General features: G+C 37.8%; 1 protein-coding gene across 1 annotated transcript; it reads right to left on the minus strand.

Moving 5' to 3' along the window:
• Positions 1–30,630: 30,630 nt before the first annotated feature.
• On the minus strand, positions 30,631–40,956 carry LOC142179426 (uncharacterized). The gene is made up of 2 exons (XM_075249408.1): positions 40,370–40,956; positions 30,631–37,742 (listed from the first exon to the last, which is right to left on the minus strand). Exon 2 carries the CDS (start codon positions 37,733–37,735, stop codon positions 36,317–36,319), a length of 1,419 nt encoding a protein of 472 aa, XP_075105509.1. The 5' UTR covers positions 37,736–37,742; positions 40,370–40,956; the 3' UTR covers positions 30,631–36,316.
• Positions 40,957–72,089: the final 31,133 nt, after the last annotated feature.

Here is a 72,089-nt window from a genome sequence, read left to right on the forward strand (position 1 = left end):
TATCTAAACAATATGCACACCTTTGAGAAAAATCAAACTTCTTTGGAAGAGGGTTTGGCATTTTTATCTGGATCGGCTTTAACATGTCCAATTTCCTTAGCCTCTGGAGCAGACTGGCATATGACTCTCCCAATGGAGTGAAGGTTTTCTTCTTCCGCAAACCCTCGTTCTTAAATGCTTGATTGGGCCGGAAACCTGATCTAGGGGGGTTTCGGTAGGCTCGTGGGGGTAGATAGGCATTTTGTGGAGCTGGGTACTGGGAGAGTGATGTACGACTTTGGGAGTTCTGTGGAGAGAAGTGGCATTGGGGAGGATCATCTGGTGCATAAGGATATCCACGGGGACGATGTCGAGGCTGGAAGTGTTGATTGGGAAAGCCCATTGGATCATTTTTTCTGTTTCTCTTTCTTCCACCCAAGCTTATTGGGATGTTCTGAATGTTTTTCAAACAACTCATGATTTTACCTGACTTGATTCCCTCTTCTACTAGCTCCCCCGTTTTTAACATATCATTGAAAGGCTTCCCCAGGGCCTGGATCAAATGACTAAAGTAGGTGGGCCCCTGGGCTTGTAGGAAAAACTCAACCATTTCTTCTTTACCAATCGGGGTATTGACTCGAGCAGCCTGCTCCCTCCATCTGAGCCCAAACTCTCTAAAGCTTTCCTCAGGCTTCTTTCCTATTCTAGATATGGAGGAGCGGTCTGGGGTAACGCCTGATTTGTATTGAAAGTATTGAACAAAATCTTGAGCCATGTCACCCAATGTAGGCCACTTACCAACATCTTGACGAGCATGCCAGTCCAAAGCTGCCCCAGTCAGTCTTTCACTGAAATACGCCATCATCAAGTCATCTTTCTCTCCAACACCTCTCATTTTACTGCAATAAACCTTCAGGTGGGCTACCGGATCCCCAAACCCATCATACAAGTTAAATTTTGGCACTTTAAACCCCGCAGGCAGGCGAACGTCAAGGGACACAAACAGTTCTTTGTACGCCACGCTTCCCTGGTCTCCCATTCCTTGCTTGTTCTTTAAGGACTGTTCTATGTCTTTTAGCCTCCTAGGTGCCCCATCTTTCCCTTTTCTTCCTATGAACCTTTCATTTTCAACATGAGGCTCGTCCCTTGGACCCTGTTTGTATGAGTAGGGAACCTTGTGGGCAACCTCTGAGGGGTAATATTGGGCATCATGAGCTTGGAGATAAGTGGGTGGATCTAGAGAGTATAGAGGATCATCTGGCATTGTGTCCGGAGTTTGGGTAAGGGCAACATCTAGGAAGCTAGGTGGTGGCGGAAGTGGTGCCTTCCCATTCATCCACGCCTGATACATGTCAGCCATGTGTTGTTTTAACATCTTTACCTCTTCAACCAACCCATTGTCCCGTTCAACCAACTGCTTTCGAGCGCCGGTATCAACCAACTCAGTTCTGTTGTTGTCTGCATTGCCTTTTGACTTTATGTTGCAGAGAAGAGTTACCACTTTAAAACCACAAACCAACCACCCTTTTGCTATGAATATAACAAAATGAAGCCATCACGTTAACGTTAGGGCATTTAACATAAGATAATCTCACTTTATGTGCAATGCACCTAGCCACATTTAACGGTTCTAAAATGACTTCGAGGGTACAAAGGTCAGTTGACATTATCCCGATTTGTTCATTTCAACCTCTCTCTCTCTTTTTTTTTTTGCTTTTCTAGCACTTGCTGGCTTGCCCATTTTCCTTCATTTCTCTTTTTTTAATCATCAGTCTTTCTTTCTTTCATATCTCACATCCCACAATTTCACCTCTTTTTTTTCTTTTCTTTTTTATTTTCTTTTTCTTTTTTCTTTAAAATAAAAAAATGATTCGATCGAACCCTATGTAGGTTGCCTACGTATCATGACGCCGCATGAATCAGACCTTTGCGTAGTTCTGGAATATCAGGAATAAAGGAAACAAACGAACATTCTTTTTCCTTTTACCTTAATGACTACTCTGACGAGAAAAGAGAGATAAAAAAAACAAATCTATTTTTTTTTGAATTTTCTAGACTTAATGTTCTATAACCTATTCTAAATTCAAGCTTAACGTTCATATATATTTTTTTGAAATGAGCAATGAAAAAGATAAAACAAAATGCTTTTGGATTTCAATTTTGATTACCTAAAAAAGAAATTCTAATGACAAACAAAAGATAAAATATTTTTTTCTATGTACAATATCCTAAAGTTCTAATGAAAATAAAAGAATTTTTTTTCATTTTCACTAATTTCCCAAAGAAACACCTCAGAAGAAAATCTTTTTGGATTTAGGAATTAACACCTTAAAGAAAGCTTTTAAAGAAGTACTAAAAGAAAATTCTCTTTTTTTGAATTTGGTCCTAATATACTAAAGGAAACATAAAAACAATTCATTTTAAGTCCTAGATATTAATTGCCTAAAGGAAAAACAACGTCAAAATTTTTTCATTTCTAGAATTAATATTTCAAAGAAAATTTATAACGAAATATAAAATGCAACATCTCTTTTTTTTTGGATTTTTGAGTTACAACATATTTTTCAAATATAAAGCAGAAAATACAATAACAAAAGGATTGACATTACTGTACAAAACTAGAAAGTAAAAGACGACACAAAATGAAGAACAGACTCAAAACTTAAAAATAAAACAAATCTCCTCAAACAACTCCTAACTGAGCGATCCTGATCGGGGTGTCTGTCATGCTCAAACTTCGGTAAATAAATCCACACCTGTATGAGAAAACTTTAAATCAACACTATGTGAGACAATAACACTCCCTACTGGACACATGGAAGACATGGTTGAGGCTATTTTTGCAAACTGGCTTATTTGGCCAAAAGGTGGCTAGAAGTGCAAAATTTGGCTATGACCCCGCAAAGCCAAGAACCTAAGATTTACTAGGAAGACCGGACCCTATGTGGGTTGCCTACGTATCACGCCCCGAAAGACGAGAATCAGGTATGCGTAGTTCGGGCAGATTGGATACAGGCGAGAATAATAAAAAAAACAACTAACATATAGGAAACACATTTTTTTCTCTTTTTTTTTTCGAAAAATGATGAAATATATAAAATCTTTTTGGATTTTATTTTCTTTTTTTTTTTGACTTTTGATTGTTGAAAAATGATAAAAAGTGCAAAATCTTTTTGAAGTTTCCATGCTCTTTTTCTTAATAAACTGTAACAAGAAATATAATTGGGCCCTACTCGCTTAATCCTCACACTTTAGCCTCTCTTTTTTTCTCTCTTTTTTTTCTTTTTTTTTTCATTCACCCTCAATTATCATTAGTCCGCCAAATGACCCCTTTTACCCTTGAAGGAATGCAACATGTAGCACATAGGATGCATCAAGATGGTCTGTTATTTCGGGTACACCTGTCCTAGACGGACCCAACCCCTGTGTTGAGTCCCCTAAGTCAAATGCACATGATGCAAACAAGCGTTCCTACTAGGGATCCGTCATGAAACTGTGTTTTTCTAGGTTTAAATCCTGGGGTTTATTGTTCTAGACCTGGCTTACCCGAGCGGACAGCTCGAGCTGAGGGGGGCAGCGTACCGGGAATACAGAAGCTTCACCGGCTTTGTAACTTGTCCGAACCTTGTTCTAAATTTGGAATATGACTCTAACAGAAAAGAAGTCACACGAAGTGCACACTTCTTCATGATTTAGAAGACTCAGAGAGAAGAGGAATTTCGCAACAGTTTATATACAGTTCACGGAATATCAAAGCAGTAAAAGCAATCAATTAGCACATTAGGCCCAAATCATGTAACAAAATCAGATAATGGATAAAGCCAACTATAACAATTATTCTAAGCTCAAATTCTTGAACCCTGAACCAGAGATTCTGGATTCGATCCCTAGCGGAGTCGCCAGAGCTGTCACACCTCCTTTTTTACCACACCCGCAAGAAGGGTGTAGATGGGAGTTTTTCCAATTAAAGGACAATCGAAACAGGATTATTTTATTTAAAGATTCAGAGTCGCCACTTGGGAGATTCGTGGTGTCCCAAGTCACCGGTTCAAATCCCGAATCGAGGAAAGATTGACTCTGTATTACAGTCCGCGAACACATAAATTCGGGTAAGGAATTTTGTTAACCTGGGAGAAGGTGTTAGGCATTCCTGAGTTGCGTGGTTCTAGCACGGTCGCTCAACTGTTACAATTGGCCTATTATTTGATTTTAAAATACTTTTGAACCTATGTGCATTTTAACTTTAAACCGCTTTTAATTACTTTAAGGAAGATTTCAACGCCATCTAAAACACGCCTTGAACCATGCCACATGAAATGCACCCGCGGTCCACGACATATTTTATTTAGCGTTGTTGAGATTTGGATTTGGGTCACATGAAATGCATACCCGAATTTTGGAAATTAGGCATCATAACTATGTCACGGGAACCATACCCATAGTCACGATGATTTATTAATCGCGCCTAAAGCAAGCTACGATGTTCATACCTTGGAAACCAAACTTCCTTTTTTATTTTTCACAACGTCCCTGAGATAATTCGATTAACACATGAAGACAAACTCTTTAATAATCCTCTAAATGTGTGAATATATATTCGGACAACAGTGAGAAGAATTAACCTCACTCTGCCCAAAAAAATTCAAACTAGAGGAAGACTAAATGCATGTTTAACAAAATTTAAGAGCAGTACAACAATCCGAGATACAAAAAGAGCTACTACTATAAAATAAATGGATTAACATGTTCAATAAATATTAGAGATATGATCAACAGTGAAATATGAAAAAGTTGTATCATGCACAATAGCAAACTTCATCCCATGCCTCCCCACCTCATAAATTGCACTGCTTATAAATAAGACAAAAAAAGAAGTTATATCTGAAGCAACAAGCTGAAAAAGATAAAGATGAACCAAGTAAACAACAAAACCTACTAATAGGAATAACCATAGCTTGAGAAATACTTTACTGTTCCATTACACGAAATTCGGTACTCAGTCAAAACCAAAAAGAAGTGACTTTATTTAATGGTGATGAAGTAATTACAATGAGTGACCTTTGCAGGCTTGCGTAATTTGACTGTGGACATTATTATTAATACGCAAAAAGAGTAGAAGGAAAACAGATAAAATCATGGGATCTGCATTTTATTTGGAAGTCGACGTGTATGTAACTGGTGATAAAATTTTAATCTTCAACAATCAACCATAGATTTCTTATATTTTTTTCTTTTGAACAAGTTTTTATTCGTTTTTCAGCTACAACCAACAACATTTGCCAGAAAAGTGAAAAAAATCCATAAAGCAACGCAGAGAAAAACATCAAGGATTTGAATTTGTCAAAAAAAAAATTCTATTAAGATATTTAAACATAAGAACCTGCATGGTCTTCATTTTTAGCTAACATGAAAGAAGCAGCAGCCGAAAATCAACAGCAATCAACAATGAATAATAATCCAGTTTTTCTGAAATTTTTCTTTTGAATTTTTGAAGATAAGACCTCGGATAGAACCTCTCGACGGCAGTCAGATCTGGAGGAACCAAACGGCGTTCATGAAGGTTACCGGAATTCTTAGGGGGCTTTTTTTTATTTGGTCAGAGGGAGGGAGTAGCGCTGATCTCTTCGTTGCTCCTGATGAGATTTTTTTATCTTCTTTTTTATAGAAGAGGCAACGTCTTTTTTGAAGAGATGGTCTCCTTCTCTGTTGAAAATGAGAGATGGTGAGCAAGAGAGTAGTCTCCTTTCTTAGGAGGTAACGATGGATAGGTGTATTTTAGCTGGGATCTTTTTTAGGTCTCCAAAATCTGATCTCTTTTGTGCCTTAGCTCTCCTTTTATGTGAGAGATTAGGGTATAAAAAATGAAAAAGGGGTAATGGGTCAAATGGGTATTGGTACTAGAATTGGGTTGGGGTTTAGAATTGATTTGAGCCTTTAGGAATTGGCCCAATTTTAGAAGAAAGAAGACCAAAAATACATTCTTCCTAATTTTCTTTTCTCCTTTTTCTTTTCTTTAATTAATTAATTAGAAATCCTAGGTTATCTAAAAATGTGAAATTAAACTAATTAACTAATTATAAAAATTATAAAAGCATGCTTAATCCTAAATTAAAAGAGAAAAAAGCAATAAAAGGAAAAAGTGTAAAAATGAAGTATTTTTGTGATTTTTAATTTTTATAAAATAAGTAACTACCGATTAATCCTAAAAATATAAAAATAAAGCCTAAATTCCATGCGTGATATTTTTGGTATTTTTCATAATTTAAATAAGACTTAAACATGAAAGAAAATGCAAACAATTAATAAAGATTCTATGAAAAATCTACGAACATTGCAAATAGTGGGAAAACACTATTTTCTTGAATTTATGGGAGTAAACTCACATAGGGCAAAAATCACGTGCTCACAGGTACCAATGTCAAGATCTGTATGAGAAGTGCCAAAGTATAGTATGAGTACAATCGACCTCATATACTCAGTAAGTATCTTGACAAACACTGGTGAAGTAGTGATGATGGTTTGCCTCCAAAGATACTCACTAATAAAACATGTTCAGTTAAGTAGGAAATAGAAACAATACTAGAAATAACAAGTAATTAGGAGAACAAATATGAGAAGTAGTATATGATTAACTAATTCGAATCACAATTAGTTTCCTCAATATCACAACCAATCCTTTTATAATAGATCAAGTCATGTGGTTAAAGCGATAACCACCAAAACAACATAGTAAACCCACGAATACTCGTAAGATGAGGAATGTTTTCAAAATATCAAATCAAATGGCATGGCAACACCCTTCATGCATTTACCTCATTCTCACCAAACGTGTGCATATATGTCAAATTAAATGGAACAACAATACTCTTTGTGCATTTTTCTCATACTCACCAAGTATATGTATAACAATACAAACCAGGTAGGACGAATACAAATAACAGTAACAATGAAGTAGAAGGTACACATATAATAGTAACAAATAAGGTAGAAGCCTATGGATTACGGTAACAAACAAGGTAGGAGGCACAAGAGTAACTCATAAGATGGGGAATGTTTTTAAAATATCAAATAAAATGGCACGGCAACACCCTTTATGCATTTACCTCATCCTCACCAAACGTGTGCATATATGTAAAATCAAATGGCACGACAATACTCTTCGTGCATTTTCTCATCCTCGCCAAGTATATATATAACAGTACAAACCAGGTAGGAGGAATACAAATTATAGTAACAATAAAGTAGAAGGTACACAGATAATAGTAACAAATAAGGTAGAAGCCTATGGATGACGGTAACAGACAAGGTATGAGGCACATGAGTAACAATGGCGACTAAGGTAGGAGAGCATAGACTTAATTAACAAACAAAGTAGATGATTTAGATAAATAACAACAAATGAGAGAAGACATAGATGTGGATATAACAAACAAGAAGGAAATCATGACTTTGACAAGATAAACAAATACAAAGTATGGTTAGAACAATAACAAATAAGGTAAAAGGTAAAGACTTGGCAACAACAAGTAACATAGAAGGCATAGATGCAGCAATGACCACTCAAGATAAAGGCATAAATGTATACGCAAGGGAAAAATAACACAATATAATGCACGTCTCTCGTCCTCGCCTGCAGAAAATACCCTTCCTGTCATGAGCTCCCATCCTCACATTATAATATAAAAACAATTGCACGACATCACCCTTCGTACTTTTACTTTTTTCCTCACATGATAATTTAAAACAATGGCACGACATTATCTTTCATGCATAATAATGTATATGAAATGGCACGGCATTACCCTTCGTGCTTTACAATCTTCCTCACATGATAATGTATATTCAATGGCACAACATCATTCTTTGTGCTTTACACTCTTCCTCACCAAGCATATGTATATCAACAACAAGCAAGGTAGGAAGCATGGATAACATCAAGATGAGTGATTAAGCAAATACACTATGTGAATATCAATCACAACTCTTGTACTAATAAACAATTCATTAAACTTCAAGAACACTATTGTTCAAGTATTTTGACAAAGCTCAAACATGCTCTTCAACATAAATATGGAACCCAAATACCTCAAAGCAATGGTCATAGACATGTATTTGTGATTAGGTATAGCGATGACCGAATTTAGCACATCAATAGTTTCACAAAGAGTACATCATATTTAATCAAGTTGTAATAGGGTGAATCATGATTTTTAGCATTGAATAACCCTGGCACATGTATATACACTCATCACCTCACATATACATCACCCTCGAATGTAGCAAAAAGTATCCTTTTATTAGGAAAAGTTCCCTCAACAAAGCTAGGCAAAATACTTACCTCTTTTCGTAACACAATCAACAATCAACCATGACTTTTCCTTTAGAACAAGCCTCTGAACCAATCGAATCTATTCAAATATCATTCAAACAAGTCAAAACAAGCTTTAGAAACTACCCACGGATAAAAAAGATTCAATTTTTAGCTAAATAGAAAAAATCAACAAAAAGTTAACCTGGGCCCATGTGGTCGAAATTCAAGATTAAAACCAAATTCTAATTACCCATTCACCCCCGAGCCCAGATATTTGATTTGTTTCAAAATCCGACGTCAAATTGAGATCTAAATATCAATTTACATATTCCCTAAATTCTACCAAGACCCTTAATTTTTATCTTGGAAATTTATAGATTTGATGTTAGAAATTCGTGTAAAGTAGTTGAAATTGATTGAAAAGTAGTTAAAGATGATTACCAATGAATTTGAGGAGAAAATATTCTTCAAAAATCGCCTCTAGGAATCTTAGGGTTGAAAAATGGTATAAAATGAGCTATGTCCCGATTTTTTAAATTTTTACCCAGCTGCCGATTTCGCAATTGCAAAATAGTAATCGCAAAAGCGACTAGTGCAACAGACCTACAGATGTCGCAAATGCGATTGTCCTCTCGCAATTGCGAAGAGTCCCTTTATTGCATATGGAGGCTAAGCTTCTATTCGCAAAGCTGCCAGTCCCTAGCTCCAAGTCGCAAAAGCGACTCCAAGGTGGCGAATGGGACCACCCGACTGTATGCAAATGTGATAATTTCTTTGCATTTGCGAAGTCTTCTGTCCCAGTCCCAAATTTGCATCTGCAAGCCTGACATCACAAATGCAAGGCTCCCACTTGCGATCAGTTTTTCGCAAATGCTAGACCTGCAACCTGAACACACCAGTTGTTGTGCATCAACAATTCCAAATCAGTTTGCAATGCATCTGAAACTCACCCAAGCCCCTCGTGATTCAAAATGAACATGCATACAAGTATAATATCATCATACGGACTTGCTCACTACCTCAAATCATCAAATTAACATCCAAAATCATAAATCGAACATCAAAGCTTAAGATTTTCAAGTTTAAAATTAAAGTTCCAATTTTTCACATAATGTGCTAAAATGTGCTTGGGTCACCGGGACCCCAGTTAAACATACGTAGAGGTATAAAAATATCATTCGAACCTATCGAAATTATCGAAATATCGATTCAAGGTTGTTTACCAAAAATATTGACAATGGTCAGCTCAATATCATTTTAAAGTTAAAAATTATATTTTTTCAATATTTCAGGTATAAGCTTTCCAAAAGTCGACACGGACCACGCACGCAAGTCATGACTCATCAAATGAAGCTATGAGGGGTATCGAAACAAAAAAAGGAAGCTATTACTCAAAACGACCTGTCGGATCATTACATTCTCCCCCAGTTAAACACGTGTTCGTCCTCGAACGTCCCAAAGTTATTCCAAAGTCGTCATATAGCTGAATAAACTCATCATACTTGTACCCATGAGTGATCCTGTTCCATCACGGTCCATACAAGTTTATGAACACGATCACAATTGAAGATTATTCCTTTGACCTTAGCCCACAGGGCGTGGAACAAACTTCCAACATCCGGAATTCCCTATAAGATCTGATCCTTGCATATATACACTGCATCGACCCCAGCAAGATGCATCAAGCAGTCAATACACTTATATGATCAATCCTTACAATGTACATCATAGCTCACTTAAACCCCGATTAACCTCCAACCCTAATAGCTGCTCTTTACCAAAGCCAGTACCGGTAATATACCACATAATAAATTAAACCTTGCTCCAAACCTTCACAATACTTCTAATGATAAAAACATGTGGAAACTCATAACCACTCATCATATCAACAAATCGTGGAGTTCTCTTGTCCGAAAAGGACCATTGCCATATTTCGAGCTGAATATTAGTATTATTCTTCACAACACACCTCATCCCAATCTGATAGTGCAATTTCCAAACCAAAAAACTTCATCTCACTTAGCACAAGCTGTTCAATTGACAAATCACACTATGTACCACTCGGAACCTCACGCAACACGTCCGTACACAATAAGAAATAAGCCAGATATGACAAAAAATGGTAGGAGGGTCAAATAAGAAAGCTACCAAATAAGTTTAACAGGTAGGGTAATATTGAACATCTCCCTATGAACTATTTTCACAAAGTAGAAGCAAAACACACGAAATAAGTATAAGGAATCACATCTCATCATAGTATTGTTGCGGCATGCAACCTAATCTCACACATTATTGTGGCAACGTGCAACCCGATCCAATCATATCAACCACCTGGGATTTCCCATCGAGCCAAAATTCTCATGCTTGCTAGATACATGTGTATCAACATCATGCACGATAAAGTGAATAACTACAACTGTAGGAAAATGAATAAGCGCAATAAACTATGGAAAAATGTAAGCTTAGCTAAGGTGCAATAGGCAAATCGACATCACAAGGGCCATCTCTCTCATATATCGCCACAAGGTCTAAATAGGATTACAACATGCGTGCAAATCATCAAGTAGCCGCACTACCCATCATAGCACAAGAGAGAAGCACATAGCATAGACCAGGACATGAATAACATCCATTTCACTTGATGATATACCTACTGTAATAGCTGCTTAAGAGTAAGCAAACCCGATCCGATATAGAATACACCTTTTCATTAGGCCTACAAATAGCCCCAAACCAAACTCCGATCATCCCCAAAGAGGTAAATAACCTTTTCGAAGATCCCATGGTACCCTATCCATAATACATACTATTAGTTTTCCAGTTCTTAAGATATCTTCACAGTCCGCAACTAAGGAATAGTCTACCTACGAGAACATCTGGCCTCTAATCCTCATGAATACCGAAATCTCAATATCTGATCCCAACTCCACCACTTAAATGACTAATGCGTCTCTCAAGCACAATCATCTTATGGAAAATACTCGCATAGATATTTTGTGCCATGTAGAAAAACCCGAACCTCAGCAGCCTAGAACTCGTCGATTGCAATAATACCAGTAGCGTATCCGCATTCAATACACAAGTTGCCTTACAAAGCACCCACCTTTCTCAGGCAATATGCAATAGTGATTGCATCCTCTTAAATATCTAAAATTTCACATGCTATCTAAAACTCATGATCTTCTCATGTTACTGAACCTCGGCCTCGTCCATGAAAATCTTAATCACACACGGCGCACCGCAACTAACAATGCTAACTTGTGATAGTACGATAATCTTATAATCAACTCTGAATCACAAATAGGATAAGCACCCAATCGACAAGAACCCTTGGAGGACATCATCAAACGCAACACATCTTCTACATACGTAGAAGATATCTACCACAAATAATGGTCATAACCATAGTGAATTCTTTGAGACCCATCAACACATAGCCAACTATCTTAACTGAATCCCTCTGAATCAACCAAGCCAAGTAAATTGCTAAATCCATAAGGAACTCAAACCGAATTGCTCGCTCCGGAGAGATATCGAAAGGAATTTGAAGTTGTTTATTCTTTCTCCCAAATTCTACTACATAGAATCAATGATGATATAATAATACTGCAAGTCTCGACTCCATCTGACACAAATCTCAAGTCCTAGCGTGGCACATACGAATCTTGAGCCGATTAGAACCTTCTTGAAAGTCATTCACCTTGACCAATCCTCAAATCACGGTCAGTATACATTAATCAAATCGTGCTCCATCAGCATAGGAGTATCTAAAAGAAGCAACCAAGCGGTTCCTCCTCCTTGCACGCTATGTCCACAACGAACATCAAACCTGAGTCATTCCACAACCTTCATATATCAATAAAGTATATTATGTCAATACGTTATACGATCCGAGATAAATAAATAGTAAAATATGAAAATAACAGTAATTAAAGCAAAACTAATGATAGGTTTGCTTAAGATAATCAAAGTAGTCTGAATAATAAAGTATAGAAGAAAAATTTAGAACTCTAAGTGAACATCTCAATCAACAACTGAAATACTATCTGATCGCCTCCCAAGAACTACAAATTAGAAACCCAAGATATAAAGAAAGTAGAAGAATATTACGCTCAAGAACCAAAGTCTTGAAAATAGGTAATCCAAAGTCGAACTCGAACCAAGAGGTTCCAAATATTTCTCAAGAGTTTTGTTATGTCAAAGTATGCTAAGTAGCTAATGAAATAACCCTAGGCTATTATAAATACCCAATGGGTAAAATAGGAAAACTTTCAAAGTTAATTTTTCAAAAAAAAAAAAAACTCGTCGGGCCAAACCTTAACCTCAACTGTAACATAAAGCTGAATCGTGTTGAATTCTAGAAGCTTATTTCCTTCAGCTCCTCAGGCCCCTCTTGAACTATGGCCAACGGTGAAACCCTCTCGCACGGTTTTTTTGGGTCTTGATTATTCAATTTTAAGACTCCAAATATGATATTCTTTGCATGAATCCTCAAAGTGATTTTGCGTGCATCCCTTGGACGTTCGTGGACTTGGATCGGGTCAATGATCCACTAGATAATTTGGGGTCATTCTCAATATTCTCTATTTTTTTCGGACTATCATGGATCATATCATTCTTCCCTTCTTAAAAGAAAGATTTTTCCTCGAATCTTGGCCTACAATACAGAAGAACCACAATAAGATGTAGAACTTACATGATAAACAACACCTATTTGGTAAAGCAATATAAGATAGTGTACATGCATTCACTTAACCCAATTACACCTACAAAGTATAAATATTCCCCTAGAAACCATATGGACATCATCATCCCCATAAAATATATGTCAACCCAGATACATAGGATTAAAATCTCTCTTAGATGCATTATACATATGTTGTATAGTATATGAGGCTAATGTATTAAAGAGATAATTAATTACATAAATCCCTCTTTCTAGTGATAGAATCTCTACGTCTTAAATAAATATCACGCCAATCCTCTAAAGGATCCAACTCTAGTTTCAACATAGATCTCTTGGCGTAAACTAAAGAGAATGTCTCATCAAAATTAGAAACTAAAAAGGTTAAGATATAAACACTAGAAGTAATGTCAAATGGTTTACTTCCCTTTTCATCTTTGTAGTCTTCAGTCTTAACATTGTCCTCTAAACTTGAGCCACTATATTCTTCTTCCAATTCAATCTTTGTGGTATCTAAGTAACCAGAATCTCCATGGGCCTCATTTTCCTTATTGGTAACCTTTTGCTTTATTTCCTCATCACATAAGGGCTTAGAATAATTAACTTGACCACCCGCATTCTCATCATTGTCATTTTCCTCATTATCTTTTTTAATTCCTGTATAACGGAAGAAATAATACTAAAACAAGAAATAGTTAATGGATTAATACATTAACAAGATTCATGCTCCCTTGAGCTCTCTTTGTGTTTCTCATTCATTTTTTCTTGTGTCATGCTCTCATCACATTACATCATATTATTCTTATGAGAAGAAAAATTAACTAGTTTAAACTGACTCATTAAGGAAGTTTGTTCAACAACACAATCGTTACTATGAAGTTGAGACAAATAATCAACAAAGTAATGGCCATTAGTACTTTGAGTTATGTCTCCACTTAAAGCATTAATCCCCTCAGAATAAGATGCACGTTCAATTTACCCTCCTCTTTCAAATAGATTATTCACAAGGTCACCCCACATAAGACTATCGAGTTTAGACTCATAGGAATGATTGTTATCCCGACTATTGAGCTCAACTAGTGAATCATCACAACAAACTTCCAGATTTGCGATAAAAAGAAAATATTCACTAGGCTAACAAGAATCGCAGCTAACATAAGCACTAATACGAGAATCAAATTCTATCAAAGAAAAAGAGTTACGATTAGTCATTATACCTCGAGTTATTCCCACAAGTTCTTCTTTACCCTTATTTCTTGCGCTTAAGAATAGATCATTATGTTTTAATGTTATATCATATGGCTTTCCCTAACCACTTGAAACAATGGTATCCTGCATAGTTTCCTCTAATTTGCCATAGGTATCCTTTGAGGCCTGCATATTAGATAAATACACATTTGACAATGAAGGTGTTAACAAGTCAAAATGAAGACAAAAAGTATTTTCACTCAAACGTTTTTTTTTTTTGCAACACTCTCTTCTCCACTTTCACTCGATTTTTTCTGAGTTGACCTCTATCTCACATTAATCCTCTCAACCTCTCCTTTTGCCTCTATTAAATTGTGAAACCCCTCTCTTTCTTTTGTCTTGCTTGCTCACTTTTGTTTGTTACAGATGGAGTTAAACATGAGGAAGAATCTTCCGCTAGAATCTCTCCTTTGGGAAGGTTTCCATGATTTGATGTTCTTGGGTAATCAAAAGAAATAGATTTTCCCTTCTTGAAAGTCCCATTCTTCTTATGCCCCATATCCTTTAAACTCAAAGGTGCAAACTTGCTTCTCAATTGAAACTTCATTGTATCCCAAGGCTCAATGGATGGACAAGAAGTGCCTTAAAAGGAAGTTTCACGGTTGTACCACCATAAAGAAGCATTCTCATGAACTGCCAGCTCCAATCTTTTACTTTCCAAACATGGATAATATGCAAAGACAACATCCACCTTGCTCTCCCAATTAAGTTAGGCATACGGACCATGATTCCTTCAAACAATGGTATTGATATCCTATAGTTTCCAAGGATCAAGCTTACCTCACTACCCTTATAAATTATTTTTTCATGTTTTTCTTTTATGTTCCTTGATTCAACTTCATATCTTCCATGACTAGCAGGATGGTTATTATACTTGTTAGTAAAATTATCATACAAATCATAACCATATAAATCATGATAAGGAACATATCATATTTCGTCATCACTTGACTCTTACCTGAATCATGACCAGGAATACACTCATCGTACTCCCCAAAGAATTACATGTATTGCTTCCTCCATCATCTTCATCATAGGAATCCCAACATTCGTCATCACTATATTCAACCATTCGTTCACTCCAATCGCTTGAATCTGCATAAGACATGCTTATAAGAAAAATAATTGATTAGTAATAAGAGGATCCCATAATAGAACACCTCTTGTAGTTTGATTCAAACAAGCCCACTCAACCTCTTGTGTTTTATCTCACATATATGATATTTACTTTTTCCTCGTGTATAATCTTGGTCTCACTTCTTGGAAATCCTCAAAGTTCGATCTCAACTCACAAATCACCTATCCAAGAATGAGTTTTCTTCAAAGTAATTTAAGAGTGGAGTTTATATAATCAAGAATGGGCTTTTAAAACTAAGGACAGGAGCCAAGAAATTTCTATGAAAATAACGAGAAAAGTATGAATGAATTGGCACGAAAGAAATAGTTAATTTCAAATATTAAGAATGATTTAATACGAACTAGCACTAGTTCGTCCATAACAAGAATCCCCAATGAATCTTTCTTACCCAAAAATAATCTCCCCTAAACAATCAATAAAAACACTTCAATTATTTCTTTTCTGATTTTTTTTGAAACTCAAGAACAATTTTTGTTTTTTATTTTTATTGTACGCAACACGACCCGGGTTTAGTCAAAAACAAGAACTATATTTTTTTTGCCTTTTTCTAATTAACTATAATCTTGATTTCAAGACTGGGGAACATGGGATTGTTGGAATAATACCCGAGCATTCGCTTTGATACCAACTGATACGATCTGAGATAAACAAACATCGGAATATGAAAATAATAGTAATTAAAGAAAAACTAATGATAGGTTTGATTAAGATAATCAAAGTAGTCCCAATAATAAAGTATAGAATAAAAATCTACAACTCTAAGTGAACGTCCCAAGCATAATCAAAATACCATCTGATCGCCTCCAAGAATGACAAATTAAAAACCCTAGATATAGAGAAAGGAGAAGAAGATTACGCTCAAGAGCGCAAGTCTTGTAAACAGGTAATCCAAAGTCGAACTCGAACCAAGAGGTTCCAAATCTCTGTCAAGAGTTATCTTATATCAAATTATGCTAAGTGGCTAATAAAATAACCCTAGGCTATTATAAATATCCAATGGGTAAAATAGGAAAACTTTCAAAGTTAATTTTCCTCAAAGAACTTGCCAGGCCAAATCGTACCTCAACCGCAACATACAGTTGAACCGTGTCGAATTCCAGAAGCTTATTTTCTTCATCCTCACTTGAACTATTACCAACGGATGGTGAAATCGTGTCACACGATTTATCTTGGGGTCTTGATTCTTCAATTCTCAAGACTCCAAAAATGGTATTCTTTGCATGAATGCATAAATTGATTCTCCAAACATCATCTAGTCACTTGTGGAAGATCGTACAGCTCCTTAGCATGCATCCCTTGGACGTTCTTGGACTTGGAGGGGGTCAACCGTCCACTAGATATTTTATGGTCATTCTTAATATTCTCCATTTTGTTTGGACTATCCAGGATCATATCAATACGTCCAGTGAGTTCCTTGCACAAATCATTCTCGACAACCCCTTCTCAATCCAAGTCAAATCCACAATGCATCCAGGTCTAGGAACCACAGTCACACCTGCCCAAATGACCCGATCGTTGATGGTAGACTCCCCCATATGGCTTGGAGCCACAAACACCTCATCTCGTAATCCCACAATACCCCTTCCTTCTAAACTCGCCATGACCTCACGCGGCTATCTAGCTGAATCTCCTCTTAAGCTCGCATCGCACAAGTCAAAACACACTCTGATCATCTGCTGAATACTTGCTCATCTTCACGCCATTCAAGCCTACTTCCTCAAGTACCCTATAAATATATATATATATATATATATATATATATATATATATATATATATATATATATATATATATATATATATATATATATATATATATATATATATATATATCATACGGAACACACAACCTCGAATCAACATTTTTCATTACCTTACCATGGTCACAACAACTAGGCAACTAATTAATCCTCTTGGGTCCATACTAGTCAACTATATAAGAATCAACTTCATTACTTAAATGAACACCCGAAACATCTACTGGCATGCCCGCTTCTTAAAACTATATGATATATCGAGGCAATGATCAAGTATCTGTAGCCCTCATAGTCCATCCGCAATGTCACAAGCAGTCACTTCATAGCTCATATCGAGTGTGCAACATCACATACGAGTGAGTAGGAGAAATCGAGGATACACTGAAAACCTGGTTTGCACGATGAGGAAAGAAAGATGAAAAGTTTTTTATATTCCCCGTTGCCTCTCGAAGATAAGTATCGTGGGAAACTTCCTATATGCAATGTAGCCTCTCGAAGATAAGTACAGACATCTCCATACCGATCTATAAGATTCTACTAAGTTTTCTCATGACTCGTAAGACCTATGCAACCTAGTGCTCTGATACCAACTTGTTACGAAAAAAATCCCAACCACGGGCCATGATGGCGTCTAACACCACTTGCTAGGTAAGCCAACACAACTAATGAAAATACAGAAGAAATGTTAAATTACGACTAACAACATGATAACAAAAAAATAAAAGCATTTCAAAAGTAAACAGGATAGGTCTAAAACCTACAACTACGCAATCCATCCCAAGATATGGTGTCACAAGTATAAGGTTCTAGGATTTTCTACATACACTATTTTGAAAGAATAGACAACACTGTCAAGAAAATAGAAACAACACGACATAAACAAAAAAAGTGACTCTAAGGCCTATGAACGTGATGCAGTTCTACCTTGAATCACCGTCCAGTATCCGCTAAGTACCCCTGAGGACTCTGCTTGTACCAATGTCAACATCTGCACGAGAGGTGCAGAAGTGTAGTATGAGTACAACCGACCCCATGTACTCAGTAAGAATCTTGACTAACCCCGGGGAAGTAGTGACGAGGTTTTAAGTCCAAAAATACTCACTAATAAAACATGTACAATTAAGTAGGCAATAGAAACAATACTAGAAATAATAACTAAATTACGAGAACAAATATGAGAAGTAGTAAATGATTAACTAATTGGAATCACAGTCATTTTCCTCAATATCACAACCAATCCTTTTATAACAGCTCAAGTCATGAGGTTAAAGCGATAACCTTTAAAAAACATAGTAAACCCGTGAATACTCATAAGATGAGGAATGTGTTCAAAATATCCAATCAAATGGAATAGAAACACCCTTCATGCATTTATCTCATCCTCACCAAACGTGTGTGTGTATGTCAAATCAAATGGCATGGTAACATCCTTCATGCATTTATCTTATCCTCGCCAAGCATATGTATAACAGTACCAACTAGGTAGGAGGATAACAGTAAGAAAGAAGTAGAAGGTATACAGATAACAGTACCAATAAAGCAGAAGCCTATAGATAACGGTAACAGACAAGGTAGGAGGCACATGAATAACGATGGAAAATAAGGTATGAGAACATAAATCTCATTAACAAACAATGTAGAAGGTTTAGAAAAAACAACAACAAATGAGCGAATGCATAGATGTAAATATAACAAACAAGAAAGAAATTATGATTTTGACAAGATAAACAGATAGAACAATAACAAATAAGGTAGAAGGTAAAGACTTGACAACAACAAGCAGCATAGAAGGCATAGATGCAGCAATGACCACTCAAGATAAAGGCATAAATGTATAGAAAGACAACATAATATTATGCATGTCTCTTGTCCTCGCCTGCACGGAAACATCATTTGTGCTATGAGCTCTCATCCTCACATTATAATATAAAACCAATTGCGCGACATCACCCTTCCTTCTTTTACTCTTTTCCTCACATGATAATATAAGATAATGGCACGGCATTATTCTTCGTGCATAATAATATATATGAAATGGCATGGCATCATCCTTTGTGCTTTACACTCTTCCTCACATGATAATATATATGCAATGGTACTGTATCACCCTTCGTGCTTTACACTCTTCCTTACCAAGCACATGTATGTCAACAACAAGCAGGGTAAGAAGCATGAATAACATCAAGAAGAGTGGTTAAGCAAATACACCAAATGAACATTAATCACAGCTCTTGTACCAATTAACAATTCAATAAAATTCAAAAACCCTATTGTTAAAGTATTTCGACAAAGCTGAAACATGCTCTTCAACATAAGTATGGAACCCAAGTACCTCAGAACAATAGTCATAGACATGTATCTGTGATTAGGTATAGTGATAACCGAATTTAGCACATCAATATTTTTACAAAGAGTCTGTCATATTTAATCAAGTTGTAATAGCTTGAATCATGGTTTCAAGCATTGAAAATTGTATTCATACTATTATAGAAATCAAATAAAACATGAGACAAGAAAGTCAAATAGTCAAACAAGGCACAATGAATCATAAAATATACCCTGAGTATGGATAACGCCGCCATATGCATATAAACTCATCACCTCACATATACATCATCACCTCATTTAGCAAACAATATCATTTTATTAGAAAAGGATCCTTCAAGAAAGCTAGCCAATACGCCCTCTTTCTGGAACACAATCAACAATCAACAATCAACCACCACTTTTTTTTTTAAGAACAAGACTCCGAACTAATTGAATCTAGCCAAATATGTTCAAATAATTCAAAACAAGCTTTAGAAACTACCCACAGATAAAAAAGGTTCAGTCTTTAGCTAAATTGAAATAGTCAACTGATGATAGGCTATAATTGCGTATTTTAGTCGGTTATTACACTCTAATTTACTGCACTTTAGTTGAGTTTGCGCTTTAATCGCTAGTGTTTTGCACTAACGGTGTGTTTTATGCCTTGTAGGAGTGATTCCAAGCTATATAGATGTTATGGAATGAATTAAAGTAATTTGGAGCTTCGAAGTCTGAGTAAAAGCCCAAGGAATTAAGCCGGGATCATATTCGGGGATCAACGGATGATAAAGCAACAAAACGAAGACTCGAGAAGGCATATTGTGTACTGTCTAGTAAACTTCACATAACCTTTTTCTTAGAACTCCATTTGGGCTTCACAATATATGGTTGGAAAGCTAACTCAAAGTGATACAACTTTCATGTTTTACGTGTTTTCAAATTCCAAACGAAATAGGGTGAAAAGCGCAGTCGAAACAGCAACCGCGGAGCTGAGGCGGGCTGAGGCAGTATACCTGCCATATACCGCGGTTGACCGCGGCCGCGGCAGTCCAGACGTGAAATATTGTCCTTTTTCGCGTAGGAGAAGGTATAATTATTTGGGCCCGACCCTACTTGGTATATATACATGGAAAAATGGTATTTTTAAGGGAGGGACACGCTTTTGACATAAAAATTAGACCTAAGGTGGCTAAGGAGACCGAGGATTCGACCTAAGTAGTCAAGAACACAATAGGGGCAAGGCGGGGAATTCTTCAACGATTTTTTCCTTCCTCTTCCTATTTTTCATTGTTGGTTATGATTTTTAGTATTGTAGTTTTACATACTATTATGAATAGCTAAATTGTTATCTAGGGTTTTGATAGAACCTTTTGTAGGATAAATTCTTGTTATGTTTTTATATAATTGAGCCGTTGGATTTCTATACTTGTTCAACTACGTATTTATTGTTGTTGATTGAATAACCATCGATTGATTGTGCCTATTTATTATGTGTTGCTTGAGAAAGGATACATATTTAGGTGATTGTTGAACAACATTACTCCTAACATATGTGAGAAATCAATACAGCGGGTTTAAAGGTAGGTTTAGAAATAACAAAGCCTTGACGTGGTCATAATGAGCGGTTAGATAAAGCCAACTAGCGTAGTTCGAGAGAATATGTCTAGTAAATTGTTATAGTTGCTCGATAGAGAATTACAGCACCTAAAGTGCCCACGATAAGTAGAGACTACATTGGAAAAATTGTAGGGAACATAGCTAGACAGATTCTGACAATTGGGAAAATCATAACTCTAGACCTCCTTAATTTAGTCTCCAACCCTTTATCTTGTTAGTTGATAGTTTTACCATTTTCTAGTATTTGCTAGTTAATTAGTTAGAAATATAAATATCAATCTTTATAATTTAGAAAATTGTTCAAACTTGTCTTTTTAGCGATATTAAACAGATATAACTAAGTCTTAGTTCTCTGTGGGATTCGACTCCGGACTTTTAGACCGGATTATATTTGCAGCGACCGCTTATCCTTTTTAGGACTAGAGTTGGGCGTGATCAAATTTTGGCGCTGTTGCCGGGGAACTAACGGTATAGTTGTAACTGTATATATTGCTAGGTTTCGAGTTTGAACTTTTATTTTGTTTTCTTTTGTTTTGTTTTTTGTATTTTTTATTTTTTTTATAGTTATTGATTTGAGAAACATGACATCTTGAAATTATGGGAATTTAGGTGTAGATAATTCTACTATTAATCTCCATACATATTATGAAGGAAACCACCCATGGAAAAATTTTCAAAACATTCCTAAGAGCTGTCACACCTCCTTTTCTACCCCTCAAAATAATAATAATATGTGTATGGGCCAAAGAGTTTTTCTAATTAAAGTGACAAAATTTGAATAAGGATTATTTTATTGTTCAGAGTCGCCACTTAGAATTGATTTTTTCGGTGTTCCAAGTCACTATTTATTTGGATCCCTAGTCAAAGGAAGGTTTGACTCTATTTTAATCGGTCCGTGAAAACAAAGTTCGGGTATGAAATTTTGTTGACCGGGGAGAAGGTATAAGGCATTCCCCGAGTCCCGTGGTTTTAGCACGGTCGCTTTATTGACTTAAACTTGGCTTGAATTAATTTTGGACAAACTGTGATTTATATTATTTTCATGTTTTACTTATCCTCTTTTATCTCTTGATTATTAGAAAAAATTAAAGAATATTTTTGAATAATAAGATGTCATAACCACACTACGCAAGCAAATACGTGATCGATGAAATTTATTATTTAGTCATAACGGCGGTACGCAAGCAAATCCGCAGTCATGACAGACGATTGTTAGCACGTTATTTACTTTTGAAAAATTGTTGCAATTGTGTTGGAGGAAACATTAACCCTCTTTTTTTCAGAAAATTTATTAAATGTCACTACCACGCTACGCAAGCGAATCCGTGATTATGACATAAGATTTATAAATTAATTAAAACTATTGAATATGACATGAAATTGATGAATTAACTTATTAAAAGTTAAGCGTCACGCTACACAAGTGAGTCCATGAAGTTAAAGCGCACCTACTATTTGCCTAATGTTTAAATTAATTAAAGGGAAACTAGTTAATTAAAATAGTAGAAAAATCTGATATTATTATTTTTTCGAGCTTTATAGTTGGGAAAAATTATGCAAATAAATGTTGGACCAACTTTATCTATTTTAAAAGAAATGAGTCAACTTCTTATTAAAAAAAATGGGCCAGCTTGTATAGAGCATTTGGGCTGCTGGAATTTATTATTAAAATGGGCCAAGAAATGAATTTCAATTGGCCCAATGCTATATATAAGAAAAGGGGTAATTTTGTTGTTTAAAGGTAAATGGGCCAACTTTTATCTTTGATTCAATAAGGCCCAAAGTTGATACAATCTTAGCTCTTTACTTAGTTTGAGTTCATGACCATTAACTACATAGTCACAATTGTATAAACGCCCACTTTACAAAAATAGCCATTTTTGCAAATCCGGCAAAATGGTCAGATTCACAAAGATATTATCACAGCATTCCTAGAAGCATATGTTGGTAGTGAAATTTCAGCAACTAAAACGAACTCATGCTATGTGTTATACACCTAAAGTCATTCATGGCATACTTAGCATTGTTACTTGGATATAATAGCTTGAAAACATGCTTAAAAAATCCATAAACGACTTACATATCACATTTAAAAACTTACAACTCAATATTCAAGTATTATGAAGGACTATATTCACATTATCACATGCTTGATACATAACAATAACATACAAGCTCTTTTGTTGTCAAACTATTCATCATATCAAACACATTTAAATGGTGCAGCATGTTCAAGTTGTTCCTATTGCTAAAAATACGGACATTACGAGTCTTAAAGGATTACCTGGTAGAAAAGGAATAAACAGTAGTTCAACAACTAAAGCAGCATAAAAACAGCAGCAAATCCGTGTTAAAACAACCCGAAAACTTAGAGAGGGAACCCAGAAATGAACTCTAAAGAGGATTTATATTTTTTTAAAAGTTTGCACTCTAAGATTCACTCCCAAAGCTCACCATTTCAGCTTACTTTTCATGTGTTTAACTGCTGATTTTTTTTGTTTTTGTGACAAAGTAATTATAAAAAAAATGCCCCCTTGGAAGTGTGATGGAGTCCCCTCTATATATCAAAACAACCAGCTATTTCAAAAAATTAAAAATCAATTTTTTTGACGGATTTTTCTACAAAATCTTCTCTTAAATTCAAAAGGCAAGACTTTCTAGTTCAAATCTTGTCAAGTATTTCAAACAAAATCTGCTCTCCACTATTCAAAGATAGACTTTATTCAAATAATGTCCAAAGGTCTACATTTTCTTACCAAACAATTTGACTTTTGAGTGTTGTACTCAAAGAGTCTTGAAGCAGTAAACAAACAACCAAATAAGTATCATATACTCTTAAGTATTTTTCATTACCTCACTTTTATCAATACAAAACTATTTTACTACTTCAACAAGTGCAAAAACAGAAAATTTAACATTTCAAACTTCAAAAACTAATGCTAAAATAATTAATAATAGACAAAAATAAAATCTGAAAATTAAAAATAAAATAAAAATCAGCCATGAAAAAGAATAGTATTTTACCATTTTACACATCAAAAGGCCGAAAAAATGGTGGTATGCCAAAGAGGGTGTTCCGGGAGGTCGCCGGAATTAAGCCAGATTTTGGTCGCCGGATTTTTGGGGTAGAATTGACATCAATAGCTAGGTCTTGAAGAGCTCTATCCATTGATGTAGGTATTTTGGGGTGGTAGTGGTTGGAGCTTCAAGAATTTGGGCAAAACAGTGACGGGAAAGTTTCCTAGATCTAAGATTCAAGGAGTTTGAGGGATTTTTTTAAGATTTGGTTTGGAGATATGGAAAGAGGAAGTTGTGGAGATTACGTGGTGTGAATTTGGAGGTGTTTGGAGGTGGTCCGCCGGCAGGCGGCGGTAGGCGGAGCTGGGGCGGCGTAGAGAGAGTGAAGAGAGAGAGAAGAGAGAAGAAGGAGAGGGAAAGAAGAGAGAGGAAATAAGGGGGAAATGGGGAAATTTTTTGGGGATTTTAGGCTTTAAATACCTAGGATGAAGATCAAACTAGGACCGTTGGATTAAATCAAGATGGGTGGATGAGATTGAATCTTGTCACTTAACCAAAACAGTGTAGTTTCAAGAGAAAACTACGTCGTTTTAAGCTCTTCTTGGCAGCCCCCTTTTGGACCGGGTTTGGGTTCTTTGGGCTCAAATTTTGGGCCAATTTTGGCACAATTTTAATTAAATTACACTAGCCCAAACCCCACCCCATTTATCAAACAATTACTCAACTCTTAAAACATATACATACACAAATAAGAACAATATATATATATATATATATATATATATATATATATATATATATATATATATATATATATATATATATATATATATATATATATATATATATATATATATATATATATATATATATATATATATATATATATATATATATATATATATATATTTACAGCTGCTCCTCTTTGCTCGAGAACATGAAGAGTTTGCGTGCAAAGACAAATAAATGCAATGGATAATTTTTTGCTCACATTCACTCTAGTGGAAGCATTTTGAAAAAGGTGGTGACCAAACCTTGCTTCTGAGGTTGCCTACATATCCTTGGCTATAAAGGAATCAGGTCAGTGTAGTTCTGGGAAAATTTGATAGGTGGGACTACCAGACACTGGAGTTAAGACTGCTGTTGTTGCTGCTGTTGCTGTTACTCTTACTGTTACTGCTTCTTACATCAAAAGAAAAAGAGAAGAGCACTACATTTGTCTGCAAACTAAGAGTACAAAAATTCATATCCACGTGTCTTCTAGAGTCAAATCTTGATTCTTGACCTGCTCGTTTGTGTTGACCTTAGATTGGATCTTAATTATTTTAAAGAAAAGATTATGACTCAATCTCGATGGCTTGCTTTCTGGATTAGAATTTGAGAAGATGAATCTTGAGAAGCTGGGCTGCTGACACATTATCAAAGCTAAACTCTGACTATCTTGTGATCGAAGGATTTCTTTCTTCTGATGAGAAACTGAAATTGTAAGCTTTAATCGTCACTTGTGCTATACGGCAGAGCATGCAAAGCCATCAAAGACAAGCAAAAATGAACAAAAATTTTCTGCCCCAGTCTGGCACTAGGAAAATTCAGTGAGTTATTAGAGATATCTGTAAATTATCTAATTTATTGAAAAGGCAGATAGAAACAGTAGTATAAACTAGCTGAAAGAGATAAAATTTGGTAACGAAGGATAGTTTAACCAGGGATCGGTACCTTGTGCAACTGAAAGGAAATGTAATCATAGGCTGGTACCCTCTCTTACTGGAAGGAAATAGAATCGGGTGTTAGCACCATGTATTATCGATAAAGTGTTGAATCCCTCTAGGAGAAACGGTTCGATCTGAGTTAAACTGTATTTAAACAACCTGAGCGAAGATTACTTCTACCCGGAACTACGAACTAGATCCCCTTAGGCGAAACGGTTCTACCTGGGTTAAGCTACGTAAAACACCCTGAGCGAAGAGTACTTCTACCCGGAAACTATGAGCTGAATACCCATAGGAGAAATGGTTCTACCTGGGTTAAGCTACGTAAAACACCCTGAGTGAAGAATACTTCTACCCGGAAACTATGAGCTGGATCCCCCTAGGCGAAACAGTTCTACCTGAGTTAAGTTTCAAAAAACACCCTGAGCGAAGAGTACTTCTACCCGGAAACTATGAGCTGAATCCCCATAGGAGAAATGGTTCTACCTGGGTTAAGCTACGTAAAACACCCTGAGTGAAGAGTACTTCTACCCGGAAACTATGAGCTGGATCCCCCTAGGCGAAACGGTTCTACCTGAGTTAAGCTTCAGAAATAGGAGGTGTGAACAATACTTCTACCTGGAAACTATGAGCTGGATCCCCCTAGGCGAAACAGTTCTACCTGAGTTAAGCTTCAAAAATAGGAGGTGTGAACAATAGTGATACATGCTGAAAATAAAAGAAAAATGGAGATTTTAAGGATCTTACGTTTGGTGACATTCGTTCACTTAGGACCGACATTCTGCACTCCTTTGTTCCTGCTTTAAACAAAGAAAAACTTGTGAGTTTTTAAAGTGGTGGTTGGTTTGTGGCCTTGATGCCCTGAGTAGCTTGATTCACGACCACTGCTGTCGAAGAACCAATTCTGTCAGCGTGGTACCGAGATGTTATGCCGCTCTGTATCATTTTCTAGAAACCTTGGCTTCACAATATTGCCCCCAACTGTTTTATACCCAGATGTCCATGGTACCGCTACCCTTGTCTCTAAGGCAATGCATTTTTCTATAAAATCAAACTCAGTTGTCTTACCCCAATATCAGTTTGTGTCCGTAGTGCTCATCAACTTTTCTCATAAAGCAGGTCTTGCTTAGGCGACCTTTTCAGCTCTTTTTTTAGACACTTTGTTTGTCTTATCGAATGAGATCAGAGATGGATTCGTGCCTTCGTCAATGCCATATATGCCCCAAATTGTGCTCGACATTACGGGGAAGCTGTAGCCAGTTTTGCAGCCCTTTGTTTTCTTTGAGATGCAGGATTAGACCGAAAGGGACTCAAGGAAAAATTATGGGTAAAAACAAAATAATAATTGGAAGCGAAAAAGAATTGTGCTTAAACAAAAGGTGTCCCTTTTGGGAAAAGGAATAGGGAGACTTATCTGGAGGTATGTGCCGACTTTAATGAATCATGACATGCATTTTGGACTGGATGCCTGATCTGTCTGAGCTGTCTAATTCTCAAAATCCACCGCAAATGTTCATCTTGAATTTGCCTTGGTTGTGCTCATGCCGGAGAATCAAAGACCCTTATTCGGCTAGTAGCGCCCATTGCAGGTTTTTGCTAACTAACCTCTCTCATTTCTCTACTAATTGTCACCTTATGGTGCCCATCTAGGTTTTCACCAATAAGACTCTCTCATTTCTCTACTCACTATCGCCTTATAGTGCCCGTACGGGTTTTCACTGATAAGACTCTCTCATTTTTTTTTTGACTAAGATACTGTATGAGGGAGGTTATCCAATGCCTTTGGCATGGGGACTTCAATCATTCTTAAAAAACATCGATCAGAAGTTCTTGAAAGATAAAAAAGGCGAAATGAACCTTGAACTAAATTACAACTTTTGGAATCATTTTTACAGAAAAAACCGTGAAATAAAACAAATTTCTGTGCCCCAGTTTTGGAGTATTGGGAATATGGATTTTTTGTTCTGATGGGACCGAACCCAGGGTAAGGCTGCCTACGTATTCTTTCGGAATCAGGTCTGACGTAGTTCAATGACTCAGAGATTTGTTGTTGTTGTTTTTTTACAAGTACACAAGTTCCAAGAAGTGAGAAACAAGGAAGACAAATACGACTCAAAAGGATTAACAAAAAGGGTGACACCTATTTGGAATAGCGAGCAAATGATAGCCTTTGCCACTTCAATATGAGAAAATCAATGCGTGAAAATTCTACAATGGGTATATATCAAACATAATATCTTTTGACTGCATCCGCGTTAATAGTCATGTCTGGTACCCGTCCTTCTTCATCTACCAAGTGCAAGGCCCATTTTGGTAACACTTTCTTGATGATGTAGGGTCCTTGTCAGTTCGGGGCGAATTTTAAACTGCCTTGGGCGCACTTTCTTATTGTAAGTGCGTTCCATTCTTTGTTGGTATAACTGGCCGAAATACACTGCTGCTAGCCATTTTTCAACGATCAACATCAGTTGTTCTAATCGGGTCTTGACCCACTCAGTGTCTTCAATCTCTGATTCCACAATAATTCGGAGAGAGGGAATTTCAACTTCAGCGGGTATTACAGCTTCAGTTCTGTATACAAGCAGATACGGAGTTGCGCCAACAGATGTGCGAACAGTCGTACGGTATCCCAAAAGAGCAAAAGGCAACTTTTCATGACATTGCCTCGAACCTTGGATCATCTTCCTAAGAATCTTCTTGATGTTCTTGTTTGCCGCTTCAACTGCTCCATTGGCTTTTGGCCGGTAAGGGGTAGAATGGTGATGCATGATTTTAAATTGTTCACATACCTCCTTCATCAAATGACTATTTAGATTGGCTGCATTGTCAGTGATAATGGTCTTTGGGATACCAAAGCGACAAATGATGTTGGAGTGAACAAAGTCTACCACTGCTTTCTTGGTGACTGCTTTGAAAGTGACGGCTTCCACCCACTTGGTGAAGTAATCAATTGCAACCAAAATGAATCTATGCCCATTTGAAGCCTTTGGCTCGATCGGCCCAATAACATCCATTCCCCAAGCAACGAAAGGCCAAGGAGAGGACATGGGATGCAACTCCTAAGGAGGCGAGTGAATCAGGTCACCGTGAATCTGGCACTAGTGACATTTGCGAACAAATCTGAAGCAATCTCGCTCCATGGTAAGCCAGTAACACCCTGGCCGTAGAATCTTCTTCGCCAAAACATATCCATTCATGTGAGGTCCGCATACCCCTGAATTCACTTCACTCATGATCCGATCTGCTTCGGTAGCATCTATACATCTCAACAAGTTTAAATCTGGGGTCCTCTTGTACAGAATTTCCCCATTTAGGAAGAAACCACTAGCAAGTCGCCTTATAGTTCTTTTTTGATCTCCTTTGGCATGCTCTGGATATTCTCTTGTTTTCAGGAATCATTTTATGTCATGATACCATGGTTTACCATCTGGTTCTGTCTCGATTGTATTACAGTAACCGTGTTGATTCCGAACTTGGATTTCTAGTGGATCAATATGAGTGTTGCCTGGATAAGGGAGCATCGAGGCTAGAGTAGCCAATGCATCGGCTAGCTCATTGTGAAACCAGGAAATGTACCTGAACTCGATAGATTTGAATCTTTTGCTCAAGTCTCACACACATTGTCTGTACGGAATAAGTTTTATGTCTCGAGTCTCCCATTCGCCTTGGGCTTGCCTGATAAGCAAGTAAGAATCTCCCATAACTAATAGTTCATGCACATCCAGATCGATGGCCATTTTCAAACCCATGATACAAGCTTCAATTCTGTCGTATTATTAGTACAGAAGAACCGAAGTCGGGTCGTCGCAGGGTAATGGTGTCTAATAGGTGAGATGAGGATTGCCCCGATCCCAACTCCTTTGATATTGACAGCCCCATCAAAATACATTTTCCATACAGGGTGATCGTCTGGAACCACTTCCTCTATCGAGTTGACCTCTTCATCCGGGAAGTAGGTGCTAAGTGGCATGTACTCATTATCGACTAGATTCTCTGCCAAATGATATGCCAAAGCTTGTGCTTTCATCGCGGTGCGAGTGACATAGATAATGTCAAACTCTGTGAGCAGGATTTGCCATTTTGTGAGCCTGCCAGTGGGCATTGGTTTTCGGAAGATGTACTTCAAGGGATCCATTCTGGATATGAGGTAAGTAGTGTAGGCCAAAAGATAATGTCTCAACTTTTGAGCGACACAAGTCAAGACACAACATGTCCTTTCTAAATGGGTATACTTAACCTCATAATCGGTGAACTTCTTGCTCAAATAATATATTGCATGTTCCTTTCTGCCTGTTGCATCATGTTGCCCCAGAACGCATCCAAAGGAATTATCTATCACTAATAGATATAAAAACAAAGGCCTACCAGGTTCAAGTGGGACCAGTACGGGGGTTTTGACAGATAATCTTTGATCCTGTCAAAAGCCTTTTGGTAATCGTCTGTCCATCTGACAGCGGCATCCTTTTTCAGCAACTTAAAGATGGGCTCGCACGTGGTTGTGAGCTGAGCAATGAACCTACTGATGTAGTTCAACCTCCCGAGCAAACTCATGACCTCTTTTTTGTTCTTCGGGGGTGGCAGATCTCGAATGGACTTTATCTTAGATGGATCCAATTTGATGCCTCTCCGGCTGACTATAAAACCGAGGAGTTTCCCAGATGGGACCCCAAATGCACACTTGGCTGGATTAAGCTTAAGGTCATACCTACGAAGCCGTTTGAAGAACTTTTTCAAATCACACACGTGATCAGCTTGTGTCTTTAATTTTATGATAACATCGTCGACATATACTTCAATCTCTTTGTGCATCATGTCGTGAAAAATGGTGGTCATGGCCCTCATGTAAGTTGCCCCTACATTTTTTAAACTGAATGGCATGACCCTATAACAATAAGTACCCCATGGCGTGGTGAAAGCAGTCTTTTCTGCATCATCCTCATCTATTAGAATTTGGTGGTACCCAGCATAGCAATCCACAAATGATTGGATCTCATGCTTTGCACAATTATCTACAAGAATGTGGATGTTTGGCAAAGGAAAATTATCCTTTGGACTTGCTTTGTTCAGGTCCTTATAGTCGACATAAACTCTGGTTTTTCCATCCTTCTTTAGCACGGGCACAACATTTGCCACCCAGGTGGTGTATCAGACAGCTCTGACCACATTGGTGCTTAGTTGCTTCATTATTTCTTCTTTGATTTTGTCGCTCATGTCTATTTTAAACTTTCATTGCTTTTGTTGGACTGGTGGAAAACCAGGATATGTAAGAAGCTTATGAACCACCAGATCAGCAATTAAACCCGGCATATCATCGTAAGACCAAACAAACACATCTCTGTATTCAAATAAAAGTTGAATCAAGATATCTCTGGTTTTTTGTTCAGTGTGAATGCTTATCTTCGTTTCTCTAACTTCTTCAGGACTTCCAATATTAATCGTCTCAGTTTCATTGAGGTTTGGCTTAGGCTTGTTTTCAAATTGTTCCAACTCTTTTTTTATTTCCTCAACAATCTCATCTTCCTCATATTCAACCTCTTGATGCGTTATTTCGATATTAGACAGCTTTTCAATATCTGGGTATGAATTCCACATGCATGTCATGTTATTAAAGCCGACATTAACAAAACTGAAATGAAAATAAAATAACAGGAATTAGGAAAAGGAAAAGATAGGAAACTTAATAGGAAACTGAACTGCATTTTATTGAATTCGAAAGGATAGAAGGGTTAACATCAAAACAAAACAATCATCCTGAGATATTTGGATTACAACCCTGAAAGTAACCCAAAATACAAAAAAGAAGCTGCAAAAGCATACTACCAAGACTCCTTCCTTGTGGGGAGAGGAGTTGCTTCCCAGTTGGTGAGCATGGTGTCTGGGTCAATTAGTTGCACATCGGCACGACTGGTGCCTTCACCAGCCTGGATCATATTCACTTCAGAAAACATCTCGCTGAGGCCATGGAAAATTTCATCAATGTTTGCATGCGCCGAGGAACTTTGACCCTCTCGGAGTCGTGGCTTGACAAAAGTGTAGAAAATATGAGGGATAGGTTGTTGCAAGACCCATCCATTTTTTTGCGGTGTTTGGATTTGTTTTTCTCTTCTTGTGTTGGCCTGAAGCCTAAGCCAAAAGTACCCTGGTTGCCTAACGGAGCAATAGGCTCTAAATTCCTTGCAATGATGCCCCCAAACCTTTTCCTGGCTCATAACCTTTTCTCATCATAACCGTAGCCACCATTACAGATGTGGCGGAAAGACGAGGATGCAGAATGGGCTTTCCTTCCTCGACATGGTCCACAGCAACCACTTTAAAATCCTGATAGACAATGGACTCAAACCCTTCCTTGGTCTCAATACAGGGGATTAATGGGTCTTTATAAATGGAAGACTCGTCTTCTCCGTGAACAATAATTTCTTGCCCGTCATGTTCTAATTTGAGCATCTGGTGCAAGGTGGATGGCACAACTCGGGCTATATGGATCCATGGCCTTCTAAGAAGAAAGTTATAAGAAGTGACCATGTCCATTACTTGGAAAACAATCTCAAAGTCCACCAGCCCAATCGTCATGGTGAGGTTGATTTCCCCCATGGTATCTCTCGCTGAGCCATCGAAAGCCCGGATGTGAACATTGCTGGGTCGGATTCTATCCGTATTGATCTTCATGCTTTACAAAGTAGAGAGAGGGCATACATCTACACTTGAGCCTCCATCAACCATGACTCTCTTTACATAATGCCCCTCACATTTGACCATCAAGTTCAAAGCCCTATTGTGCCCGGCTCCTTTCTCGGGAAGTTCATCATCGGTAAATGAGATTCTGTTTATCTCAAAAAATCTATTGGCCATCTTCTCTAACTAATTCACTGTGGTCTCCTCTGAGATATGTGCCTCACTCAGGACCTTGATTAGTACACGGGCATGCTCTTTGGAATGTATGAGCAGAGATAGTAGAGAGATTTGGGCATGAGTCTTTCTTGGCTGGTCAATGATTGAATAATCCTGAGCTTTCATTTTCTTCAAAAACTCTTCTGCCTCTACTTCAGTGACTGGCATCTTTATTGGCAATTGGCCTCCTCTGATTTGCTTGGCGTTCATCAAATCTTCTAGAGAATAACACCTCCCCGATCGAGTCAAACCTCCAGTTTTCCCCACTTCCTCTATGATTTCCTTGCCTTTGTAGGTCATCATAGTTTTGTTGTAGTTCCAAGGAACAATTTTTGTGTTTGTCACATGGGGTTGCACGGCAGGTTTGACTATGATCGGCTCTGTTATGCCATTCGTACCGCCCCGATTCTGCCTTGTGACAGGGTGGCCTCCAAGGACATACAACCTTGGGCTTGGAACATTGGAGCGAACCTCTAACCTCGAGACCTTAGGCACAAATAAAGTTACCTTTTCTGAGTTTAGGGCGCCTTTCACAATCAACGGCACATCTCGGCTTGGTCTTACTTCCATACTTGTTCCTTCTTGAATTGCTCCCACTGTCATTTCTGTTTGGTCGACCGACTTGTATTCCTGATCTCGGCCAATCATTCCCACAAAATGAACATCATTGTGTTCCGGCAATGGGTTGTTTGTCACATTAGGAGGGTCCTCGCCATTCGTTATTACAGTTAATTTTTCAGAAATGAGTCTTTCTATGGATCCTTTCAGAGTCAAACAGTCATCAGTGCTATGCCCCGGGGCACCTGAATGATATTCACATCTAGCATTTGCTTGAAATCCATGTGAATTTGGATGCATGTGGTGGGGAGCTATGGGTCCAATCACGCTCATTTGCTTCAGCTTCTGGAATAGACTAGAGTATGATTCAGCCAATGGAGTAAATTTTTCTGTCGGTATCTGCTCTCGACCATAATACAGCCTGGGACGAGTATTGTAGGGTGCCCAAAAATTTTGTTGCTGAGGTCGGGGCCCCTTGGAGCTGGTGCCCGTACTTGTTGATTTGGAGGCCGAGCATATGATTGAGCATTGAACACTGTATATTGTGGTGGTCCCACAGAGTATTGAGGAATTGGCGGGGGATAGTAATGTTGAGGATAGCTAGATCGCCCCTGCTGAACTTGCACATAAGGGTGCGATGCCCCTCTTTGAACTTCCCTAGATCCCGAGGTCATCATAGAACCTTCATCTCTCTTTTTCCTATTTGCAAAACTTCCCGACCCATTTTGGATCGCTTGGGTGGTAGCTTTAAGAGCAGCCTGACTTACAATTCTGCCAGTCTTTAGGCCATTTTCGACCATTTCCCCTATCTTGATTGCTTCAGCAAAAGGCCTACCCATTGCAGACATCATGTTTTGGAAATAATCAGGCTTTTGAGCCTCCAAAAAGACAGTGATCAACTCATGATTATCCACGGGCGGCTTAACTCAGGCCGCTTGCTCCCTCCGCTTGATGGCGTACTCCCTAAAGCTTTCCGTTGGCTTTTTCCTCATATTGGATAGGGAATTGCGGTCTGGTGCAATATTAGTGTTGTATTGGAATTGCTTGATGAAGGCCTGGGCCATGTCATCCCAAACATGCCAGTGAGAGATGTCTTGGTCAATGAACCATTCGGAAGCTACCCCCACAAGGCTTTCCCCAAAGTAAGCCATTAGCAGTTCTTCCTTTCCTCCTGACCCCTTAGCTGGTTGCAGTACCTTTTCAAGTGGGCGATAGGGTCACCGTGTCCATCATATTTCTCAAATTTTGGGGTTTTGAACCCTCGTGGAAAATAGATATGAGGGAACATGCATAGATCACTGAATGAAACACTTTTGTGACCACCTAGTCCCTGTATGTTCTTTATATTCTGTTCAAGACTTTTCATTTTCCTGGCCATCTCATCTGGCTCAATTGTCGTGGCAGGCATTTCATTTTCCACTGGTGATTCGTATCGAGGAGTCTGATTGTATGGAGCCGAGACCCCAAAAGCCATATTCGAAGAATAGTATTGTCCATCATAAGCATGAGATAGTGGCTCATTATTTGGCCTCGTCACAGGAGGTGGTGGCGGGATTGTATATACCGGTGCGCCAGACACGACGAGAGGGGTGTTCCTGACCGGTGTGACTGGAGGTCGCATATTAGAGGTACTGGGGGCAGCATGGAGGCTGTAATTCGGCACATACCCTGGTGGTAGAATAGGGTCGCTCGTTGCATGGAGCGGTGGTTGAGTAGCCTGGGGTATGGTGTAAGTTCCCTCTGAGGGACCCTGGGGTGGAGGTCGACCGGAAACCCAAGCTCGATATACATCTGACAGTTGTTGTCTCAATTTTCTTATCTCCTCAGACTCTTGCTCAACTGACTGACCCTGCGGATTGTCACTGACCAACTCGATTTCATCACTGTTATCCATTACTACTGGTCCCTTAGATCTTGTGAAGTAATGATGTGCTGCCAGATTTACCACAAACCAACCACCTTAAACTTACTGGTTTAAGAGACAACAAACGTGTTAGGGTTAGGCATTTTATAGATATGAATTACACGTAATATGTCATGCTCCTAACATCGCCACCATTTCTAAAATGCTTTTGGAAGGCTTCAATCTTTCATTCCGGCCTATCAGCTTGTTGCTTATTGACACTGTTATTTCCTTCTTCTTTTGTTTTCTTTTTTTATTATTATTTTTTTTCACTCGCCTTATTTGATCCCTTACTTTAGAGCCATTTTAAAATGAATACTAGATCGAGCTTTTTGTGGGTTGCCTACGTATCATGTCACCGCATGAATCAGATCATTACGTAGTTCAGATATGCAAGACACTTGGTTTTTTTTTTTACAAAACAAACATCAAAAACTTTTTCATTGATTTTCGATATAATATTTTGATACAAGACTCAAAAATTAAGAGTTACATAAAGATAAACGAGACCAAACCTGACTCAAATAGTCTTTTTAGAATAAAAGTCAAAACAACACCAAAAGACTCTTATAGACTTAGAAACAACAAAAGCATAATGAAAAGGACTGATAACTAAAAGAAGACTTTGATCTCTACAGTAGAATCCACCAGCATTACTGTAATCAAGGCTCTTGTTCCTGCGGCTGACCCCCAATATTGCGGTATATCCTCTCCAAGTCTGCAGATATATGACGAGCAACGTTCAATGATACTTCTGCAAACCGCTCGGGCGTCATGCCTTGGCAACTCCTGTATGCTCTTGAGGTATATGTGGCTACCTCGAGGATCTTTCCTTTAATGTATTCCTGAGCCACGTGCAGCTCTTGATTCTGCCGACCACGGGTCTCAGCTAGATCCAGTGCATCACGCTCGCGGTCCAAGGCCATATCTTTCTGGCGCCAAACTTCTAGCAACTCCGCTTATAATGATCACCTTTTGGTAGTGGTGTCTTTCTACTTCAAACTCCGCGATCTGGCTCTCTTTGCTTGACTCAACTCCCCCTATCTGATCCCTCAGACCTTGGATTAATGGAGCGAAACCTCTACGTTCATGATCACGGACTACCCTGAAATGGGCTTCTTTCTCTTCTTGCTGCTGAGCGGTTGTGACTATGTTCTTCTTTCGAATTTGGGCTTTGAGTGCTTGCTTCTCTCGTGCCCACTAAGCCTTTTCCCGCTCAAAATCAGCTTGTTGTACGTCAATGGCTGTCTCCAAAATGCCCTTATCTTCTTGTAAAGTGTCAATACGAGATTGGAACTCTTGCGCCACTTCCCTTCTGGTTTCTCTAACTCTGACCTCGTTCTCTCTCTCCCAATCAACTGCGTGCCGTATGGATCTCTCTGTCCTTTGCTCGGGGATAGCCTGGTTGTGAAACCACTCAAGGTATGCGAGGCTTACCTCCCCACGTTCACGATCAACTACCATCTCGTCTAGATCGGAAAATCGACTACCAAACCAAATCTTCTGTGCATATGACTCCCATGGAGGTTCCTCTCCCTTGAATTCCCACATGAACGTGCACATGTCCTCAATCGGGGGCCTCTTTTGCTCTCTCCCTAACTGGCGCATGACGCGTAAAGGTGCGTAGGGTTGGAAACCCCTAAAACCCATGAGTATGAATAATGGGCGATACGTCGACATATGCATGACCCTAGCAGAAGGGAACCAGTAATAGTTCCAAGTGATTCTATTAGCACTCAATGAACCAAGTAATGTCCGCCAAGCCCTCACCCCCTCTGGAAGATTACAACTCGCAGCTCTGTCTGGGTGACATCCAATGTAATTCAGCCAATCATCATTGAAATTTACTACTATTGGATGATGATAAAGGTGCTCTATGAACCACATCTGCAGCAGAATGTTGCATCCCTCAAAGTAATCTTCACCTTCTTGACAACGGGTCAAAGCCCGAAAAATATCTCCCAAAATCATGGGAAGAATGGTATGATCCTCGCTACTTTGCAAATACGAGACTACCGCAACCAATCGAATTCTGATGCGCCCACCACGCTCCGGAAAGACCATGATCCCTAGAAATGATATCATGAACGTGAAGATTCTCAACTCCCTCCAAGCGTCGTAACTCAACTGGTTGACGAATTCTGTGCCCGAGAAGTTCTCAAACACTTTCTCGTCCCCAAATCTGTCATAAAAATATTCCGACGGAACCCAACCTTCGTTTAACCAAACCATTGGAATTCGACGAAGGCATAACTTCTTTAAAAAGTTGTTCACACCAACTTTTCTCAGAGCAGCAGGCCTTTTCCCACAAAGGTCTCTCCCCAATCCGGTGAACCCACCTAATTCTTCCAATGTGGGTGTCATTTCATAATCTTTGAACCTGAAGACATTGTTCGCAGGGTCCCAAAAACCTACTAGAGCCTCGATTAAATCTCTGTTAGGCTTAATTCCCATGAGATTGGTGAGGAACTTGAGGTGCTTAAATACTCGATTCTGTTCCCATGTAGCAAAACTAGCCCACCAATTACAGAGACTACTCGGGGTCTTATCTCTGATCAAGAACATAGGAGGTGTCTCGTCCCTTACCCTTTTCTGACTGCTTCTTTGTGGAGAACTCATGGTGATCCTAAGAATAAGATAAAAAAAAAAGGTTAAGACTTACTAAACTATATGCAAATTATGATCATTCATTATTTTATTTTATTTTTTTTGGTCAATTTAGGACTCGATCTATTTTTTTTAATTACAATATATATTTTGAAATTATCGGACACAAAAGTTGAGATGATAAAAGCGAAAAAAATGGCTATTATTACAAAAACGACCCTTTAATACTTCCATAGTAGGCATAAAGGATGTCTCGGCAAAAACAGCCAAACACAGGAACAAAACAATAAAAATAGACAAAATAATAAATAAAAAAAACTATTTTTACGAAAATGACCCTATGAAATATGAGTATAACCAGATAAAAATAGCTACTTTTTGCAAAAACAATCTTTCCGGAAAGGTTTAAAGTTGTTTCGACAAAAATGGCCAGACATAAGGGCAAAATGGTAAAAGGTGAATAAATATGGATAAAGTAACTATTTTTACAAAAATGGCCCTTCAGCACTTCCCAGGAAGATTTTAAGGCTGTCTTGGCAAAACAGCTGGAACATGAGGGCCAGACAGTAAAAAGTGACCAAAATAGGCCTTTTTTTTTGAAAATTTTATGCTCCCTTTTTTTTTAAACATGTGGGCTGAACCCGATGGAGGTTGCCTACGTATCTCACATCCGGTGAGAATCAAACCCGCATAGTTCAGTAAAACAGGGTACTCTCCCTTTTTGTTTTTTTAATGAAAATTAATTTTTACAACTCACACCAGACTACTACAATATATATATATATATATATATATATATATATATATATATATATATATATATATATATATATATATATATATATATATATATATATATATTAAAAAAGGTTTATTTGCACTAAACTAGGAGAATTATTCTTTTTTTTTCATTTTTAATAATTACACTAATTTTTTTTTAAAACAGGTCGACAATGCAAGTAAACCTTCCAAATGATGTATCAAGTAGCACATACGTGAACATGATGGTCTCAAAGAGGATACCTGTCTTATACGGACCCGGCCTCTGTGCTGAGTTTCGCTAAGTCAAATGCACGTGATGCAAATAAAGCGAACCTACTAGGGATATCCGGCATGAGGCTTGTTCTTCTAGGTTTAGATCCTATTGGAGAAGGTAACTAGACTGACTTACTAGAGCGGACAACTCGAGCCGAGGAGGGTCAGTGTACCGGTAGCATTGCTTTCCGGCTTAACTGGTGGTGCTCCCCGCCTAAAATATGTGTGACTAAAATCCTTCACCGGGTGACAAACACCTCGGCTATCTCAAAGAAAGCGGGCTATGTTAAGCAAATGCCCAATTTTTAATTTCAAAAAGACTCAGAGGGGGTGCGTGAGAAAACAGTTTATATGTACAGTTCAACAATATCAAAATGATAAAAAGAGAACAGGTAGAACATTAGGCACAAATAAATCACAATATTTACAAAATTAATAAAGCCAAATAAAAAGTCAACATGTACAAGCTCGAATTCTTATGTAATTCCCCAGCAGAGTCGCCAGAGCTGTCACACCCCTTTTTACCCCTCCATAAGATATGTAATGTTATAGATTGTAGGTTAAAGAGGTTTTCCAATTAAAGTGACAAATTTGAGTAGGGATTGTTTTATTTACAGAATCGCCACTTGGAATTTGATTTTTGGGTGTTCCAAGTCACCTTTTATTTGAAATCCCTATTCAAAAGAAAATTTGACTCTATTATTATTGGTCTGCGAAAACAAAGTCCAGGTAAGGAATTCTGTTGACCGGGAAGAAGGTGTAAGGCATTCCCCGAGTCCCGTGGTTCTAGCACGGTCGTTTTATTGGTTATATTTGGCTAATATTATTTTGAATAAATTGTGTTTTATTTGGTTCTCATATTTTTACCTATGCCCGCTTTCATCGCTTGATTATTATTGAAAGACAAAATTATATTGTAAATAACGTTATAATTTTATGATGACTTTGCAGTTAAGGTCAAGTTACACAAGAGTGCACTCGAATTTGGAAATACGTACCATAATTATGCCACAGAAAATGTACTCATAGTCACAATAATTTATTATTGGCCGCATTTAAAGTATACCACAATATTCAAAGTAGTTTAATTATTTGCTATGTTTGGAATTATTATGAGGCTCTAAGGTTACACGGTAGAATTATGAAAAGGGTAAGATTGATTATTAAAGATTACTGGAGATGTTAATTATGCCGAGGATAGTAAGATGATGCGACTAGCAAATAAATTCTACTTATTCATTCTTTTTTATCTAGATTTAATTCTTGACGAAGAAAATTAATGGAATGAAATAAAAATCCATGCTAAACTCCAACGTGATCTCTACCAAATTAAGTAGTAGCTTGTTTGACTTTTCCAATTCATGATTAATACTCACACCTAACATAAAGCCATAAGGACCCCACATGACACGAATAACTATTAAACAACATATGCACTTAGTAAAAGATTGATTCAAAACACGATAGAATTTGTCATTGATGAAACAAAGAGCAATAAACCAATTCAAACATTCATATTGATTCAACAGTTAAATAACACACCACATAATCACAACGATAATTAAAACATGAAACTTTAGTAGAAATACTAACAAGAGCATGGAAACGAACCTGGAATATGCAACTGTTTTGAAATATATTGATAAGAAAAGATCTCTAACTGGTACATAATCTCGTTCAAAGTGAAGAGATCCAGAAACAAAAATGAGACCTTTATCGTCAACTCCTAACTGACCACACGCCGGAACCTCGAACCAAGATCTCGTCGGAGACTTTTCCCGAACTATTTTCACTCAATTTTTAGCGACCAAGAGTGACTTTTTCCTGCTGGTTTTGTGATATTTGCGAGCTTGTTTTTGGAGGGAGAATCGATGCTCTTTTTTTTTAGTTTTGGAGCTGAAAGATTGGCATTAATGGAGCCAGGTTTTGCAACTATTTTGCTGCATTTTTGGGACAACTTTTGCTGTAATTTCGGGCTGCTTCTTTGTTTATAGAAGAAGGTCTAAAGTGGCTCTTGTGTTTTTTTTAGAAGAAGATCGACGTGGGGAGGATGTCTTTTCTATGTGTGCTCGTTTATGGCTGCTTTTCAAAAATGAAGAAGGTGAGGTTTAAGCCCTTTTTTCTTTTGAATGTGAAGGAGAGGCCAGAGTCAAAAAAGTGTGTGCTGTGCGTTATCTTTTGTGAGTCAAAAAGTGTGTGACATGCATGGTCTTTTTGTGCCCATTCAAAAAATCACAATAATATGGTGCCTTTTAGTCAAAATCATGATGGGAGGGAGTAAATCCAAAAGTTGTTAAAGTCCAAATGGTCCCACTAAATTGAAAAACATATCCCATAATTTGCTATGGAAAAGATTCTCTTCTATAAAATGGTATAAATGAATTGAAGAGATTATTTTATTTTTTTTGGAAATTTTAAAGAACAAGAGACAAAATAGGGTAGTAGACCAAGTGAGAGAGTGTAGGATTTGGAATTATATAATCAATAAATAAAATAAAATACTACTACTATTACTAAATTAAAAATAATAAAATAGATATAGTAACTGTGCAATATTTATTTGGTTGAAATTTCTCACGTAGAAATCGACAAAACTAAATGGAAACAATATTGTTTTTCAAATTTTTCGTTCCTTTGCAAGAATAAAGCGGCTACTTAGAAAAATATAACTTTTGTGATTTTTAATTTTCTTAGGTAAAACTTATAAGATGAAATAAAGATTAAATATATAAATTAGACTTTAAAATATTTATAAGTATGAAAATTCAAATATGGTAAAAAATTAGATGCTCACAAGAGCGAGTTATGTGCCCAACTCAATCTTATTTGTGGAATGTGTGTGATGTGTGAGGTGGTAAAAATGGTCACTTTTATGGTGGTTCTTATATTTCTTATCTTCTCCCAACCCCTTATTATAATGGTTCTACCTTTTCTTGTGAAGTTAGCAGGAACAAAGAGCCTGGGGATGCAGACCTGAAGGTGATCAAGGGTATGTTAAAGTACCTTCTGGAACAAAATAATGAGAAACAACTGCAGATAGAGAGGCAAGAGGCAACTATTCGCAACTTGGAGGCTCAATTGAGTCAAGTGGTTGGAGCTGTTAATGCTCAACAAGCCAATATTGGGGATAGTAGCCAAGAAGAGCATGAATTTGAGGTGTTAATTGGGGAGGCCAGAGTAGAACATCAACAACCTAGCCAACTACAATTTGAGGATGTCAATGTTGAAGAAGTGGGACTAGAGTCAGCCAAGGACATTGATGATACAAATTTTGTTGACTCTAGTATCATTGATGTTGAGGATGCTGAAAGTCCTGAAGTTCATGTGTTTGAGCGCATTGGTCCTCACTCCAAACATTTTTCCACATTGGGATTGGATGATGATATGGAAATAGAGTCATCCGAGCCGATTGAGGAGTCAAGGAATGAGGAATAAGGTGCCTACAGTCTAGAATTTTTATTGCCAGAAAGACAGGACTACATACCTCATCTAAAATCCAAGAAGTGTAGAATAGTATAATGGTTGCTAGGGCCAATTAGATTTGTTCATCCACCCCTAGATCATAGCCGGAAACTTGATGCCAAATTGGGGGTTCAATTTATAAGCTCAAGGTGGAGGCAAAAAGTGATTCGTGTCGTGCCGCGACGTTAAATCAAGCGCTTGTTAGGAGGCAACCCAACTTTATTGCTTTATTTTATTTTTTTAATTTTTTTTAATTGAATTATTTTTGTAGTGTCAATTTTTTATTTTCTAGGAGCATGGAAAGCAAAGGTATTGGAAAGATGCAACAACAAACCAAATGGTTGGAACTAAGTGTGAGGTACCCGCACGAAGGACCAAGCTTGGGAGAAGTCTGAGTACCCCATGAGCTGTTAGTGCTTCGGCCTTTGGCCTACCAGGGAGTCTCTTTTATCCTTTTATTAGTTATAGACTGCATTGGGGACAATGCACAATTTTAAGTGTGGGGTGAGGAGATTGTCTGGATGACTTTCTATGCTATTTTGGTTGTGTTAGTTTAATTGAATAATTTTTTTTTTAAATAGAAAAGATTGGACTTTTCCCGACGATGGATCTATTAGACAATTTTCTTGAGGGATTTAAGTTAAAAGAAAAAAAATAAAAAGATTTTCTTTTGTTAGGTAGTGTAGCAATCACCCCTTGGTTTTTCTTTAAACCACGGTTCTTTTCCAAGGGTTTTGTTTGAACCGGGTGTAGTTATTTTTTTTTAGAGTAGGAACCATTGTGTTGTGTTTTGAATTGAAGCAATATCTATTGACTTTGTTATGCCTTGAGAATAGTGAGTACTTTGGTTGTGACACTTAGGCTCAGTTTTTGACTCTTGTATAAGTACCTTAAATTGTATAATCTTAACTTTGCTTAACTGCTTTGACTAGAGTGTCTATGAATCCAATCTTGAGTGAGTTATGTGCCATGTGTGTGTAAGGTTTCGTGTCATTCTGTGCATTGCATTTGATGCCTAGAACTTGCCCCGTGTATTTGCAAAGCGAAATAGTAGTTTTGTTCAGTCTTGGAAGTGATATAGGCGTTTCTTTGTTGAGCCAGATATGTATATTTTATCCGCCTAATTGGTATGTATCGTAGTAACCCCTTTGAGCCTGTAATCTTGTTTCTTTGGCAACCACATTACAAGCCTTACCCATTTGTTCGAATTAACCATCTATTTGAACCATTGTAACCTCTCATGAGCACTTGAATTGTTAATGAACTTTGTAAAGGTTAAAGTGTGGGGTGGTTGGTTTGGCTTTTGAGTGGAACAAATTAAATAAGGAGAAAGGTGCACTATTTTAAAAAAGTAAGAGCCACTTGAATTAAAAAAAAGTAGTTGGATTGTTGTGAAAAAAAAATTCCTTGATAAGTGGTAGCTTTTGATGTAAGTGCGCTTAAAAAAGAATGGGGTAATATACATTGATGTGAAGGTGGAGTTTTGGTTTGACATAAGTATTGTGTTTGAATGTTAAAGTATATGTATTAAAGTGCTTAGGGAGGTGTAGTCACTCTTATATATAAATGTATCCTACTCGTCCCGTAACCAACATTATAACCAAATAAAGTCCTAATTGATCTTAGATTGAATGAGCTTTATTAGTGGAGTAATACACTACGGGCAAGCTTATGGTGCATCTTTTGTGGCATATGAATATTATTTCTGAGAGTGAGTGAATTCTTTCTATCTTGAGTTCCTAAGTGTTCTTAAATTTTATTGTGTGGAACTACTCTCTTTTGTTGTGTGAGGGCACTTGATTCATGAAGGAAAGGTAATGTCAGTGACCTCTATGTTAGAGTAAGTAGGTGAGTTGTGAATAATGCGTGGTACTCGTGAGTCAAATCTTGAGGTGAAGATGTTACGCTTTTGTGCTTAGTCTATTTTAAATATTCTTGGTGTGATGAGTTAGGAAAATTGTTTAAAAAGGTCGTGTCTATATAAAGTGTAGTTTGATTGCTCAAGGATGAGCAATGGTTTAAGTGTGGGTGTGTTGATGATAGGCTATAATTGCGTATTTTAGTCGATTATTACACTCTAATTTACTGCACTTTAGTTGAGTTTGCGCTTTAATCGCTAGTGTTTTGCACTAACGGTGTGTTTATGCCTTGTAGGAGTGATTTCGAGCTATATAGATGTTATGGAATGAATTAAAGTGATTTGGAGCTTTGAACTCTGAGTAAAAGCCTAAGGAATTAAGCCGGGATCGTATTCGGGGATCAACGGATGATAAAGCAACAAAACGAAGAATCGAGTAGGCATATTGCATACTGTCTAGTAAAATGTACATAACGTTTCTCTCAGAACTCCATTTGGGCTCTACAATAAATGGTTGGAAAGTTAACTCAAAGGGCTACAACTTTCATATTTTACATTGTTTCAAATTCCTAATGGAACAGAGTGAAAAGCGCGGTCGAAACCGCGATCGCTGAGCTGAGGCGGGCTGAGGCAGTATACCTGCCATATACCACGGTTGACCGCGGCCGTGGCAGTCCAGACGTGAAATATTGTCCTTTTTCTCATAGGAGAAGGTATAATTATTTGGGCCCGACCCTACTTGGTATATACACATGGAAAAACGGTATTTTTAAGAGTGGGACACACTTTTGACATAAAAATTAGACCTAAGGAGGCTAAGGAGACCGAGGATTCGACCTAAGGAATCAAGAACACAATAGGAGCAAGGCGGGGAATTCTTCAACGAGTTTTTCCTTCCTCTTCCTATTTTTCATTGTTGGTTATGATTTTTAGTATTTTAGTTTTATATACAATTATGAATAGCTAAATTGTTATCTAGGGTTTTGATAGAACCTTTTGTAGGATAAATTCTTGTTATGTTTTTATATAATTGAGCCGTTGAATTTCTCTACTTGTTCAATTACGTATTTATTGTTGTTGATTGAATGGCAATCGATTGACTGTGCCTATTTATTATGTGTTGCTTGAGAAAGGATACATATTTAGGTGATTGTTGAACAACGCCACTCCTAACGTATGTGAGAAATCAATACAGCGGGTTTAAAGGTAGGTTTAGAAATAACAAAGCCTTGACGTGGTCGTAATGAGCGGTTAGATAAAGCCAACTAGCGTAGTTCGAGAGAATATGTCTAGTAAATTGTTGTAGTTGCTCGAGAGAGAATTACGACACCTAAAGTGCTCACGATCAGTAGAGAATACATTGAAAAAATTGTAGGGAACATAGCTAGAAGGATTCCGACAATTGGGGAAATCATAACTCTAGACCTCCTTAATTTAGTCTCCAACCCTTTGTCTCGTTAGTTGATAATTTTACCGTTTTCTAGTATTTGCTAGTTAATTAGTTAGAAATATAAATATCAATCTTTATAATTTAGAAAATTGTTCAAACTTGTCTTTTTAGGGATATTAAACAGATATAGCTAAGCCTTAGTTCTCTGTGGGATTCGACTCCGGACTTTTAGACCGGATTATATTTGCAACGACCGCTTATCCTTTTTAGGACTAGAGTTGGGCATGATCATCAACAAAAATTCAACCCGGGCCTACGTGGTCGAAATTCGAGATTAAAACCAAATCTCAATTACCTATTCACCCCGAGCCCGGATATTTGATTTGTTTCAAAATTCGACCTCAATTTGAGGTCTAAATTTTAATTTTACAAAATTCCTAAATTCTACCCAAGACCCCTAATTTCTAACTTGGAAATTCATAAATTTGATGAGAGAAATTCATGGAAAGTAGTTGAAATTGATTGAAAAGTAGTTAAAAATGCTTACCAATAAATTTAGGGAGAAAATATTTTTCAAAAATCGCCTCTAGAGAGATTGGGGTTGATAAATGGGGTAAAATGAGCTTAGAGTTTGCAATTGCAATGTACCCAATTGCAAAACACTGATTGCAAAAATGACAAGTGCAATAGACCCACAGATGTCGCAAATGCAACTGCCCCCTTGAAATTGTGAAGTGTTCCTTCATCGCAAATGCGAGCTATGCTTCGCATTTGCGAAGCTGCCAGCCCCCAGCTCCAAGTCGCAGAAGTGACTCCAAGGTCGCAAATGCGCCCACCTAGTTGTCTGCAAATGTGAGACCATGCAACCTGAACACACTAGTTGTTGTGCGCATCAGTAGTTTCAAATCAGTCTACAATGCATCCGAAACTCACTCGAGCCCCTCGGGCTCAAAATCGAACATGCACACAAGTGTAATATTATCATATGAACTTATTTGCCACCTCAAATCATCAAAATAACATCTAAAATCGCAAATCGATCATCAAAACTAAGATTTTCAAGTTTAAAACTAAATTTCTAATTTTTCACATAATGCGCCGAAATGCACTCGGATCATCCGGGACCCCAACCAAATATACGTACAAGTCCAAAAATATCATACGAACCTACCAATATTGTCAAAATACCGATCTGAGGTCGTTTACCAAAAACGTTGGCTCTGGTCAACTCAATTTCGTTTTTAAAGTCAAAATTTTTTTTTTTCAAAACTTCACACATAAGCTTTCCGAAAAACTGTGCGGACCACGCACGCAAGTCATGAATCATCAAATGAAGCTATGAGGGGTCTCGAAACACAGAAAAGGAAGCTTGTGCTCAAAACGACCAGTGTATAGCCAAAACGTTTTTTTTAGTGATTACAGATTGAACTCGCTGTTAGTCGTTTTGATTATTGGTACGTAGTGGCTCGTGAAGTAGCTCTTTCTTTATCAATAAAGGGCCACGGTTTACTTGATCTAGTGACTTGTGAACCTAGAGTTCTATTTTCTTGCTTAATTGGTACTCCCCAGCACATGTACTGAAAAACAAATTTGACGAGGACATGTAGCTCTTTCGCACCGTGACAAAGGCAGTTGGTTTAAATGACTTTCTGCCTTTTCAGCCTAAGGAATCTCTTTTTGGCCTTCCAATAGCTAGTAAGCCTAGGAATAACTAAATAACAAAAAGCACATGGCTTCCATGACTAATCCCAACTTGCATATCCAAATATACCTAGGGTTGGCTATCCTATTATCCAAAATATAGTACTCGCCCATTATCTTTTGTTCTCGAACCAAATTTATGTCCTTGCAATAGGTTTTCCTATATTAGCCTGTTAAATTGGTAATCACCTAAGACATTTTTTTTTCTAACCATTTTTAGAACATATAATTTGAGATGTTTCATTATAGGGAATATTAGAGAATTACGACCTCCGGCTTATCACCGACAATCTGTTCAAGTGATCAGTTTTATCAGTTTAGCAACAAGGGGAATTAATTGTAAGATATAAAATTTAAGCAAGATCGAGTTAGGCTAGACTATGTGCCCAGCGTGAGAACAAAAGAAAGAAATCTGATTAATGATTGAGGTTAATCTTAATCTCATTGCACCCTTTTGTCTAACATGCTCATCAACATGTTTGAAAGAGAATAGAAAAATTTATATATCTAAATGCATGCTGGCCCTCGATAAAACCTCACTTCATGGAAAGTTGGGCTAGAAAAGGGAGAAGCATAGTCTTTTTGACTTGTGAACCCATCTGCTTCACATGTTCTTGGATGGACCTGCGGGCTTTGCGCCCAACAATATTTTTTGATTGAATGATAAGTACTTCGGTTTTGAACTTCTTTGTTTGACCAGTATGAGAAAACCTTACTTTAGATTGAAAAGGTGTCTTGCCACTATATTCTAAGGAAAATGTGCAAACTAATAAGTACTCCCGTTTTCTTAATTTGTGGGACAATGTTTGACTGAACACGACCTTTAAAAATAAAAATAAAAAGTAACTTTTGAAACTTAGGGTACAAAACAAATCCTAGAAATTTTTATGACTATTATAATGACCCGATCGGTCGTTTTGAGCTTTAGCATTCCATTGGGTAGTCTGAGATCTTGAATAACTTCATAAAATGTATTATGATTTGTGTGTACGGTTGGATTTGATGTTCGTAAGGTTCCGTGATTGATTTGTTTGAGTGATGCTCAATTTGACAGCTTTAAGTTGGAAGAGTTTACCAAGGATTGACTTTTGAGCAAACGACATTGGAATCGGAATTTGATGGTTTCAATAGGTTCGTATGGTAATTTTGGAACTGGCATATGTTCGGATTTGAATTTGGATGTTCTTAGAAGATTTTGGCTCTATTTTTCGAAAGTATGCAATTTGAAGAATTTGAGAGTTCATAAGTTTAATAGAGAGTTGACTTCGGTGTTATCCGATTCCTATTGTTGTTTTGAGACCTTGGCTAGGTTCATTTAGTTGATTGGAGCTGGTGTCAAAAATTTGGTCACGATACGGAATGTCTAAGTATGGTTTGGACGTGTTCGGCGAAGTTTGAAGGTTTGAAAGTTAAGAGAACGATTTTGATCCTCGATTCGTGGTTCTAACATTATTTAAAGTGTTTCGATCCTTTGGATAAGTTTAGGAGATGTATTTGGATTTGTTGGTATGATTGGACAGGATTCTGAGGTGCTCGAATGTAATTCGGAATAGTTTCGGATTTTTTCAGTTGAGTTTGCATTGATGGTTTTGCTGGTGTCAGGTAAGTATCGCGTTCACGATGTAAATGTCGTGTCAGAAAGAGGAAAGTGAGCCGGAGGACTTTGTTCATCATGTTCGCATAGAGGAATTAGGCGCTGGGAGTTTTGCGATTTGCGTTCGCGAGGGCATGTCTGCTTTCACGTTGTGTGGGCCTATTTGTTATCGCGTTCGCGAGTTTGGCTTCGTGTTCGCAAAGAGGAGCATGTAAGTTGGTTGTTTTTGTACATCGCGATTGCGAGGGCGTCGTCGCAATCACGAAGGATACCCCTAGGCAGACTTATTTAAGTGCTTATTTTGGAATTTTTACTCATTCTTTCATATTTTGATCTCTATACTTGGAGAGGGGCAATTTTACTTGGAGATTTTCATATAAGACTTTGGGATAAATGATTTTTACTTATTTTTTGTATTATTTCAAGAATATACGTGAATTATTAAAACCTAAAACATGGATTTTTCAGATGAAATTTGGGAGTTCTGTCTACAGTTTAAAAAAGTGTATTTTGAGAATTTGAATACCGTTATTTTAAAATCTAGTCATATTTTTTGATTCGACATGTTATGGGTCATGGAGATTTGGTATTAGCCTCTAATTTCAGGCATGCTAGCTCAGGTTGACTTTTTGTTGACTTTTTAAAAATTTATCAAAGATCAAAGCTTTTTGAATTTGGATCACTTCCTATAGCATTGTTTGACTTCCTCGGATGATGTTTAGATTAGATTGCGTGACTGGAGGGCTAGGATGAGATTTTGACGTGGTTTAAGGTTGAAAACTAGCCCGGATGAGGTAAGTGCCTTGACTAGCTTTGGTTGGGGAAATTTTTCCTACTAATTAATTTTATTTTTTACATACGGCAATGACATATATATGAGGAGACAAGCGTATATACATGTTCCATGGGTATTCATGCTCGAAAAAGATTTTAGACTACTTTATGCCTTATTTGGATTGTGTTCCACTTGTTTTACGCTCTACTTGATTTAATGACTACTTGAGCTCAATGATACTTATGTTAATGATACCTTATTTTGAGCATGATGAAATATTCTTCAGATCATTAATATACTTAATTTAGACATAGTCATGCATGTATTATGAACACACATCCTTACTTGTTATTCTTGTCTTATGCCTTAAATTGATGTATGACTACCTGAATTTTCTTACCCACGTTGAAGACTATGAAATGATTTTTGATGCTTATTTGGTCATGATGTTTATTTGGTGACATGTTATATGTTGGGTCCGTGGTCATACATACATATAGGCATACATCCTACTTAAGGATCATCCCTTGTATACATGCATACATTCATGCATGGTTACTTCTCTGTCTATGTGCATTATATATGCTTATCACTTATTCATATGCATACATCACTGCATATGGTTCTTAGATATGGACTGAGATTATGGTATGAGGTGTCTATCGTGCAGATATTGTAATATTATTATTAATTTGTTATGAGGTTTCTGACGTGCGGATGTTGTGATATTATTATTGATTTGGCACGAGGTCTTTGATGTGCGATGATTATGATATTGTTATTGGTTTGGTACGAGATATTTGTCGTGCGGTGACTGTGATGTGATAATATTTTGGCACAAGGCTGTGCTGTGCGATTATGGTGATATTATATTATTGGAGCACGAGGTTTCCAGCATCCGATGCACTAAATTTTTGCCGTGCAACGTGGGGATATGGATCCACCCCTAGGGTAGCCCTCTCATATTTCTATCTTGATGGCATATATACATGCAGGTTTTGAGAAACTGGTGGGTTTTTGGTTGATTGTGATATGGGATTCTATGTGATGATTTATTGAGCATAAATGTGGAAGCTTGGGCATTTAAGTGATTCTTTGTGCATATTCATGTATTTTTACACGTTTTATTCACACATATCATCTACAGATGCTAGTTGATGCATTTTACATATGTATGAGACTTGTTAGTGAGTTATTGGACACTGGACAGTGTCAGATTGGTATAAAAAGAGAGTTATCACCATACATTAAAATTTTAGACTCATAAATATTATATCTAAAAATTGATACGGAATTGGATCATTGTTATGTACAGACACTCTACATTCATGTACGAGCATTTGAGCACACACTACTTAGTGTGTGTCTCTTTGTGCGCAGAGTTGGTGCAAGTTGTATTTGCTTGATCTTTATATTTTTTATTCTCTGATTGTCTCTTTTGGGTATTTCTCGATATTATACATGTTATTGAGTTGTACAGGTTGTACAAAGTGAGTATCCTTTTGGCTTAAAAATGTGATGACCCAAAAGGTCATCTTCTGTTTTAGAACTTGATTCCGTATTTCGAGCCTTAAAAACCTCATTTTATCTCTTTTCCATTTACGTGCGCAGTCCGGGCATATTTTCGGAAAGCCTTTATATGGAAAATTGATAAAATAATAATTTTTGGCCTAAAAAGTTATTTATGTTGATTTCGATCAACGTTTTGGGTAAACGGATCTAGACCCATATTTTGACAGTCCCAGTAGGTCCGTAGTAAATATGGGACCTGGGCACATGCCCGGAATCGAATTTCGAGGTCCCAAGCCCGAGAAATAATTTTTTGATGAAAATTGTAAGGCTGAAAATCGAAGGAATTAAAGAAATTGATTACTGTTTGATCTCGTTGGTATTAGGCCCGTATTTTGATTTCGGAGCCCAGTACAGATTTAATATAATATTTAATTCATGTCTGTGAAATTTTGTGAAAACGGAATTTATTTGACGTGATTCAGGTTTCCAGTTGAGAAAAGAGGAATTTCAAGTGTTCTTAAGAATTTCATGTGTTTTTTTGATGTCAAATCCGTAGTTTTGGATGTTATTTTGGCGATTTGATCGCACGAGTAAGTTTGTATGATGTTTTAAGACTTGTGTGCACGTTTGGTTTGGAGCCTCGAGGGCTCGGGTGAGTTTTGGATAGGCTACGGGGTGTTTTGGAACTTAAAAATTTTTGTTGGTATGACTGAACCTGTTGCGGTCCTCTGATCTCGCAATTGTGAGATCAGGCATCGCAATTGCGAACCCTTCAGGTTCTGCATTTGCGAGGCTTTCATTGCAATTGCGATAAGAAACTGGGCCATGCAGTCTTCGCAATTGCGAAGATTTTTTCGCATTTGCGAAGTAAAACTAGGGAGGGCAGTGATCGCAAATGCGATCATTTAGTCGCATTTGCGGAGGATCATGTTCGCAATTGAGAACTTACCTTCGCAATTGTAAATGCAGCAGAAGTGTAGAGGACTTTGCATTTGCGATGGTTCTTCGCATTTACGAGCTTCACAATTGCGAAGTTCAGGTCGCAAATGCGACATCTGCAGCTGTGTAAAAGGGACTTAGACGAAATTTTTGATTCATTTCCCAAATTTTCAAAACCTAAACTTCAAGAGGCAATTTTTCAAAGGCTAGTTCTTCCCCAAATCATAGGTAGATGATTCTTAACTCATTTCTTTCAATGTTTTTACTTCTTCTCACAAGATTTCATCCTAGAATCTACGGCTTTTCATGGTGAAATTGGGGATTTTTGGGTAGAACTTAGGAATTTCGAAATTTGGGGATTTAAACCTCAAATTGAGGTCGGATTACAAAACTAATTTTATATCCGGGCTTGGGGTTGAATGGGTAATTGGGGTTTTTGTCCGAATTTTGGGTTTTGACCAAGAGAGCCCGGGGTCGGTTTTTGACTTTTTGAGGAAAATATTGGGAAACTTATAATTATGCATTGGAATTGATTTCTTTAGCGATAATTGATGTTATTAAGTTAATTATGACTAGATACGAGTAGATTCGAGGTGGAAACTAGAGGAAAAGTGGTAATTGAGCTTTGAGTTGGCCATTGGCTTGAAGTGTTTGGTCTAACTTTGACTTGAGGGATTAGGGATCTCCGACTTATTTGCTATGTGAAACCCCATGTGTGTGGTATATAGGTGAGGTGATGAGTACCTATGCGCCGCCAAATTATCTGTTAGCCTGCTCCTTTCCCCGGTCCCCAATATATTATTTTCCTGTCTTAACTGTTATATGCTTATTGGTGCTTCCATGTTTAATTGCTTCTTGTTAGATGTTGCTTTCTTTATTTAAGGTATTAATTATTCCATAGTTTATTGTACCACATTATTAGTTTAAGTTTATTTATCGGTGTTTCATGGTACATTTTGGTTGGCCTCGATGTGTAGTATTAATTGATGAGGTTTCATGATTGTATAGATTTACGTTTGATTTGGTTTGAGGCATAAATGTTGTGGAGGGTTTGATCTAAATTATGAAATACTTATTATTATTGTATGATTGGTACTGATATGGTGGGATCGGGTTGCATGTCGCAACAGGAGGAATAAGGGTGGTATATTGAGGAGGAATAAGGGTAAAATATGATTGTTTGGTCGGATCGGGTTGCGCCGCAACAGGAGTAATAAGGGAGGACATTTGGGATCGGGTTGCACCCTGCAACAAGAGGAATAAGGGTAATATATTAAGGAGCAATAAGGGTGGACTGGTAGGATCGGGTTGCACGCCGCAACAGGAGTAATAAGGGTGAATGTTCATATTATTACTGATGATATGGTGGGATCGGGATGCGCGTCGCATCATTTTGTTGTTTATGTATTCTTCTTCTGATGTGATTTTATTCTGTAGCATTGTAACTTTCTTAAGGAATGGTTATAGCTGAGTACTGGCAAGACAACTGGGTTTGTAGTTAATTGTTAGAAGTTACTATTTCATTTCGTTCCGTACTTCCTTTTTGCTTTTTATAAACTGTATGCAGGTTATATTATAAATGCCCCATCGTAGCCTCGTCACTACCTCATCGAGGTTAGGGTCGATACTTACCAGTACATGGGGTCGGTTGTACTGATACTGTACTCTGTACTTTCTATACAGATTTTGGAGCTGGTTGTGGCTGATCGAGAGGTCAGTTGTAGGCATTCATCTAGGAGACCCAAAGAGGTCCTGCAGGCGTCTGCAGGCCTTGGCGTCCCCTCTTATGTTCTACATTCCTGTTTTATTTTATTTCGAGACAGATATACTTTTCTTTCAGACCAATACTTGTAGATATTCATAGAATGTTCGTGGGTTGTGATACCAGTTTTTGGGTGGTAACATTTTCAGTATTTTAATAGTATATAGATCACGGGTTTATTATGTACTTTCGCATTATCCCAGTTTGATTTAGTTTTGTTAATTTTAAATATAAAATGTAAAGGAAAAAGGCGAATAGAACTCTAACATTGTCTTGCCTAGCGAGCGCGATGTTTGGCGCCATCACGGTCCCGACAGTGGAAAATTCGGGTCGTGACAAAAAGTCTCGTCGCTATTCATCAAGGTTAGTCAAGATACTTACTTAGTACATGGGGTAGGTTGTACTCATACAATATTTTTGCACCTTGCGTGCAGATTTTGGAGCTGAGTAACTGTGGAAGACGAATCTAGCATTGAAGACGTACCGGCGTCTCATATTCAAGCTACCACTTGTTCATGGTAGTTTAGGATTTATATTTCTATTTATGTAAATTTTAAATAGATGATATATTTTTCTTCAAACCAGAGTTGTATTCTTAATATTAGTCGCTCATGACTTGTACTCCTTAAGATAGTTGTATTGATTTTCACAATCCTATTTATTATTTATTGATAATTTTTCGTTAGAGTTGTATCTTATATTGATGGGCTTACGTAGCGGGTTAGATTAGGTATCATCACTATTTGATAGAATTTTGGATAGCAAAAACTATAAATTATCACATTCAGAATAAAATAAAAAATTTAAAATTTAATAATTTATTTAAGGATTGACTAACAAGAAAATAATTTCATAAATTGAGCATGAGGAGTGTGTATAAATAAAGAAGTTCCTTCAATTTATGATTCGATAAACCAAGAAAGAGATAGACATGAGACAACATAAAGGAAGTAGACTTTGGGTTATTTTATATCTAATAACTCTTTTGTTTACTCATAAGTCACATGTATAGTGTGTCGGGCAATTCATATAGTCGTTACTATTTTGGAATTTTTACCTCAGGCCTCACACGGGTAGAGTTCGGTATTCTTTTGTCGATGGCTGACCCACCTCTTTCCTTTCACCGGTCGGTAAGTGCGAAATTTTAATAAATATCATAAGAGAAGATGCGTAAGCAAAGAAGGTTGTGCATCTTTCTCCCATGCTTTCCGTTGGTCAACAACCAACTAACCCATTTTTTTTTATACGACAAGTCTTTCTGAATTGGAAGAGCAGGAAGCGGAACTAGAAGATAAAAAAGAATCCCTCCTGATAAATGAACTACTGCAAGCGGTGGAACCATTTTTAGAGATCGTTCAAGACATGTCGAATGTTCGTAAACTCGTATCAAACCTTCTTGTGCTCTAGAAACTTCCATTACCCCCTCAACTTCTTCACTGTTATTATAGCTTATCCCTATTTTCTTATCTATATTTGGGTCAGCGATGTTTATAACCCGTTCATGGCAATTTGGTAAAGGATCTTCGAACCGGATTTTGCATCTGGTTTGAGTTTCGAGGTTCTTAATTACACCGCCAGTAATTAAACCACAAACAAATATGCAAATTCTGCTACAATGGTAATGCGTGGGAACAATGAGATTTAAGGTTTTTGTTCGACGGCGGATTCGCTGGAAATTAGGGTTTGTTCTTGAACAGAGACGGCGGAGTTTGGGGTTGAGCAACTTGATTTTCTGCTAATATATTTCAATGTATTTTCAACATATCACGCTGTATTTTCATGTATTTTATTGTATTCATTGTCTTTTTTTTCATTTTAATTCAATGTATCTTGTTGTATTTCATATATTTCATTGTATTCACTGTCTTTTTTTTCATTGTATTTCAATGTATCCCGCTGTATTCTATGTATTCCATTGTATTCAATGTCTCTCTATATACCATGAATATATTCATATGTTTTTTTAATTAATATCATTTATGTATTCAGATGTATTATATAATTTCTCTGAAGATTGCTATGTTTTGGGGGTATTTTTCGATTGAGAATCTTTTTTATAACTGGAAATACAAAATTTGTGTGTTATAATTGAGTTTGTTGAGTTATATTAGGAGTCTATTATGTTAATTGATTCACTTTCCGTTTAAAAACAGTGTAATCCCTTTTTCACGCCATGAATACAGTCGAATACAATAATCTATCCAGCTGTAATCCCATGTTTCACGCCATGAATATAGTCGAATACACTCGAATACAACAACTGATTAGCTGAACTTCTCTGATTCATGCCTATTTTTGCTATTGTATTCATGAATACAGTAGCTTAAATACTTCTAATACATCTTATAACAATAGAAAACGTATCTACAATCCGTAATATAGCAAATAATATCTATAGATAGCTAATTGCTACTAAAAGATAGTGCTTTATGAAAAATTCTCTACTATTTTCTTACTTTTTTCTGCCCGTGAATTTCTTATAAAGAAAGTTAAGCCGGTGTTGAAGTTGGTCAGGTCGGCGTGAAGCCAGTGAAAGTGCTATGTGATGTACTCTAACTTGTGATATAATAGTGTCACTTCTAAGAGTTTTGAAAGTATTCCAATCAAATCTTTATCATTCTTTTTCTTCCGTTTCCCACGTTTTCTTTTTTTAAAAAAAAAAAAAGAAAAAAAAACTCCAGGTCAGATGAATTTAAATCATGGTAGTTTAGTTTGTGTAACAAAGTGATTCCATGAGCTCTATTTCATCCATCCCCTTCGATTGTATTGACAGTCATTCTATCTAGCTACTAGTCATGATAGTCCAACATTTGACTTTGTTAGTTTCTTCAAAATCACAATCCGTGAAACATAATCATTCTTTTGAATTAGTCTAACATGTGCGTCTCTACACATAAATATTTCGGGCCAGTTTACGCCACCTTAAGTAAATTAATTAGCTATCTTCTATTTTTTATTAGTAAATACATCATTAATTTTATTCAACAAGATTTATGTAAACAAGAAGAAATCATATTTCATTTTTAATTTCTGCAGGAATTTGAATCTTGATCTTCCATAATATTTACTCACTTCACTAAAGTATTCGTAGTGCAATGATCAGAGAAAATAGTCTATTTTTATTAGTTTTGTACAAATGATATATACTATTATCAATTTAAAAAAGAATGACACCTTTTAATCTTTCAAAACATTTTAATTTTAACTTCTCATTTTACGCTTACATATAAGATCACAAGTTCCACAAGTCTTTTTTTCTTTCTTAAATTTCATCCCAATATATGAAATAATTTTACATAAAATAAGATGGAAGAAGTACGTTATAACAACTTTACATTTCAAAATTCTTCGGGTCAAATATTTATTTCTTATATAAAAGTTGAACAAAAGAATCAAAAAGTCATTGACCGTCTAAAAACCTCTGTTTCAACATCCTTGTTTTTTATAACCAAATAAAAGTGGAACATGATTTTTTTAATTTTTTTTTTTGGATAGATCAAGTTCACACTAGTATCAGTGCGAAAATATAAATTTCTTCTCCAACAAGATGTTGCCCCTCCTTCAGTCTTACTCGGCCAACACACCTGGGCCTGGGGCTGTCCCCCCCTTCCCCTCCCCCTGTCCCGCAAACCACATATACTGTTATATATGTGAAATTTTCGTTCGTTACTCCAATTTATACAAGTTATTTAGTAAATAGTTCTTTTTTATTTTTTTTAAATAATTGATGGACCTCTTAGACTAAGGTCTAAAGATTATTTTTGAGAAAAACTGAAAATCTTATGAGAAACATTAGCGAAGGGTTATTTTGCCATACTATGAAAGTCTTGGAGAGGGTGTCATGATCCAAATCTCCCTCCGTAAGATGTCGGGGTGGCACCTAGTCTTAGAGACTAGGTAAGCCTAACAGTGCGGAATAATAGAACTAACTGCTAAACCTTAACAACAACAAGTATATATATAGAAAAAGTTGGAAAACTACTGCTCGGCATATACAAGTAAAACCAACAATTTTGAGTATAAACATCTCCCCAAAGACCCGGTAGTCACAAGCACTAAGAATTTATTCTAACTATCGCTATACATCAGTAACTAGAAAAAAAATAAAAGAGGAACAACAAAAAGGATAGAGGGGGACTCTAAGGTCTGCAGACGCTGGCAGATATACCTTGAAGTCTCCGAAGTAGCAGCAAGTACTCTCAACTAGTAGCGGGCTGGTAGGAGGTACCTGGGTCTGCACATAAAATATGTGCAGAAGAGAAGCATGAGTACACCACAACGGTACCCAGTAGGTGCCAAGCCTAACCTTGTTAGAGAACTGACGAGGTCAAGTCAGGGCCCTACTAGAATATAATAATTTAAGGCAGAAGATATAGCAAGATAATAAAAGGCTGAAAAATCTAACAAGAAGGAAATACAGAAAGGTAACAACACAACACATAGGATAAACAACAGGGACGCTCCTGAGATATCGTCTCGTAGTCCCAAAAGTAAATGCTCAACAGGGGATCTCCCGAGGTATCACCTCGTAGTCCCAAAAGTAAATGCAGCGAGAATCTCCCGAGTTACCGCCTCATAGTCCCAAAAGTAAATATGTGACAGGGATCTCTTGAGGTACCACCCCATAGCCCCAAAAGTAAATATGCGACAAGGGATCTCCCGAGGTACCACCTCGTAGTCCCAAAAGTAATTATACGACAGGGGATCTCCCGAGGCATCGCCTCGTAGTCCCAAAAGTAAATATGCGATAGGGGATCTCCCGAGGTACCGCCTTGTAGCCCCAAAAGTAAATGCACAACTCATAACTTAAGGAGAAACGAATTTACAACATGAAAACCTACAGTTAAAGACTGAATACATATCAAGGAAAAACAGGTAATCCAATTAAGCATGTTGCACAAATTGCAAATAAGAGTTTAAGCAAGTAGGCATGCAATATTAGGCTAAACATGATGACTACACTTATTGGGATAACTAATTTAAGATATAACAGGTTACTGTTCAATAAAAATCGGATTTTCAATAAACCTTGGGCTCAGCTTGCCCTTCTTCCCGAACCTCATGACACCCTTTATGGGCGAAACCCGGAGCAAGACCCGCTCCCCAACCATGAATGAAACATTGCTAACCTTCCAATTCGCATAACTCTTCTGTCTGGACTTGGCTGTGCGAAGTAGATCTTTAATCACCTTAACCTTTTCCAAAGCATCCTTAACCAAGTCTGTACCCAATAGTCTAGCCTCGCCTGGCTCAAACCAACCCACTGAAGATCGACACCACCTATCATACAGAGCCTCATACAGTTCCATCTGAATGCTCGACTGATAACTGTTGTTTTAGGCAAACTCCGCAAGTGGCAAGAATTGATCCCAAGAACCTCCAAATTCCATCACATAACCACTGAGTAGCAATATATGAATAGTATGCTCGGACTGTCCGTCCGTCTAAGGGTGAAATGTTGTGCTCAACTCAACTCGAGTACCCAACTCATGCTGTATAGCCCTCGAGAACTACAATGTAAACTGCGTACCCCGGTCAGAGATGATAGATATCGGCACGCCATGAAGCCTGACAATCTCACGGATATAAACTCGAGCCAGTTGCTCGGAAGAATAAGTAGTCATCACTATAATGAAATATGCCGACTTGGTCAACCTATCCGTAACTACCCAAACTACATCAAACTTCGGCTGAGTTTGTAGAAGCCCAACAAATAAATCCATAGTGATTTGCTCCCATTTCCACTCCGAAATCTCTAGCTTTCGAAGCAATCCACCGGGCGGCTAATGCTCATACTTCACCTGCTGGTAATTTAGACACCGAGCTACATACTTTACTATGTCTTTCTTCATATTTCTCTGCCAATAATGCTGCCTCAAGTCCTGATACATCTTCGCGGCACTCGGGTGAATGGAGTACCGCAAACTATTAGCTTCCTGGAGAATCAACTCACGCAAACCATCTACATTGGGCACATATAGCCTGCCCTGCATCCTCAATGCACCATCATCTCCAATGTGACCTCCTTAGCATCACCGTGCTGAACCGTGTCCTTAAGGACAAGCAGATGGAGGTCATCATATTGACGCTCCCTAATAAGATCATAAAGAGAAGACTGAGAGACCACACAAGCCAAAACACGATTTGGCTCAGAAATATCCAATCTAACAAACTAGTTGACCAAGGCATGAACATCCCATTACAATGGTCTCTCTACTACTGGTAGGTATGCTAAGCTCCCTAAAATCTCCGCCCTACGACTCAAGGCATCGGCCACCATATTGGCCTTTCCGGGATGGTATAGAATAGTGATATCATAATCCTTAAGTAGCTCTAGCCACCTCCGCTGACGCAAGTTAAGATTCTTCTAATTGAACATATGCTACAGACTCCAGTGATTGGTGTAGATCTCACAAGGGACACGGTACAAATAGTGTCACCAAATCTTCAAGGCATGAACAATAGCTGCTAGCTCAAGGTCGCGGACATGATAGTTCTTCTCATGCACCTTTAGCTGTCTAGACGCATAGGCAATCACCCTACCATCCTGCATCAACACTGAGCAAAGACCAATCTGCCCGGTCATAGGTGATGTAATAGATGAGAAACCCTCTACAAATCAACAGTAATACCCCGCCAAACCAAGAAAACTATGGATCTCCATAGCTGAGGGCTGTCTAGGCCACCTCTGCACTGCTGCAACCTTCTTTAGATCCATCTTGATCCCCTCACTCAACACTACGTGACCCAAAAATGCCACTGAATCTAGCCAGAACTCATACTTTGAGAATTTTGCATATAACTTCTTTTCTCTAAAGGTCTGAAGCACAGTACTCAGGTGCTGCTCATGATCCTCCCGACTCGGGAGTACACCAGAATGTCATCAATAAACACGATGACGAATGAGTCAAGGTAGGGCCGGAATACACTATGCATCAAATGCATGAATGCTATTAGGGCGTTGGTCACCCCAAATGACATCACAAGGAACTCGTGGTGACCATACCTTATCCTGAAAGTAGTCTTCGGGATATCTGGCTCCTGAATCTTCAACTTATGATAGCTTGAACGCAAGTCAATCTTGGAAAACACTCTGGCACCCTGTAGCTGATCAAATAAGTCATCAATACAAGGCAATGGATATTATTCTTCACTGTAACTTTGTTAAACTGACGATAATCAATGTACATACGCATAGAACCATCCTTTTTCTTCACAAACAAGATTGGAGAACCCCACGGTGACACACTGGGCTGAATGAAGCCCTTATCAAGCAACTCCTGTAACTTCTCCTTCAACTCCCTCAACTCAGGAGGAGCCATATGGTATGGAGGAATAGAGATAGGCTGAGTGCCCAGTAACAAGTCAATACCAAAGTCAATATCCCAGTTGGGTGGCATGCTTAAGATTAGCTAGAAATACATCTGGATAATCCCTCACTACCAGAACTGACTCAACAGTAGGAGTATTAATACTAACATCTCTCATATATGCTAGATAAGCGTTACACCCCTTTTCAACAATTCGTTGAACCTTAAGAAATGAAATAGCTATGCTAGGAGTATACTCTAAGGCACCTCTCCACTCTAACTGCGGTAATCCTGGCATAGCCAGTGTCACAGTCTTGGCGTGACAATCAAGAATAGCATAATGGGGCGACAACCAGTCCATTCTAAAACTAATATCAATGTCTACCATACTGAGCAATAATAAATCGACTATGGTCTCAAAACCACTAAGACCAACCAAACACGACTGATATACACGGTCAACAATAATAGAATCTCTCGCCGGTGTAGACACATAAATAGGAGAACTCAAAGACACGGGATGCGCCTAAATACGGAGAAAAATAAGATGACACATAGAAATAAGTAGATCCTAGATCAAATAAGATTGATGCATCTCTATGACAGATCAGAACAGTACCTGTAATGATAGAGTCAGATGCAACTTCCTCTATACGAGCAGGAAGAGCATAATATCTAGCCTGGCCTCCCCTCTAGGGCAACCTTTACTTACCCAACTTCCACCTCGAGCTGGTTGAGCAGGTGGAGTGATAGCTGGTGCTGCAATCATGCCTAGGGACCTAGTGGAGCACGCGGTTCCTGGGTAGTCTATGGAAGTTCACCCCTCCGAAGTCTAGGGTAATACCTCGCTATATGTCAAGTGTCACCACACTTAAAATAAGCTATCCGAGGACGTGGCTGTTGTGGCTGGCTCGGGCCAGGTCGGCTAGACTGGCCTCTAAAAGCACCCCATGCAAGAGGTGCACTAGATAATGGCGGCACATAATAAGGATCTTGGGGCCTAGGAGTGACCGGAATACCACTGGCGGCTGGAAGTGCTGAATGAACAGGGCAACTCACATAGACCCTACCATGACGAGTTGTCATTGGGGCACGAGTACTAATATAAGTGCCAGAATCTTGAGACCTCTTGGCCTCCCTCTCCTCTCTCTCTCTCTCTCTCCTGAATCAGTATACCATCCAATCTCCTAGCAATCCCCACTACATGCTGGTATGCGATGTCCATCTCCAACTCTCGGGCCATGCTAAATCTAATGCTGGGGTTGAGTCCCTCGATAAATCAACGGACGCTCTCTCGAACTTTAGCAACCAAGGCTGGTGCATGCCTAGCCAAATCACTAAAGCGAACCACATACTTTGACACAGTCATAGAACTCTGGCGCAACTACTCAAACTATGCGCGCCATGCATATATGAGACTATAGTGAACATACTCCCTCAATAACTTATCCAAAAACTGAGTCGAAGAGAGTGAAGCTGCCTTGGCCGAGCTATCTAACTCATATGCCTTCCACCACTGATAGACCGCTCCTCTATGCTGGAACATTGTGAAAGAAACCCCACTAGACTCCGCTACACCCATGGTACGAAGGATACGGTAAAACTCTTTAAGAAAAACATGGGTATCCTCGAAAGACAGGCTACTGAAAGTAGGAGGGTGGTACTTCTTGTACCTCTCGAGCCTGAGTCACTCCCCCTCAGAAACTGTTGCCCTACCCTTGGGGCGAACTGAGGCTACTAGCTACACTAGTATGACCTCTGGAACCAGGTTGACCTGAACCCGCTGCTCTAGGGTATGGGCGGTGGGAGTTTATGCTCCTCTCCCGGCCTGAGATGTGGTAGGAGCAAGTGGGAACAACCCTACCTGAGCCAAAGCAGCAAACATGCTTAGAAACCGGGCAAGGGTCTCCTAAAGAGCTAGTACAGTAACAGGCGTCTCAGGTGTCTACGCTCCAACTGGAGCTACTAGTAGCTCCTCTATAGCAGCTCGTGTGGGTGCCCTAGCTGCACCACGTGGACGTCTTCAGCCTCTACCCTAACCCGACCTCTCGCAGCTCTAGCAGGGGATGTGGGTAACTGGTAATCTGATCTGACTATACGTGTCCTCACCATCCGTAAGAGAATAGAAGACGAAAGTTTATAATTTTGAAGTCAACAATTTCGCACGAAAATGAATCAAAGAAGTGAAACTTTTTCCTAACAGTTCCATAGCCTCCCGAAGATAAGTACAGATGTCTACGTAATGACCCGCGAAACTCTACTAAACCTGCTTGTGACTCATAACACCTATGAACCTAGAGCTCTGATACCAACTTGTCACAACCCAAGTCTCCCTCCGTAAGACGTCGTGACGACACCTAGTCTCTAAGACTAGGTAAGTCTAACAGTGCGGAATAACTAAAATAACCACATAAAAAATGACTAAACCTTAACCTAACAGTGCGGAATAATAGAACTAACTGCTAAACCTTAACAACAACAAGTATATATATAGAAAAAGTTGGAAAACTACTGCTCGGCATATACAAGTAAAACCAACAATTTTGAGTATAAACATCTCCCCAAAGACCCGGTAGTCACAAGCACTAAGAATTTATTCTAACTATCGCTATACATCAGTAACTAGAAAAAAATAAAAGAGGAACAACATAAAGGATAGAGGGGGACTCTGAGGTTTGCAGACGCTGACAGATATACCTTGAAGTCTCCGAAGTAGCACCAAGTACGCTCAACTAGTAGCGGGCTGGTAGGAGGTACCTGGGTCTGCACATAAAATATGTGCAGAAGAGAAGCATGAGTACACCACAACGGTACCTAGTAAGTGCTAAGCCTAACCTTGGTAGAGAGCTGACGAGGTCAAGTTAGGGCCCTACTAGAATATAATAATTTAAGGCAGAAGATATAGTAAGATAACAAAAGGCTGAAAAATCTAACAAGAAGAAATATAGAAAGGTAACAACACAACAAATAGGGATAAACAATAGGGGCGCTCCCGAGATACCGTCTCGTAGTCCCAAAAGTAAATGCTCAACAGGGGATCTCCTGAGGTACCGCCTCATAGTCCCAAAATAAATATGCAAGACAGGGGGATCTCCCGAGGTACCACCTCGTAGTCCCAAAGTAAATATGTAGTACAGGGGGATCTCCCGAGTAAATGCCTCGTAGTCCCAAAAAGTAAATATCCACCGGGGATCTCCCGAGGTACCGCCTCGCCGTTCCCAAAGTAAATATACGACGGGGGATCTCTCGAGGTACCGCCTTGTAGTCCTAAAAGTAAATATGCAGCGGGAATCTCCCGAGGTACCGCCTCGTAGCCCCAAAAGTAAATGCACAAATCATAACTTAAGGAGAAACAAATAAAAAAAAAATAACCTACAATTAAAGACTGAATACATATCATGGAAAAATAGGTAATCCAATTAAGCAGGTTGCATAAATTGCAAATAAGAGTTTAAGCACGTAGGCATGCGATATTAGGCTAAACATGATGACTACACTTACTGGGATAACTCATTTAAGATATAACATAAAAATCAGATTTTCAATATTTAGCCTGTGTACGCACTAGTCACCTTGCATACATGGCACTCATATATCATAGAATAGTCACAACAGTACCAAGTCCTAAGGGGATTTACCAGGACACAAGGTTAGGCAAGCCACTTACCTCGAACCAAGCTCAATCAATCTGTATGAATGCCTTTTCCACGACTTTCTGACTTCGAATAGTCCAAATCTAGCCAAAAGTAATTACATACCATAAATATAACTATAAGAAACTAGTCTAATTAATGAAATCAAGACTTTAGAAAGAAATTAGAAATTCACCCAAAAAATTTGACCTTGGGACCACGTCTCAGAATCAGGTAAAAGTCACAAAATATGAACATCCATTCCAACAGGAGTTCACCCATGTTAAAATTACTCAAATCCGATATCAAAATCTCAATCAAAATCCCAAAATTCAGTTTAAGAACTTTCCAACATTTTTCCCAAATTTCTTAACCCAAAACCTTAATTAGAAGTTGAAATTAACAATAGATTAGTCAAATATAGCCGAAAACGAGTCAAGAATCATTACCCAAAGTTTCCTCTGAAAATACCTCAAATTTTCGCCTCAATCCGAGCTCTAAATGTCCCAAAATGAAAATGAGATCAAGCCCTCAAAATTTCCCCTTTTTCTGCCCAGCGATCTCGCACCCGCGGACATGCAGTCGCACCAGCGGCACCGCACCTAAGTCCCCTGGACCGCTTCTACGATTAAGAGGTCGTACCTGCGCGTGTGTGCCTGCGAGCATTGTCCGCTTCTGCGGACTCCCCCTTCCAGCTCATTCTCCGCTTCTGTGGAACTACACGCGTATCTGCAGGCTCGCAGATGCGGCATTTTCCTCGTACCTGCTATCTCTGGCCACTTTCCTCAAATCCCACTTCTGCACTTGACCTACCGCACGTGCGTGTCCGCACCTGCAGCCAATCCCATTGCAGGTGCGATAACAGCAGAAGCTGTAATGCTTCAGCAATTCTCCCAAGTCCAAATCTAGTCCGTTAACCACCTGGAATCCACCTGAGGCCCTTGGGACCTCAAGCAAATATACCAACAAGTCCTAAAATACCATATGAACTTAGTCGAGCCCTTAAATCACATCAAACAATAACAAAAACATGAATCGCACCCCAATTCAAGATTAATGAATTTTGAAACATCAAACTTCTACAACCGATATCAAAAACTTCACTCCTAGTCAAACTTCCTAAAAATCCAACTTTCGCCATTTCAAGGCTAATACAAATACGAACCTCCAAATCACAATCCGAAAATGCCCCGCAGTCCAAAATCACTCAACAGAGCTAACGGAACCGACGAAACTCCATTCCGGAGTTGTCTTCACACAATTCCAACTACGGTCAAATTCCTAAAACTTAAGCTTCCATTTTAGGGACTCTAAGTGTCCCAATTCACTCTGAAACCAAAAACAAAACCTCCTAGCAAGTCACATAAGCATAAAATGAAATAGAGGAAGCAGTAAATAGGTTATCAGGGTTATTATTCTCAAAACGACCGACTGGGTCATTATAGATGGTGGTGGAGCTAAGGGTGAGGAGGAGTGTGTCTTTCGAGAACCAGTTTGGGTTTATGTCGGGGCACTTGACTACGGAATCCATTAACCTTGTTAGGATATTGATGGAGCAGTATAGGGAGAGGAAGAGGGACTTACATATGGTTTTCATCGACTAAGAAAGGCCTACGTTAAAGTCCTGAGAGAGGTCCTGTGGAGATGTCTGGGGCTAGAGGTGTACTTGTTGCTTACATTAGGGCGATTAAGGACATGTATGAGGGAACTAAGACCAGGGTGAGGACAGTAGTAGGGGACTCAAATCACTTTTTGGTCATGATGGGGTTGCACCAGGGATCGACTCTTAGCCCTTTTTTGTTTGCCTTGGCGATTGACGTATTGACGCGCCACATCTAAGGTGAGGTGCTGTGGTGCATGTTATTTGCAGATGATATTGTATTGATTGATGAGACGCGAAGCAACGTAAATATGGAGGAAGACCCTGGAGTCTTAAGGTTTCAGGTTGAGTAGGACTAAGTCGGAATACTTGAAGTGTAAGTTCAGTGGGATGACTCAGGAAGTGGAAGGGGGAGGGGTGAGGCTGCATTCACAAATCATCCCTAGGAGAGGGAGTTTTAAGTACCTTGGGTCTATTATACAGGGGGGATGGGGAGATCGAATTTCACACATCGTATTGGGGAGGAATGGATAAAATTGAGACTTGCTTCCGGTATCTTGTGTGATAAGAAGGTCCCAGCAAAACTCAAAGGTAAGTTCTATAGAGCCGTAGTCAGGTTGACTATATCATATAGGGCTTAATGTTAGCCAATCAAGAGCCCTCATGTCCAGAAGATGAAAGTAGCAGAGATGAGGATGTTGAGATAGATGTGCGGGCACACAAGGTTAGATAGGATTAGGAATGAAGTTATTCGAGATAAGGTAGGTGTGAACCTAATTGAGGACAAGATGCGGGAAGCGAGACTTAGATGGTTTTGACATGTGAGGAGGCGGAGCATAGACGCTCTGGTCAGGAGGTATGAGAGGTTGACATTGGAAGGACTAAGGAGAGGTAGAGGTAGGCCGAAGAAGAATTAGAGTGATGTGATTAGACATGACAAGGAACATCTTCAGCTAACCGAGGACATGACCCTTGATAGGAAGGTGCACAGGTTGAAGATTAGGGTTGTAGGGTAGTTAGTTTAGTGTTCTCTCTGTCATACAGGTAGTACTAGCACGTACTTTAGTTTTCTGTTGGCATTAGATTTCTATGATGACTACCTGTCATTTCTTTTATTGTGGTCTCCTGATTATTTGGTTGTTATTTATGCTGCTTTTACATGACTTCTCAATGTTGCGATTCTTGTTTTTCTCTTCTTTAATGTAGTGCTTATGCTTCTCTGAACCGAGAGTCTATTGGAAACAGTTTCTATATCTCCATAAGGTAGGAGTAAGGCTGTGTATACACTACCCTCCCCAGATCCCACTATTTGGGATTATACAGGGTTTGTTGTTGTTTGTAAACATTGGATTAGGGTCTAAAATTTTGTAAGTTATTACAAATGTTAGACCATAACCTAATATTTTGTGAGCAAATTGAAAATTATATTAGAAAATATTAAACTAGAGTCTGACGTTATTCAAAAAAATAAAAAATTTAAGGAATGTTACGAAATAAAAGCAATTTAATAAAACATGAACAAGAAATAGAGATAGAGAGAAGGAACAGATTTTCTTCTTCAATTGTGTGTATTTTCCTATCTATTACAAGGCCTTTATATAGGCATAAAAAGTGAAGAAAATATGTCATGTAATATGTCATTGAACATACAAATTATGTTATTGAATATGTCATTAAGCATTTGAGATGAAGATCATGGAGGAAGAGTAGACATCCACCATAATATGATATTTATCATAACACTCCTCCTTGGATGTCCATAGATAATGTGCCTCGTTAAAACCTTACTAGGAAAAAACCCTATGGAAAAAAATCATAGTGAAGGAAAAAGAGTACACATGTTTAGAAATACGCATTTTGGTTGCCTCGTTAAAAACCTTGCAAGGAAAATCCAGTGGGACAAAACCTTGTAAGGGAAAAAGAGTACAACGCGTATCAACTCCCCCTGATGAGTGCATCAATTCACATCCTTGATCATTCACATCCCAATCTTGTACACTAGTTTCTTGAAGGTTGACGTTGGTAGAGATTTGGTGAACAAATCAGCCATATTATCACTTGAATGAATATGTTGCACATTGATATCACCATTCTTTTGAAGATCATGAAAAATAACTTTGGTGAAATGTGCTTTGTCCTAGCTCCTTTTATGAATCCTCCCTTCAATTTAGGCCATGCATGCTATATTGTCTTCATACCAAATTGTGGGTAGTTTGTAACACTTCAAACCACATTTGTCTCGAATAAGATGTATTATAGACCTCAACCGTACACATTCTCGACTTTCTTCATGAATAGAAATTATCTCAGCATGATTAGATGAAGTAGCCACGATTGATTGCTTAGTCGATCGCCAAGATATGGCAGTGCCTCCACATGTAAACATATAACATGTTTGAGATCAAGCCTTGTGTGTGTCAGATAAATACCCCGCATCAGTATAACTAACAAGATCGGGATTGCAATCATTGCCATAAAATAAGCCCACATCGGTAGTCCCTATTAGATAACGCAATATATGTTTGATTTCATTCCAATATTTCCTTGTAGGACTAGAGCTATATCTTGATAAGACATTAACCCTTGTAATGTTAGCAAGATATATTAGTACATCAATTGCACTAAGATATGGTACTTCACGACCAAGAAGTTCTTCATTATTTTCATGAGGTCTGAATGGATCTTTATTTATATCGAGTGATCTTACAACTATCAGGGTACGCTATGGATGTGCTTTATCCATATAGAATCACTTTAAAATCTTTTCAGTGTATGCTGATTGATGGATAAAATTTTCATCTTTCATATACTCAATTTGTAGGCCAAGACAAAATTTTATTTTTTGTCTTTACAAAATCATTCATTTCAAATTCTTTCTTTAAATAGTCTACTGCTTCAGGAAGCTCCCTCGGAGTTCTAATGATATTTGAATCATCAACATACACGACGATTATAACAAATTCAAATCCTGATCTTTTTTATAAAGACACAAGGACAAATTGAATTATTCTTGTACCATTCTTTCAACAAGTACTCTCTTGGGCGATTATACCACATGCGCGCTGATTGTTTCAATCCGTATAAGGATTATTGAAGCTTTATTTAATAAATTTCTTGGAAACCATAATATGCTTCAGAACAATTTAAATCCTTCAATAATTTCCATTATACGCATATCAAGTTTTTCATATATTGCCAGATTAAAACCTGAAATGCCAAGATATTTACAAATCTTCTTGTGACACAAGCCGTTGTTATGTCTATCGACTTGTCTTTCTTCGCACCAGAACACATTTATACCTTCACTGGCTTTATACTTTCAAGTGTTTGGATTATCCGTCCAACTTCACATTTTTCAGGTGAAATCAATCTTGATTGCGTATTTTTATTTTATTTTATTTTGGCCAATCATTTATTTGTCCAAATTTCATGACAGATTTGAGCTCAAGATCCTCATCAATATTAATAATATTGAGCGCTACATTATATTAACAATATCGTCGAAGATCACTTTACGTCGGTTCCATTATTACCTAATAAAAACATAACTTATTGAGATCTCTTTATCTCATTATTTTCAGGTAACTGAGCCTCTCACATGACGTCTTACGAAGTGTTATGTCGTGGTGCTCTTCTAGATCACTTGGCTCCTTATTATGACCATCTTGAATATTTGCCCCTCTCCTTCTTCAAGGAGTTTTATCTTTAGAACCGATTGGTCTGTTATGCTTCATGCGTGCCATAGACTATGTCCCTCATGGACTTTATTCTATTTGGAGCATTAGCAGCTGAAATATGACATTTAGCTTTGGGTCAGCAAATGCGTCTGGCAATAATTTATAAATTAATTACCACTTGAACTTCAAGTTCATATTTTCTTGTACGAGGATCTATATGTATTCATAATAATTTATTTCACATATCACTTTCTCAGCTATCCATTTTCTCCCCCTAATGTTGGAATCACCAACACATTTCCCAACCTTCTTTGGGAACCCATCTTTGTGCATTGTGGTGGTATAATTAAATCATATAGCACATTCATATTTCTATATAGAAATTATTTGGTTCCTAACCCTGAACCGATTGTGAAAGGGAGAAATTTTCATAACATGGCTAGATGCATACAAGTGCTGGTGTATATTACATAATACATCTCATTTCATTTTTGGGAGTTTTGTTCTCATAACCAATGATTTAGCTATAATTGGAGGCATACAATTTTCGCTAAACCAACTTGAATTTAAACCAGTATTATCAAGATAAATCATCATAATTTATATTCTGGAGCTGTGCTCTAATAATTTGAGCAAGCAATCTTGCAAAAGACAAACTGCAAGTTGATAACAAATGCACATGTTACCATAAAATAGATGCAACTATTAAAATCATATAATAGTAAACGGTCCACATGGCAGGTGACTGGGCCCATATATTTATCACCTTTTATTCGTTCCAGAAATCAAGGGATTCAATCCCAACTTTTAACTGGTATATCATGAGAATAAGCAGCGTAGGAGAATTCTTGAAGAATCTTCTATTACTTCAATATATGACAATGTAATTTTCAATTAATTTTTCGCATCATAATTGAACCGGGATGGTCAACTGGTCATGCCAACTAATATTTGTTTTAGTAAGCTTCTAGTTTACTTGTGGCATATGATTCCAGCATCAAGCTTATATTTGTGTAGTACAAATAGAAAGAAGATCGAGTAACCTTTCATATTTACCTGGTATAATTATAGAAATATGAAGATATTCAATCTTCCTTTCATTTATAGTCTCAATATGCCAACTACTTTAACTTATACATTTGAAACTCAAAAAGTTTCTTTTGAAACTTTACAATATCAATGTCATGAATAATTTTATTCATCCAGATAGTAAAAAATTAGTTTTTCGGAGCTCTTAACAATTTTTGCACTACAAGATCTTTTTCCACACCATTCATATGATAAATGATTCCTTCACGAACAAAATTATATCATAATAAATTGTGATGGTCAAAATCATCATAAGCAACGTCATTTTTTGCTTAATTTTGCCTTTAATAACTTTTATAAGGAATGCCAAAATATTTTGGGGTATCACATGTACGAGACCAATGACATATTCATGTAACCACACAATAATATTTATTCTCTTTATTTCTCTCAAACCTCCCTCAAAGGTGAGTTGTGTGGTATTCATCCAATCATGCCTTGCATGTCTTTATTCATTACTTTTATCACATATTACTACATTCACCTTTAGGAATGAATCTGCATTCTCAATGCTTATCACAAGTCACATTCTCTTCAAGGAATGGATCATAATCAGCGATGTGCTTCATACCAATTTGATGGTAAACATTGTCTTCACATTTTGAAGGACTATTTTGAGAACCCTTGTTGTTCTCCTTTTATAATCATTGTGATGATTATTATTATTTGGAACGCTCACGTTCATTGTTCAACCACTTGTCTTCATTTAGAGTTATATGCACTGCTACCACATTCACTTCAAGAATGAAGCTAATCAAGTGGGACAATCTTCATGCCTTTTCATGAAAAATATTTTTTTTCTTTAGTCATCATTATATCATCAATATGGTACATTGGGACTCAAACCCAATGTCTTACCAATATAAAGGCATGTTAGGCCATAATAAATTGGGACTCAAACCCAACTCTTATCATTATGGAGCATCAGGACTTGATCCCGATGTCTTACCCTCAATCAATGACATAATAGGCTAAACAATATTGAGATTCATTCTCAAGCCTTAATTTCAATCACATGCCAAGAAAGTTG

Source organism: Nicotiana tabacum, chromosome 3 (assembly GCF_000715075.1).
Source record: "Nicotiana tabacum cultivar K326 chromosome 3, ASM71507v2, whole genome shotgun sequence".
Lineage (NCBI taxonomy): Eukaryota > Viridiplantae > Streptophyta > Magnoliopsida > Solanales > Solanaceae > Nicotiana > Nicotiana tabacum.

Coding starts and splice junctions, on each gene's coding strand:
- LOC142179426 (XM_075249408.1), bottom strand. CDS start 37,735: ATGAGTTCTCCACAAAGAAGCAGTCAGAAAAGGGTAAGGGACGAGACA.